At 32.6% G+C, this 60,948-nt stretch overlaps 5 protein-coding genes across 7 annotated transcripts in view; 1 reads left to right on the forward strand and 4 right to left on the reverse strand.

Moving 5' to 3' along the window:
- The window catches only part of LOC108916931 (cytoplasmic polyadenylation element-binding protein 2), a 49,835-nt gene extending 43,325 nt beyond the window's left edge, over positions 1 to 6,510 (reverse strand). The window contains exon 1 of the mRNA XM_018723269.2: positions 5,548 to 6,510. Coding sequence (XP_018578785.1) covers positions 5,548 to 6,510 — 963 coding nt within the window. The remainder of the gene's footprint in view (positions 1 to 5,547) is intronic.
- A 2,573-nt stretch (positions 6,511 to 9,083) lies between these two features.
- Positions 9,084 to 13,618, reverse strand: LOC108916322 (signal recognition particle subunit SRP72). The gene is made up of 10 exons (XM_018722543.1): positions 13,431 to 13,618; positions 13,257 to 13,374; positions 12,952 to 13,204; positions 12,571 to 12,761; positions 12,050 to 12,518; positions 11,831 to 11,992; positions 11,617 to 11,775; positions 9,583 to 9,734; positions 9,321 to 9,530; positions 9,084 to 9,265 (listed from the first exon to the last, which is right to left on the reverse strand). Exons 1-10 carry the CDS (start codon positions 13,537 to 13,539, stop codon positions 9,136 to 9,138), a joined length of 1,953 nt encoding a protein of 650 aa, XP_018578059.1. The 5' UTR covers positions 13,540 to 13,618; the 3' UTR covers positions 9,084 to 9,135.
- A 378-nt stretch (positions 13,619 to 13,996) lies between these two features.
- Positions 13,997 to 18,777, forward strand: LOC108917011 (AP-3 complex subunit beta-2). The gene is made up of 14 exons (XM_018723424.1): positions 13,997 to 14,214; positions 14,270 to 14,345; positions 14,401 to 14,571; positions 14,620 to 14,780; positions 14,839 to 15,088; positions 15,194 to 15,749; positions 15,813 to 16,033; positions 16,299 to 16,545; positions 16,608 to 16,765; positions 16,823 to 17,001; positions 17,055 to 17,514; positions 17,568 to 17,706; positions 17,767 to 17,977; positions 18,036 to 18,777. The coding sequence occupies exons 1-14, from the start codon at positions 14,087 to 14,089 to the stop codon at positions 18,178 to 18,180; spliced, it is 3,102 nt and encodes a 1,033-aa protein (XP_018578940.1). The 5' UTR covers positions 13,997 to 14,086; the 3' UTR covers positions 18,181 to 18,777.
- A 1,287-nt stretch (positions 18,778 to 20,064) lies between these two features.
- On the reverse strand, positions 20,065 to 21,829 carry LOC108916478 (probable elongation factor 1-delta). The gene is made up of 7 exons (XM_018722744.2): positions 21,678 to 21,829; positions 21,487 to 21,591; positions 21,262 to 21,336; positions 21,007 to 21,076; positions 20,522 to 20,758; positions 20,228 to 20,469; positions 20,065 to 20,171 (listed from the first exon to the last, which is right to left on the reverse strand). Exons 2-7 carry the CDS (start codon positions 21,574 to 21,576, stop codon positions 20,133 to 20,135), a joined length of 753 nt encoding a protein of 250 aa, XP_018578260.1. The 5' UTR covers positions 21,577 to 21,591; positions 21,678 to 21,829; the 3' UTR covers positions 20,065 to 20,132.
- Positions 21,830 to 28,713: 6,884 nt separating this feature from the next.
- Positions 28,714 to 58,925, reverse strand: LOC108916236 (glutamate-gated chloride channel). 3 transcript variants are annotated; one of them, XM_018722462.1, is made up of 9 exons: positions 58,531 to 58,925; positions 50,707 to 50,819; positions 39,898 to 39,965; positions 35,932 to 36,155; positions 32,539 to 32,621; positions 32,351 to 32,485; positions 32,137 to 32,289; positions 31,695 to 31,975; positions 28,714 to 29,409 (listed from the first exon to the last, which is right to left on the reverse strand). In XM_018722462.1, exons 1-9 carry the CDS (start codon positions 58,581 to 58,583, stop codon positions 29,176 to 29,178), a joined length of 1,344 nt encoding a protein of 447 aa, XP_018577978.1. In that variant the 5' UTR covers positions 58,584 to 58,925; the 3' UTR covers positions 28,714 to 29,175. The 3 variants fall into 3 exon arrangements, with proteins under 3 accessions (XP_018577978.1, XP_018577963.1, XP_018577970.1); XM_018722447.1 differs by lacking the exon at positions 39,898 to 39,965 and adding an exon at positions 39,559 to 39,638 and having other exon boundaries at positions 58,531 to 58,924; XM_018722454.1 differs by lacking the exon at positions 39,898 to 39,965 and adding an exon at positions 50,506 to 50,573 and having other exon boundaries at positions 58,531 to 58,885.
- Positions 58,926 to 60,948: the final 2,023 nt, after the last annotated feature.

Here is a 60,948-nt window from a genome sequence, read left to right on the forward strand (position 1 = left end):
TTTTTAAGGCATTTTTAGTCGTGAGGATTATAAACAAATCTCACTCACTTTTCCTATTTCCTTTTTCTTGGTTTTGACACAATAAATTTGTGAATAAATTGGCCAAGTTTTATTAGTACATGGCAAATTTCCTAGCTTAAATAAATTGGACACGGTAGCCCTGGTTCTAATCTTTTATTGGTCAATTTTGGGAACTTCTGGTCTGTTTTAATAGCCATCCAATGATAATAAATTTAGCTTTTATATTATGTGTCTATTAATTTAATAAAACATTAAACTGAAATAAGTTGCGGAATAAATTGTTGAAGTTTCAATTTGTCGTATCCAGTTTTAAACACGTGCTCTATTCGATAAAAAAAATTATGATATAAAACTTATGGCGGACCCTGTATAAACGTTAGATGTAATGTATTCATAGGAAGTTTATAAATATTTAACAATAAGAAAGTATTTAAACGATTATATAACCACTACAATTATTATTACGTTGTTTGAGACAGAGGTTTCACTTATTTTTACTTACAAATTTCAACACCCCTCTCTTCACTTTGGGTTCGGTTTCTAACTTTTTTTTTCATTTCTGAAGTGGAAAATGCACCGATGGGGAACGGTAATGATCCACATTTATTTGTTTATTCAGTTTAATACAAAATTAAGCAATCTAAAGTGGCTATTTATAAATACATCCGCGTGAAGAGTTTTAGGTTTGGCGCATTGCAAATGATTTAAGGCATATTTCCGCCATATTCGTTTTTTAATGTTTTCGCTCAACATATTTATTAATTTATTGATGCTGTGAAAAAGAATACAATTTCCATAAAAATATTTAAGGTGCAGGATGTTTTTTATTGAGTTTTCGAAATATTGCCAACTGGATTGTTCAAGAAATCAAAACTGTATCTCTCATAATAACCTATATATGACAATATTTCCGTTTTCAGTTACTTCAAAAAGGTATTTTTTTTCATATTTTACTTGACGGGTATGAGTAATGATGTTTCTTTGATTTTTTAAAATTTCCTTGATAAAAATTATAGCTAACCCCAAAAATTATTGTCTAAAAATTATACAATTGTTCAGTCTAGGTACTAAGAGATGAATCACTGTGAGTCCTTACGATATTGTCGATTCCATTAAAAAATGTACAAATTGAATCGAAAAAGTATTAAACGAAAGAAAGCTGTACGGAAAAGAAGCCCCATGCCTTAATAAAGGTCTAAGTAGATCAAATTATATTCTAAGTGGTAGGCATTAACTGATACAAATTAAGTTCAGAGATGGATGCAATCGAAAGAAGATAACGCATTGGTAAAAATTGATTCTATTTTAATTTGAAAGATATATTACTAATTGAAAGTATCACGTAATTCGAACAGCAGGACTTAAAACAAAGTAGGCTAAGCAAAGTTGTCTTAGTATAGTTGCTATAGTTGCCTCATCCTATACATAGTGACGGGCAGAAGTTGAAATATTTTTATTAGATTTTTTTATGAATAGACAATGATTTCTGCACCTTTAAAAATTCTAGAAAACTATTTATTGAACAGTGCCGTTCGTCTTTAAGAGTTTGACGGTAAATTGAAAGAATTAAAAATCATGTTCCAGAAGCATCTTTTTAAATAATTGATAATTTATTTTAAATGAAATATAAATTTGAAATAAATTATCTCATATTCCGTAAAACTGTTGGATGCTGAAAGTTCGTAGTTAAATGGTCCCAAATAAATGTCAGTAATAGATTAATGTAAGCTCTTTGAGCTGATTCGTAGGTCACTAAAATCTTTTCCATATTATTGCACTTAATTTATCAGTAGTTAAACTTTTTATTAAAGCTTTCGTGCAGTTTAATTGTTTTTGTTAATTGAACAAATAATTGAAAAGTAAAAAGTACCTATGTTTTAATTTGTTAATTAACGGGGCATCAGCCAAATTATATTGTGGCGAAATATTTAATATTCAAACGTTTAAATACTTTTACAAAACAAAATTAATTTGTGTTGTAACTTTTTAACAAAATGTTGGATTTTATTTATTATTTCTCATATCGTGGCACACTATAAAAATTTTTGGCAGAAACAAAGAAAACATGTTTTTCCCTGTTCTAAACCCTTGTTTTAGTATGAACATTTTATTGACATACATTTTTACAGTATTGTTTTAGAATAGTCACAGTATACTTTATTATAAAAGACTCTATTCTTTAATACAGCAACGCGACATTTTCTTAATAATTTCTTTATTATTTGATGGCAATTTTTTGCAATCTATAACATTGTACTTTATTTAAATGTGATATACAGGGCGATTCAAAATAAAGTACAAATATTGAAGTGACCTAGTCTTCTAAGTAAATTACCACGTTTTATATAAATATATTTTTTGCCTCTCAGAATTATATCTTGGAACAAAAAAAATGGCAAGTTTAATATTATTTACTGCATATATTTAAGTGTTTTTGTTCAATATGTATTTCGATGACATTCTTAGAATCCACGCATTCTTCATTGAAAAATCGGTTTTGAAAAATCCCTAGAAAATTTTACATTTACATTTTACATATTTCACCTGTGCAACACGTTTTTACGCCTATTTTGCTTTACCATTTTTTGATCCTATAAATTAATCAAGTTATATTAGTACATATCAAATTTGATAATGTTTCTATCTTCGATCATGAGAGTGGTTCTAATTTATAGGCCAATTTGATATTTTTAGTGACTTAGTTGGTGAAAGTTGGCGGCCTTAAATTTGATTAACGAATTGGCCCATTAATTGCAACGCGTATAAATTACTATACTACACAGTTTTTGAGTAAAATGAGCAAACGTTTAATTTTCTCTTTTTTTTTCGATGGATAAAAAATTTTATATAAAAAATCGTCTTCCTCAATGTATGTGCAAAAATTGTCTTTTTTATTGTTTTTTCTCTAATAAAAATCATCCTGTATGTCAATAAAAGACGTTCATATTTTGGAATTTCTAAAATTTACAGATATCTGTCACTTGCTTTTCTCTAATATGTACTGTAATTTTTGTATTAAAATGATTATTTTCATCCCCGTTCGGAGGAAAGCAAGTAATGACCACAGCATAGCACGACGCTACTGGGAAATGGAATACCAGATCTCTGCTTATTTATATATAGCTTATCCTATGTGAACTCAGGGCCATATTCTATTTTCAGAACGATGCGTACCTCACCTGACAGTCTAGCGACTATAAACATAGCACATATGAAAACTTTAATGTGAATTTTGCTTTAAATGACAAATTATTTGTTTATATCGTCCTCGTATCGATTTTATTAAGAAGGTGTCCAAATAACCATGGCTTTATAAGGTCATTGATTTTTTTTTCAGTCCAATTTACATATTCAAATGGTTCTTATAAGGATTACTTGCTTGATAAACGCCCATTTAACGCACACCCAACTATAAATACATTTTTCCCACGTGGAACGATGCTGGAGATAGTCAGAATTGTTGGAAATTGCTTGTTAGAGGAAAGGGTGGTAATATGGAACCTCTCTTTCTTTGAAGTTGAAGCGCATTACGCCTATTATAGCTTACAGTTTTGAATTGTAGTAAGTTTTACAGTGTGGCCTATTAAGAACGAGGGCACCCCTCTAAATCTTTTTAGGCTCGCAATCCAGATATGTATATTTTCTTCAATGGCCTTCTAGATATACTTGTTGGGCCAACTAATATGATCCAATTGGTAATAATTTTATAAGCGCTCTTTCGGAAAATCTCTTGGAAATTATTTATTAAAAATCTGGGTATCCGGTATCTCAAATTTTATCCTTATTATACAGACGTAAAATTTTAAAAGATGAACAATTAGCTAATTACTGACATTGTTGTTTATAATCGATAAATAATAGAGTCTGAGAGCAGCTAAATAATGAAATATTTTTTATTGTTAATTATAATTTTTACCTACCCCACAAAGGAAATATGATGTTCATTCCAGAAGTACGCTATTATTATTTTTATAATGTAAGGGGTTCAAAAAATAATAAAACCAGATAGTATAATCTATAGAATAAATAACCTACATATTCTCACACCATGACATTAGCTTTTGTGCCTTCTTTGGCCTTTGTGAATAGAACGAATATTTTATTCTTATTTTAAAGATAATTTTCATTGTTTTTCTCCCGCATTTATATAACAGAACACGGAACCCATACTTTAGCATCAATATTTTAGTGTTTTGAGTAATAACCAAAAAGAACATAAATGATCGAATTCCATTAAAATTATTTTAAGGTTTGTCGAAAGTGATTGATTTTCCATTTCTTAGGATGATATTGACATATAGGAATACCTAACAATATTTCTATTTCCAATTCTAACCACAGATTTTAACCCAGAAGTGGAACTTAATGCGGAAGAGCAAGCAACATATTATGATTCTATAGGTTGTATTTGCCCCTTGAAACAACTCATGTTAAGCGCAGGAATGAAGGGAACAGCAAAACCTCGTTAATTCTACCCTATATTCTCCGATCTGGACGATACTATTTCAATAATTCAGTTAAATTTATGGTTAGAAGTTATTTAACATCGGTTAGATTTCCTCTAACGAAAAATATTCGATATATTTTTGTCTTATCACGAAATTCAAGGTAAAAATCTGTCATGGGAATATATCCAATGTAAATTTTCTGTACGCGAGATACTGCAATCCGAATTCTAAAGAACGTATAATGTTCACACGTAATAAGTGTACACCTGATACCAGATATTTACCCAGTAACTTTATTTTTAATATCAAAAACCGAGTGCGCCTGATAAGATTAGCCTCGAGAATAAAAATTCCTGAGTCAATATTTATAATATTTATCATATGACTATATTGTTTTCTGTTCTGATGTATAATTAATTTGCGAATTGCAGTTTCAATGAAGACGTCTTAATTTTAATTATCTAGAGTAGCATTCCACAGCATATGTCTACAATTTTCAGCATGCCACAATTTAGAAAATTAAAATTTTTCTGATGAATGTAACTTTTACTGAAAAAAAAAGTAATTGTAGATGTATTAAATTTTAAATTATTATTTTCATCCATGTTTACCATGCGAGTTTGGTTTTATTCATACCGTACAGTACAATATGAGTTTTTAATGACATCAAAAGCAAACAAAAAACGAGGCACAAACAAAAGTAATAATGGACGAGAGGCATTTAGTCAGTATTGAGTTCAAAATTTCATAATGTTACTAGATGAATAAAATAAATAAAAAAAAACGTAACAAAAATGTTGAGTTAATGTTTATTGTACAAAAATCACATTTACAATAGAGACAATACTAAATAGAGGATCAAGTGGATCTAAATGGTTGATGATGAGACAGGTACAGATACGGGATTACAAATATATCAGCATATCAGCGTCAGCGATAGCACAGCAAGCAGATGACAACAGCACAAACAATTCAAAATAAAAATATCTAACTAGCATATGGGGCGAATTTGGCAATGGCATCACAGTCACAATCATAACGGTGCTCTTTGGTCAAAAGGTCAAGTGCCACACATTACCTGATAGGGAAGCAGTTCTCTAGCTTCATCCATGTTGGTGATTTCGAAAGTGGGTGGCTGAGGAAAAGGGCCTTTTCCGGGGTAGGAGGTACTCCTCCTGAATTTAACAGGCGAGATGACTTGCTGCTGGTTGAAAGTGGGACTAGGTTTACGACCCGCGAGACTTACTCCCATTTGTTGCAAGGGAGTTAGATTTGGAACACTCCGGCCACGGTTCCAGACGGAGGAGTTCCCCGGGGCCCAGTTCTGGCCTGGGGGATTGGCCCAAGAACTATAATTTTTGTAAAGAGGATGACTAGACATTGATTGCTGCCTTCCCATGTTATGGGGGAAATTGTGACTCGCAGTAATAGCTCTTCGACCCTGATTCACTTGGTTCTGATTCAGGTTGTTACCAAACAACTGTTGTTGTGTAGGGGATGGAAAGTTCTGAAACCCCATGCCACCGTTCACACTAGCTAGGTTAGGTACGTAACCGTCTTCGATAGCTGTGGACCAGAGTGCTCCAGCTGGGGTGCTAGGCTCAGCTGGATGGAATAGAGGCGGAAGAGAAGGTACTGTTTTCGTCGTTTGAGCCACCTGTTCGTTTAGTTTGTCTGTAAGATCGTTTACAGAGGAGTTTGACGATATCTCACAGTCTTTGGAGACAGTTGCCACCGTATTCTTGTCGGACGAGGATGATGTGACTGTCGATCCAACCGCACTGCTTGATAACTCGTCTGTGTTGGCTCCACTAACACTGACAGCCGCGACAGCCTTGTCAGTGAGCTCATCTTGCATTGTTGAACTATAACTCTTGGCCTGGAGGATGTTTTCGCAGCCTGTGCCACCGCTTCCACTTGTCGTCGTTGACGTAGGTGTGGTGTAGAATAACGTGTTTTGATTGCTCTTCGCTGAATTTATGGATATCTCCACTGCACTTAAACCGATGTTCGCATTACCACTCAAACTAAATTCCCCCATTAGTGTACGTCACTGACTAAAGGCCGGTTACGGTGTCCCGTATCTTCGTTATGTCATACACATACACTCGTCTGAACACTCAACCAGTGAACCACCAGCCCACTTTCATGTTAGTGTCACTAGTTTGCGATGAGGACCACGATTCCCGAGTCTCAACGATCCCCAACGATCTCAGAGCCTGCCAAAGATTGCATTGGCTGAGCTTGCGCGGCTACGTCGCTATACTTTTCCGTTTATCGTTGCTGACGTCCACGAGCTCCAAATGCGTGCGCACGGGATCGAACAGCTGATGACGACATATGGATGAAGCAACACTACTATTTGTAAATAACCTCCAACTCGTCCCGATAGAGGGAGGCACATTCACTCGGTCGTTACATCAATTTTTAATTGCTACTTAACGTCCCTACGTTTCTCGTACTCAATACTCATTATTTTTAAATTGGCTCTATATAAAGTAAAACACCTGAAGTATTATCTCAAAATGTTATTATGAATACTGTAATACGAATACACCTACCTACCATTTTTTTAATTTCGCGTTTTAGATACATAAAAAAATTAATGAATTTTATTTTTATGTTAGCGTAATTTCACATTCAATGTCGTTTATTTCATATGAGCAGCTTGGAAAAGCATTTTAGTTTCGTTAATAGCGGGTTATTTGTATTTTTGGTCTGACTATGCCGTTCTAAAAATAAAATACGTATAGGTGCCTGGTAGAGTGACTAAATTTATTTTTATTGTTACTTTATCATCTAGCCGCGAGGTATACAATAAGATATTGATTACTACAATATATTGGCTAGATAAGTACAAACATAAAATTAAAAAATACTGACAATATTTGTTTGGTGGAATAAACCTTGCCCGCTGTAATGAAAATTGTTAGACTTTTATCATATGACCGGTTTGATTTCACGTGCATACCTACCTCGGTAATTTTATTGATCAGAGGAATAAATGATTAAGTCAGGGGTAATTGCTGACCTATATATTTATAAATTTAATACGCAGTGTAGCGGGGTTGTTTTTATTTAGAGAAGGCTCTCTTATTGACGTATCATTTTGGTCGAAAATCGTCTGCATTTATAACCTACCCGAAACAGTTGAGGGCCGAATTTAGATTAAATCGCACTTTATGTTCTAGTTGGCCTATTTTTGTGTTATGCGAATCAGGGATGAAATATAGCGCTTTCTTTGCATTTGTCGAAAGAAATGGAGTAGGTATATTTATTTGATTTTTCTGCGTAATTATTTTTAATTTTACTGGCATAAAGTTATACAGGTTTATTTTAATAGATATACCTAGATAGAGAATCATTTATAAATTTTGGACGATATTGTAAATCGAAATTCAGGGCCGTATTAACCTATAGTGGGGCCTGGGGCTTCAAGCTCGAAAAAAAGGTCACGCAATCAGCGGGTTACCGATATAAGTAGTTAGATTTGAGATTTGTGGTTTATTTTGTTTTTATACAGCATCTTCAGACGTTTTGGTTTGATTTTACAAGATCTTGCCAAGGCCCCGTAACCCTTAGATCCGGGCCTGTCGAAATTAATGCACTTACGATGGTCAAAAAAAAAAATATTGGGAAAAAACACTACTATTCAGTGATTCTCTACATTTTTTAGGCAGCTTGCTCCGATTTATCATGAAACATTTTTAACGCTCCTTCCCTTCCATTATCCTTTCTTCGACCTTCAGCTGTAACTTAATGGTAAAAATAATTCTCGGAATCGTTCTACGAAAAAATTGTTTGAATCTCTGGTCTATATGGTTTAGTTTCCGAAATACGGGGTATTATTTTTGAAAAATATTACATTTGCCAAACATCTCTGAAAACATTTTATGTCGACTCGTGAACTAAGGTTAGTGACTTAACTAAGTAAAGGTAAAAATTCAGTGAATTTGCATAGAATTATGAGAACCAGGTGGTGGAGACATCGGAAGACATTGCCACTAAGGGTTAAGTTTTTAGATTCGTTGAATGTTTTGAAATTCAAGCAGTATATTTGATTTTTACTGAATTTCAGGGAAAACACGCTTCTTCCATTTTATTCGGAAAACAAGCCATATATTATTTTTTTACATAAGTTTGCCTCACATTTAGATAAATCGACAAAAACTAATTTGTTTCATTAGCTTGCGTTTTTTCTTTTTTAAATACAATGTGATTGTTAAAGGTCCAAAAAAATCAAATTTTGATTTTGGTTTGGGAGCCTTAGAAAATTTAAAATCTCTACACCAATTACTTTTTAGGACTTTTGATGACGAAAATGTATTTGAATTTGTATATCAGCAAAAAATCCCCCGATTTTTTCTATCAAACGAGTAGTTTTAGAGTTACTGCCGATTTCTTCGACTGCTGTAAGCCTATTTTAGATTAAAATATAAAAACTCGAAAATAAGTTCTGTAAATAAAACAAGTTTTTTTCTTAGAAAAATAATTAGGAATCAAATGTAACAAATTTCCAAATTATTCCGTAGCTTACGTATGAGAAGGAAATAACACATCTTTAATTTTTTGTCGTTTTCCAAAATATATTTGCAAAAAAAATTAGAAATCAAATACAATTTTTAAATTCATTAATATTACAAATTAGTAACTCAAGTAACAAAAATTATCGTCTCTTATTTTTTCGTTTTTGCTGAGCCTTTTTGGAATGCTGCTGCCCCTTTAAAACTCTCGGAGAGGGTTCGACAGTAGAGCTAGAACTCTCAGCTGCTTCTTCCACATATTTCGAAAAATCACTGAAAAAAATTAGCGTCGTAAAAGAGATCGTCGTATTTTGTTAGCTTTACTTACTATTGTTCTGCTTGTCCAAAAGCAGTTCCTTGTGACCCTTTGATGACCTCTTTTACCCTACGGTCACGCTTTTTCCTATAACCGCTCCGTTCATATCTTGGAAGCCATCGTTCCGGATCCGGTTGAGCACTAGCATCATAATTTTTGGGTAGTTTTCCTTTACGTTTCTTATGCTTTTTAGTTTTCTTATCAGCATCTTCGCGAGGAGTCCTAAAATGTTTTAAATTACTATAAAGGTATACAAAACATTAAAAGTCTTTACCCCGGTAATGACTCAGGCTTAACAGCAGGGCTTTTCTTGTAACTGACGGTATTAGAAACAATCGTTTGAAGGTTTTCTAGATCAACATCTTTTGATAACTCTTTAACTGTCGGTAGGCCCTTGCTAAGGCTCAAAGCTCTTTGTTTATCAAACTAAAAAAAAAATGATTTCAGTCAATAACAGTAGTGCCTGTTATTTCCAGCAAAATTACAAGTACATAAAAACTAACAATAAAAATTTATTTTTCCCGATTCAATGAATTTCATTATAATTATCATTTTTATGTAAAAAAATGTTTTAAAAACAAAAATAAACAGGAAAACTTAATTTTGTCAACGTCTTAAATAAAAAGTATATAATTTTATAGATTTATTGTCATGGAATTAAAAATTATTTATTACTTTTTACTCTTTGTTACAATTTACTCAAAACTATTAATCAAAAAATGGTACATTTTGACCAAATTTGTTTTTTCGCCGCTATGTCGCTCTCGAAAGAAAACTTCGCTACTCTGTATTTAAGCTTAGCTACTGAGGACCCTTTTTTATAGAAGTTACTATGAGCACTTTCAAAGAACAACGATTCCCCTATAATAATCGCCTATAAACAATAAATTGACGTGAAATGCAGCCGAGATATTGATAATTAAAAAAAAAAGGTAAGTTTAAGTGTTAAGGGGGTAAACCACTCTAAAGGCTGAAAAACGGAGAAAATTTCGGGAACTTTTTTCAAAAAAACTAAACAACATATCGAAATTTGGTAAAAAGTTCTTTATTATATAACTATTGAAGTGTTTTTAAACTTTTTCGGAGCTGTAAACATCAAAATGGCGGCTTCTCAGTATTTTTCTCTGGGCATCTTTTTTTTTTATGGCTGTGTGACCCAACCAATAACTCGCAAATTTAAAGATACAATCATGAGCCAAGAAAATTTTGTTTAAGATGGTATTAGCTACAACGGTACGTAGATTTTTTTTTAAATTGATTTTTGCGAAAATGGCGTGTTTTTGAAAAAAGTTCAAAAAAACTAAATATATCACTCGAAAATCGTTATTAAAAATTGAACTATGCATTATAAAAAAAAAATCCTAAGTACTGTCAAGGAGAAAGTAGTTTTAAATATTCAGTTAAAATTTTAAGCCAATCGAACAAAAATTGTTCAAGATATCGGTTCGACCGGCTTAAAATTTGTTCTTTCGAAAAAAACGCGTTTAAAATTTTAAGTACTAAAAAATAAGAAACAATTCAAGGTGCTTTTAATCTTTTATCATGACGATTGTATGGTATTATATCTTATTATATACCTTCAATATCACGTGGCAAACAAATGCTCCAATTCGCGATACTTACAAAACTTTGCTACGTGATTTTTACGATACTAAGGTACATTTTAAGCGAAAAAAAAAAATATTTTGATTTTTCAAAAGTGTTAAGGTAGTTTACTCCCTCCTTAAATGAATGGGAAAATTTTAAAATCAATTAAAATTAAAAGCTTAAATTTGGTGAGAATTTTTTTTCCAATATTTAGAACAATATTTTGTCAATGGAGCGAAATTTTTTTTTTTTCAAACAAAGCAATTAGTTATATGTATAAGCAGCTTTATACATGGTATATTCAACGTTATTATCTAGACCTGGGGTACAGCTTAGTTGGAAAGGAAGATATTGATTATATACTTTTGCAGTATGCACTAGGGAAAAAGGTCATCTCAATCAAATTAAGGATCTAATTAAAAAATAGCTAACTATTTCCTACAAAAGAGGACAGTGGGAAAACTGAGAAAGTTTGTAAAGAACCAAGGAACAATACTTTATATGCAATTTTTAAAACAAGGCACAAGCAAAAATTACTAAAATTCAAATACTTACTTATAATTTTCAAAGTTAATTGTACCTATATTATACCAATGATTCAGAGCAGGAAAAAACAAATAAATAATAGATATACTTCGATATTTTTGATAATCGATAATTAATGAGTTTCTAATTTAATTTACGTTATTTTAATTTTAGCAAAAATAAAGTGTATTGTTACCTGTGAGCAAGCAAGCACTAGCTGAGCAGCAATTTTTTTGTCGTCTTTATTTGCTCTCAACAACTCTTCTAAACTATTTGCGGCTACTTGAGGATGACCATTTTTAATATGAAACTCGGCAGCTTGTCTCCATAAGCTGGACAAATCAACACCTTTCAGCTGAAAAAATCAATTATTAAAAAATAATATATATAATATTTTTTTCAAGGAATACTTTATTCTTCTTATAAAATTCAACCGTTTTTTCAAACACTTTAAGTGCAGTTTCCTCCTCTCCACTTCCTAGATATAAAGTTGTTAAAGCTCCAACAATTCCTGGTTTATAGCTGTCTTCTCCAAGATCTTCTAAAACTCTACAAGCCTCTAATTTTTCACCCTGAAAAAAATATATTGTATGTACCGTGTAATATACAAATTGAAATTATACATCTACCTGCATTAAATGTAGCTGAGCGATACACAGATTAATATATAATGTATCGTTTTCCTCATTACATTTTTTTAGTAGTTTAATAGCTTCCTTTGTATTACCCGATTTGAGTAAATTTAAAGCCCTGATAATAACAGTCTGCACTTTTAATTCAGGCCAAGTTTCTTCTATATTATTACAAACTTTCTCACACTGATCAGTTTGATTTATGTAGTAGTTAAATATAGCATTATTCAGTGCTATGTACTTTCTCTGCTTCGAAGGTAGTTTATAAAGTAATGCTTCATTTAAAGCCACTTTCATTTTTTTCTTCGAATCGAACAGATTTTGATCTTTGTTTATGCAAACAACATTGTTACTGGCTACTGCCATTAAGGCTATGTCATCCAGTTTAGTTTTCAGATTAGCTGTGTATAACTGATGAGCTTCCTTAATTCTACCCTGTTTTTGATAAACAAATCCTAACTGTATTCTGTAAATTAATTGCAAGTTAAAATAAAATCAATATTAACTAATATATTTACCTTATAAGAGCCAATTCAATATCTATTTCTTCTTCAGTAGCTTCATCGTCTTCCAGTGCTTCCCTACATAACTTCTCGCACTGTCGCAGTTTCTTTTCTGCTTCAGTATAGTTTCCATTGGCAATTAACAAGCACGCTTTGTTATAGCACAACTCGTAAGTATTATCGCCTAGATTATCAATATTACTTTCCTAAAACATAAAATCTATATACAGGGCTGGCCAGTCAGAGATTATAATGCAGCATGTGCAACAGATTAAGAGAGCTAGAACATCAAGCATAAAACAAATAGAGCCCATTCTTCAAAAAATTCTGTATCAATTGTACTTGAGCCTAACCCAGTACACTTAACTGTGCGTAAATTATTAATACGATACTTACATTTTCTTCCAAATAAACCATTACGGCACTTAGATTAGTATATCTTTCATCTTCATAATCATCATCGGTATTTTTGATGATTTCATGATAAATTTTAGCAGCTTCGTCAAAATTTTCTAACCGATATAAAATTTGTGCTTTGAGTTCCTTAGTTCGAAAATCTATTTCTTCCTCACTTTGTCTGATCGTTCTCAAAGCTTCTTCAGGTTTGTTTGCCCGGTAATAACAATAGGCTTTTTCAAAAATTAGGCTTCTAAAATAAAATACTATTAAATTACTGTTGAACGTACATTTTGACAGCTTACTGTAAAAAATGCGAATTCTTGTTGAGAAGAGATATTGCTTCTTCAAATCTGGATAATTGTATCAGACATACTACCTTGCATTGGAAAGCAGGCAACTCGTTAGGGGCAACTCCAAGAACTAAAATAATAAAAATCATCCATATGTTTTTTTTAGGTTATTACAAAAGATGTTACTTTTATTAGCAGCTTTCAGCGCTCTTTCATATTCTCCATTTTGACCAAAACGATTTAATTCTGCATACTGAGATGCTATAGTTTTTTCTTTTGCAGTTTTCTCTGCCATGACGTTTGATAGATTTTTAAAAATGTACAATTTATAATTTGACACTTCAGCTAACCTACAAACACAAACTACAAATGCAGAATGCAGTAGTGGTGGTACCAGTGGTAGGGTGAGGCACTGAGCTCCAATTTTTCTAATAGAGGTCAGTGGGCGTAGGTTGGCTGTAGGCTATTTTTTGCAATGCACTGGTTATAATAAATTGAAATAAAATTTAGATTTTTGATGACTATAATTTGAACTTGATATTGTGTAACTTTTTTTATAAAAAAAAAATGACATTTCTTGACTTTGTATCTCAATTAGTCCGATATATGAATGAATACATTTTCATGACGTCATTATATGTTTTGAAATGAAACATACTTGGAATGGTTGTAACAGTACATTGAAACAAATGGTTATGAAAAAAGCCTGCATTCTGCAGTTTTTGACATTTCATTAGATAGAAATGTGTAGATATGTCTGAGACGTGTCAGTTGTCAATGTGAAAATTTACCGAATTTTATTAAATAGAAATAATTTATAAATTGAATAATATATTTTTGAAATGTTATCATCTTCATCGCATAATATGTCAAATAATAGTTCTTATTCAAATGATCGGGGATCTAGTTTTGAAACTGAATATGCAGTTGACCCTGCTTCAGGAGGATTTTTTCACACAGATTTTAAAAAGTAATTAATTTAATCCTATCTCTGTGTTATTTGTATTGTATTTTGTATATTTTAGACATGATGATCTTAAAGAAATGTTGGATTCAAATAAAGATAGCCTCAAACTGGAGGCAATGAAGCGCATAATTGGGGTAAATGTTTTCTAGTGTCTACAGTGTAACATCTTCTTACTGCTTTTATTTATAGATGGTTGCAAAAGGTCGAGATGCTTCCATGTTATTTCCAGCTGTAGTTAAAAATGTTGTTTCAAAGAACATTGAGGTAAAAAAACTGGTATACGTATATCTAGAACGATATGCTGAGGAGCAGCAAGATCTTGCTCTGTTGTCCATATCAACATTTCAGAGGGCTTTAAAAGTGAGTATTGTAAAATTTAATGTTTTTTCTTTAGCTTCGCTGTTCTAGGAACCAAATCAATTAATAAGAGCTGGTGCTTTGAGAGTGTTATCTAGTATAAGAGTTAAAATGATTTCACCAATTGTGATGCTAGCTATAGGAGATGCTTCTTCTGATATGTCACCATATGTGAGGAAAACAGCAGCCCATGCAATACCCAAATTATATAGGTAGATCGTTGTTTTTCGTTAAAAAGAAAATTGTAACTTTTTTAAATCTTTTATGCAGTTTGGATCCCGAGTTAAAATCTGATTTAGTTACAATAATACAGAAACTACTAGCTGACAAAACTGTACTGGTAATAGGATCTGCAGTAATGGCTTTTACTGAGGTGTGTCCAGAGAGAGTTGATTTAATCCACCAAGTGTATAGAAAATTATGTGCCTTGTTAGTAGATGTAGATGAATGGGGTCAAGTGACAATTGTCAACATGCTTACCAGATACGCTCGCAGCCACTTTGCTGATCCAAATTTCCAAGTAGGTATATTCAGTCAGTGTTATATATTTTTATAATAAAGTAAAGTTATGTGAAGTATTTCTTTTTTTTTTGAGTATTATTTGAGTTTTGTGCTTTTGAAATAGGACAACGAGAATTCTGATAAGGAATTTTATGATTCCGGGTCTGACACATCAGAAAAACCAGCCACTAGTTTAGATCCAGACCATCGTTTGCTTTTACGATCAACTCGTCCACTTCTTCAATCTAGAAATGCAGCTGTTGTAATGTCAGTGGCCCAATTATACCATCATGCTGCTCCAAAAAGTGAAAATCCGCTAGCAGCCAAAGCTTTAGTAAGACTGCTAAGGTCACACGTTGAAGTGCAGAGTGTCGTACTCAATGCAATTGCTTCAATAAGCGCTAAAAATAAGGGCATGTTCGAACCTTACCTTAAGACTTTCTTTGTAAGAACTTCAGATCCGACAAATATAAAGTTATTGAAGTTGGAGATACTTACAAATTTAACAACAGATTCTAATGTTTCTGTTATATTGAGGGAATTGCAGACTTATATTTCAAATAGTGATAAACATTTTGTCGCAGCCACGATACAAGCTATTGGACGATGTGCCTGTTCTATTTCTGATGTCACAGATTCGTGCCTTAATGGTTTGGTTTCTTTATTGTCTAATAGAGATGGTATGTTCAAAATACCAAGTATATGTAATGATAACTATTTCTATGTATTTCTTTTCTTTTTAGAAGCTGTAGTTGCAGAAAGTGTAGTTGTCATTAAAAGACTGTTACAAACTCAAGCTGCTGATCCAAAAGAAATTATTACTCACATGGCAAGACTGCTGGATAGCATAACAGTAGCCCAAGCACGAGCTGCCATTTTATGGCTACTTGGAGAACATTCACAGAAAGTTCCGCAAATTGCTCCAGACATACTTAGAAAAATGGCTAAGACTTTTTCAGATGAGGTAAACCACCTACTCACTTTTCTTTATAACGTAATAAAACAATTCGTTAACATGTGGCATAAACATCTCTGGAAAAAAATTATAACTATCCAAGAGGGCATCTGAAAGTGGTTTTTGTAAAATATTTTTGAATCACAAATAATGAATTTTTTAGGGTTTATTTACTTTCAACATACTGTTTGGGGATGGGGTGAAAGTTTCACCATTTATTTAATGAGCGGAATTTTAAAACGCCCTGTATATGTAATATTATTTATTATTTCAGAATGACATTGTGAAGTTACAAGTGATGAATTTAGCCATTAAATTATATATAACTAACCCAGAACAGACTTCTTTATTATGTCAGTACATTTTCAATTTGGCACGTTATGATCAAAATTATGATATTAGGGATAAAGCGAGACTACTTAAGCAGTTCGTACCAGCCCAAGATGGTAAATTAAAATCGCAAGCTTTGAGGATATTTTTAGCCAGCAAGCCTGCACCTTTGCTTCAGTCACATTTTAGAGGTGTGTATATTTGTGAATGATTCATTAAGCAATATTTATTTATCGTTATCGATGCTTTGCAGATAGTGAAGATTTGCAACTTGGGTCCTTATCTCATTACATTAAACAGAGAGCTAATGGATATGAACCTTTACCACCCTTTCCTGAACATCCCCCTTCTGGAGATGTCAGAAATGTTGAGTCTGCAGCTACTGAAGAAAATAAATCTTATAAAAAATCGGTATATATTTTCTGTTTTTTTCCTTTCTATCCTAGCTTATTTTATGTGTATGTTTAGGACAAAAAGGGTAAAGAAATGTTCATGTGGGAATCAGAAGCTAGTTCTGGAGGCAACACCAGTTCTTCTGAAAGTTCTAGTAACGAATCTTCCAGTGAAGGAAGTAGTGGTAGTGATGAAGAAGAATCTAGTGAAGAAGGATCTTCTGAGGTAGAGGAGGAAGAGGAAGATTCTGGAAAGTAAATGAGGATCTTTGTATTTTTTTTACTTTCCTAAAAAAATTACTTTGTAGGAAAAAATATTCATCATCTGAGGAATCTGAATCTTCATATGAAGAATCGAGCTCAGATAATGATGAAACAGTTGTTAAGAAGATAACAAATCACCAACCAGCCAAAGTTATAGAAGAAAATACAACAAACAATGTGGTGGAGAACAAAAAATCTAATTTGGATTTACTACTTGATTTTTGTGATGCTAGTAACGAAGCTCCAGTTATGACTCCATCTTTGGGTGGCTTCTTTACTCCAAGTACTCCGATTGAAGCTCCCTTAACAATGCAAAGTGTACAGCCAGTGTTCACGAATACTAAGCCTGTAGAACTATTAAACCGAATTAATGGCAGAGGATTATCAGCAACATACAGGTTCACTCGTAGCCCTCATTTATATTCACCCAGCATGGCAAATATTAACATAATTTTTGTTAATAACACAAATGAGGATATTAATGACATTCGTCTAGGAAGAAAGGTAAAAGGGTATGTGTGTTTAAGAAGCAATGATTGATCTTTCGTTTTTTCTAGAATTTGGCTGTAGGAATGACTGTCCACGATTTTGCTTGCATTCCAAAACTTCCTCCGAACTGCTCGCTTCCTGCCACTTTGGGTATCGATTTCAATGACACCACACAACCAGCTAATTTTGAAATTGTATCTTCCATAGGTAAATAATATAAAAATATTTTCCCTACTATCTTCATGTAATGTTTTTTCTTTATTTAAGGAAATTTTAATGTTTGTATAAAACCAAAGATAGGCGAGTTGCTTAGACCTGTTAAAATGCCTACAAATTTGTTTATGGAAAAACAAGGTAAACTTCGTGGCATGAATGAACATGTTACTGCATTGCCCCAGTGCCCCACAAATATTATCGAACGAATTAATGAAACGACAAATCTAGGGCCATGCGACAACTTTGAAAATGAATATTTTAGGTGAGATTTCCATACTTTATATATTTGATTTTCAATACTTACTTTGAGTCTTTTATAGGTTTTCAGGTCAAACCATGACCTCGTCGAATCTGACTCTTGTAACTATTCATAAAGGTGAAACATCAACGTTGACAGTAAATTGCGAGAATACGATTTTTGGTTCTGTTATGCTCAATGAATTGTTAAGCAGTCTCAGTTCATAGGAGTTATTTTTTGTTACTTACATTAAGTTTAAAATTTTTATCAGTTTGTGTTTGTCGTCTTACATTGTGTAGAGACATTCCCGATTCGTACATTAAGAAAAAGCTATTTTTTAAAGAACTATTTATTTAGTTTAAGATTACCTAATAATATTAGATATACAGTATGTATTTACTGTTTTTTCTATGATGTTTACTTTGTCAAAAGTATGTGTGCACATTATTCATACATTATGGATACATTTTCAACAGAAAGCCTCACAAAAATTGCCCAGATAAGAAACAAGATTTTTTAAATCAAAATTTTTTACAATTTTAACCTTAAATATAATTTAAATATACAGGGTGGCTTTTTAAAAAATTGTTATAGTGACGCATTTTTATATCGTTCTGTATAAAATGGAATGTATGCAGAGAACAGCGAAAAGCAAAGCAAAGCCAATATTTTGTCAGAAAAAAATTGAATATAGTGTAAACTTTAAATACATACTATATACGCTATTGTAAGTCCTGTTATAATTTTTATACTTTTTTGTTACCCAATATTAACGTTAGTTTTCCTTTTATATTGTCATCTGTTTATAGCTGTTCTTACTTTTTCCGATAAATTTTAAATGGAAAATTAACCTTGAGTTATATTTAACATTTCTATTTTAAATTGTAAATAAAATGTTTCTTAATTACATGCCAAGTTTTATTTATCTAAATTATAAAATATAAATTCAGATAAAATTAAAATGAGATCCCATATTCCTATTTGAAAAATGGTTTGCCTCTATTTTACAGAATTGCTAAATAGTACCTTCCTGTTGGATATACAGAGCGATTCACAAATTGTGACCAAAAAAGAAACCTTGTATTCTTTGGTGAATATTAAGGGGTCTTTCCTATAAAGTTTTTATCTAGGACGCTTGGTTAAAAAGATGCAGGGTGTTAAACTTCAAAAAATATTTTTTAATTTTTTTAAATAATTTAAAAATTGAAATTGGACACATGTATTTATGTAAACATTGTCCAAAATCTGAGGGCTTTTCTTAAAATTTACATGCGCCAGTGGTAGAGATACAGGGTATCGGTGGCATATTTTTCTAAATAAAATTGTACGCCACTGCTTTAAGGTAACAACTATGATAGTTTCGGATTCATCTTTAAATTTTCTGCAAATTACTACTCTGTTTTTCGAAAAAAGCCTGATTTTCGAGTACTTACAACTTAAAATTTAACAAGAGTAAAAAAAAATTTAAAATTAAATTCTGCTGTGAAAAATAATTTTAATTCGGTCAATGAAAAAAAAGTTTGGTACAATTTTAGGGGTGAGTCATCCCCAATGAACACCTTGAATTAACTTTAATCATAGTCAAAGAAGACCAGCAATAAACCTAAATCATGTACCAAATTTAGTTCTTCTGCGGTAAGGTATTGCAGATATTAATTTTTTTCGAAATTTAGGGCCCCACTTTGGGGGTTAATAACTCCTCAGGGGTGCAACTTGTATATAGGTAAGTTTGATTAAATTACAATATTTTGGACCCCCCTACATGCACCTGCTCTGTGTCGGTTCTTAAGAGGGATACCCTGCATATTAAACAATTTTTTTAACCCATTAAAATGATACGCCCATGGAATTGTATTCCTCGCACGAATCTACATGTTGATAATGAGTCATTGCCTACTATTTTGGTGCTATAATAGCATCTATTTAATAGCTAAATAATTGTTATTCAGGGGAAACAGGCATCTTTCTGGTAATACCATTTCTAGGATTTCTGATGTTTAGGTTTTTTGATGTTTTTAATTTTTCTACATTTTAATTTTGCAGTTTAAACAACTTTAATGAAATGTAACAAGAAATCAAAGAAAGGTAAAAATTCAAAATATATATTCATAGTAAAAGTTGACAAAAAATAAAGACAAAATTTATAAAAATTAATATGAAACATGACACTCTTTATTTATTATATTTTGTTGAAGGCTGCGATGTCCACACTTTGAATCTGAAAAAGTAAGTATATAAATTTACTAATTCTGTTGAAAAATTAATATTTCTTACATAATCTTCAATTTCTTGTAATTTTTCTGTTAACCAATCAATTGACACCTTCTCATCTTCTACTACACAAGAAATTTGCAATTTATGGATGCCATAAGCCAAAGGAACCAACTTGGCTGCGCCCCACAACAATCCGTCACATTTGATTTTTCGTACGTGCTCTTCCATTTTTGTCATATCCGTTTCATCATCCCAAGGTTTTATGTCTAGGATTACATTGGATTTTGCTATTAATTGCGGTTCTAAAATATTTCCGTATTAGCAAAATATAGTGAAATGTTATATTAATCTCACTGTTTGATTTTTTTGCGGCATAAGCAGCAAGTCTTTCTTCTCTAACTTTAGCAACTGCTTCACTTTCTTCTTCTGAATCGGAAGCAAAAAGATCTACTCCATCATCTTCCTCTTCTTCTTGCTGAGGAGCTGCAGCTATGTCTATTTCATGAATAGATTTTGATTGATGGATATGTCGTTCTATAGAAGAAATACGGTCGTCTAACGATTTCAAATGGCTTAAAACATCATTCATTGCTAAAAAAAAATAAATAAAATAAAAATTTATATCTACTGACCTCCAACTTTTAAGATTAACCAAAATACCTATCGTTTACACTAGATGATGGTAAATATTTGTTTCCCGTTTTTTTTATTTATTTACAGTTGATAATTCATTTAATGTAAACATTAGCCTTTATTTCGGTCTACAAGGCCAAAAACTATTGGCAAAATATCAGTTTTATTTATATAAGCTAATATTTTTACGGTTTTAATTTACTTACATTTTTCAAATTCTACAACCTTCTTTTCCATAAATTTTATGGCTCCAGTGTCGATTGATGCGACAGCAGTCTAAATACAAAATATATTATTGAAAACTTATAAGATAAAGCTTTTTTATACAATTATTAAAAATTACACAAATCTTGAAATCTATTGAAAATTTTGTATAAAAATGCCTAATTGGTAAAATACAGTGACTTATTTTTAATAATTTTTTTCTTAAACAACAAAATGAGAAGATAATCTGTACTCACAGTAAAAGTGTCCCTACTTTCAATTAACTTTTGACGAGCTTTGGCTACTTCTCCAGCTAACGGTGTTAAGGCTGCCTATGCCAAAAATAAATATTATAATTATATTCCATCTTAGTACCTATATTACATATTATAAAACGTGACGTGTTAACTACCCATTTAATAAAACAATATTAGCATATTGACACTGATTTGATATTTAGGAGGTAATTAAATTAAACTTACTTTGGCCAAGCCTTCGTAATGGGCATTTTCTGCATCTTCATAGATCTTTTTAGTTAACCAGATATCTTGAACGTGCTCGTATTTAGTCATTTTTTTCTGAAATATCTGAAATAACATTAACTTATACCATGTGGCATACTACATGAAAGGTTAAGTTGAAATAGAACTATAAAAAAAAAATTAAGACTTACGTTATACCGGGACTATATAAATTCACTTAAATGTTGTTTAATTTTTAGTTATTTTAATGAGTTCGATGCCTTTATAACCAATTCTGAAACCCAGATGTTGCTTCCTCGCATCAACTATAAAAAGAGACGGTCCGAAAGAAAAAAGATAGGTTTTAGAACACAGACTTCTTTTAGAAGCAAAAACGTGTAATTTATTCATTATACATCTCATAGAGGGCCTATAGCATAAAAGTTATTTCTTATTGGTACAATTGGCTTCAAATTCCTTTATCATACTTAAAATAATCAATCAGTGATTTCTCATAAACTAATGCGTTCCAGCAAATATTCGTCGTAAAATTTACCAAAAAGGACAAATATGGTTCCTGAGTTGTATTCTATACTTTTCCTAATTCATTGATAAATCAGTATTTGGTGGCAAAATGATTAATTGCGCATCTGACTAAAAGATGGCTGAATTAAAGGAAGCAACATACTGCGTTTAAAAATAAATCAGATTTCTCTGGATACTAGAAGCATTGTATAAGTAAATATAGTAATATAATCGGTATAATCCCCATGTTGTCTCTGCCCCATGTAAATTTTGTTAACCAGTAAAACGATACCGAAGATGGTGTGGACATCTATCGTCTGTATCGGTTATTAATATTTCTGAAATTTGTGCGAAAGAACTCACTGTAGGTCTAGGCGGTCTCTACTGTACTATTATTATACAAGGGGTATAGTAATGCGGGTGTAGATGGCTCTAAGTAAGATTGGAATAAAACAAATCGCCACTATGTAATGTAATGCATAAAAAACTGGTGCTGTGGAATCGGTATTCTGTTTACTGTTTAGATATTTAAAATAAATTAATAATGACAGGAAATATAATATGTCAATATTATAAGTTGGGAAAATCTAAAGGAAAATTTCCCAATATAATATTACATTTATTTCCATCGGAAAAATATGGTGGTGAAGAACGAGTTAAAAATGGATAGAAAATTGTGGTGAGTAAATAAATATACATATACAGGGTGTCCTAAAATCATTATACCATGGGTAGGAATAAAGGTGAAAATTAAGAGTTTACACCCTGAATAGCTTAGGATAAACCGGAGAACATTTTCGTGGACCATGATTGGGGACCTATTTCTTACGGCTCGGTCATTGTGATTACTAATTATCAGTAAAAAGCCAGTGTGTCGGTGAAAATGATTTTTCGTGGGTTTGTAAATTTTTACTGTCAAACCCCTCTAAAAAGCTATCAGAGTAACGTCGGTATGTCAAAAATATTATCAAGAAGAAGAGGAAGAAAATTTGGCTGCCACTGCGAATATTTCGCGTTGGTTTAGGGAGGGGATTCATTAAGAGGGGAAAGCAGATATTCAAATAATCAAATTCCAAATATGAATACGGTTGTCTCACATTTGTTTTTTTATTATTTATTTGCTTGCAGTATGTCAAAAATTGATGTAGCGTTTTTCCGATTTTTTATGTCAATATTAACTGAGATATACTTACTTATACAATGATACAACTCTAAAATATGAACATTTTTCGTCCTTTTCTATCAATGCGTGGTGACGTCAAAAGCTACGCATCGAGGTCTCGCAGGCCTCGAAAACTGGGAATTGACGTGACAGCGAGAGACCATAATTTTAGAAAGGACGAAAAATGTTTTGTGGCGAGGACAAAATAGTAAAAAACAAAGTTTTAGTATACATTCTTGTGATATCAAGGAACTACATGGAAAAACAATTGGATATTGCGTTTCAGAGAGATATAAAACAAAATGCTTGTTTTTTTAATGGAACACCCTGTATATTTATCGTTTATTAAATTCTTCTACTTTTTTGATTACAGCAATACACCGGATATAAAACACAAATACATAATTAAAATTAAACTAGATAAAAAACATTAAAAATAAATCTAATAATATCGAGCGTTATCTATAATTTAAACTAACACAACGATGGTATACCCCCCTTTTTCTTTTTAGTTTTGAAGATAAATTATTGCAATTTGGGACATCGTATTAAACTTCACTTTTTGACATTTTAATTATTTTTCAGTCACTTCCGGTTTCGGCAGAAATGACAGTAACTTACAATATTCTTCATAATTTTCTGAATCCAATGATCTGATTCCACTTAACTGATATTTGAGACGTAATTTTTTTTCTATATTAATTTTAGTTTTCCATCTAGGTGTGTGTTTCAATTTACTCTAATCGACCCAAACAATGCTATAAAAACCAAAATCCCGTCAAAAATACTAAACGATGTAATTTATTAACAAATAAAGTTCATCGAAGAGTTTTTTGGGACGTACATATTTTTTTCAAATGAAACTATCTTTTGGTGGCACACCCTTCTTAAAAATTATAGTAGTAAATTAACGCACGTTAAAATTCGTTCTTTATAAATAATCTTGATTATCTCCAAAACCGTTGAAGATAAGTATAGGAAACCTTTATATCAGTCGACGCAGAATTTAATTCTACATGTTCCTGACTAAAATTGTATTGTTCCGTTTGAAAAAAATTAGTTTTCAATCTGTGAAAATTTCCGTGTTTGCCGCAAAATTTTGAGGACCTTGTGCATAGCTTGGTCAAATGTGACACATTTTCGACGAATACATAACAAATACTACATACTAATAATGGAAGTATATCCAGTTATACAAATGGTAGAGATATTTAATATTAATCGCGACGTTTCATCTATTAATTTTTTTTAAAAAACCTAAATATCTCGAAAACGAAAATCATAAATTTTCAAGGCATGGACGTGGTGACAAAAATTACTCAAAATGACTGATAGAATCGACGAGTGATATAAAAAATGGGGTATTCCATTTAAAACAATGGAGATGACGTCACTTCCGGTGAATCCGGAAGTATCCCACACTTGAAAGTATTCTTGTTGAACACAGATAGCTGTCAAAATTTTAAATTTCCATTGTAACTAGAAGTTTAAATACTTTTAATGAACGGGTTACGTGAAAAACCCTAAAAATTAAAATTAAAATTAAAAAAAAATGTTTTACTTTTCATTAACAAAATATTATGCAATGTGTCTAAGCAAACATATGACATATTCTTATGTATATTTCTGTAATCAGAAAAAGTAGAACTCCTTAACATCATATGCGTTCATAATTGTTTTTTATGTATTCATGAAGCGGCCACGCAATTTATTTTGCACGCGGCCCTGTTACTGTTATACTGAAATGAATGAATTTAAAATAAATATCTTGCTTAAATTACACTCATATTGATTTAACTAATTTTACCGTAATTAAATAATTTCTCAAATCCTAGATAAAAACTCAAACCGCATTAACTGAAGCTTATTTTTTGTCGTATCTGCCGGTAGCTGGTATTTTACTAATTTTCATATCACATGATATGAATTTATTCCGTTTATTCTATCTACCCTGTCATTTTTAATCGTTTCCAAATACAGACATTATAAACACATCTCAAGCCAACTGTATTTCCAAATATCTGTGTAATGGATCATTTAACTATTGAAAACAAGATGGCGCAGCATCGAAAGTGTAAAATCGAACGTGAAGGATTAAATATAAAGTTTATATACATATGGCTCCTCCTTGTAACGAATTTGAGAACTAAAATTTGGTTAACTATTCGGCCATAAGAAATATAATACTATATTATACAATGCTAGAAGGAATATAGACAACCAGTCAAACTTAGATATAATACTACTAGATGGCGACTCTGTCAACAAGGGTATATAACAGGGATTTTATAAGAGGGTCGCCAACTAGTAGTTTTCTTTCAATGTTTGACTGGTTGCCTAACTATAGAATTATTGGGAGTTGGATAGGTATCTAACTAACATATGTAGCAAAAATTTAAAAACCCACCCCGCGAACATAGATGGCTAATAATTGGTCTAAACTAAATTAACCGAAATGGTTTTAAATGTTATTAGAATTTTGTTTTTATTTTTTCGATTGCTTCAGGAAGCATTAAAATTAAAATGAGTAGGTATCTAGGTACTTACAACAGTATCAAAACAACATATAGTTGATTACTTATTAAAATTCTCTAAATTAGTCAATTTCTATAAAAAATAAAAGCTATTTTATTAAAATCTTACGCCAAATAATGGTGGTGAGGGTTTTTTGTTTTTAATTATTTTTTTCTACGCCTAACGAAAAATTGTTTGCAGAAAAAAATTATATGTAAAACAAAAAACTCTGCGTGACTTCAATTTTTGACCATCTGCGCTCTGCTGGCTTGAAAGCATTGTATTTTCTTTTATTATATAAAGTACAGAAGGAAATATTTACTCTCAGTATAAAGAACCCAATGACTATCGAAAACTAATTGTTTTTATTATCAAAACTTTACAATCCCCAAATGTATCGCCTAAACTAGATTTTAAAAAATTCTATTCATAATCGGCCTTTTGGTATTGGCTTGAAGAACCACGTGATATAAAACACATGCTGCGCATTAAAATGCGCAGTGGTGTATCTCGATCTCTACCACTCGATTTAAGTTCAAATCGATCAAAGAGGGCGTATTTTACCTTTAGCCATTTTATTCAGTAGTTCTTCCTCCATTTCCGTTCCGACTTTTGTTCAAAGATCTGCACATCAGGTATGTTGTATTTTTTCTTTTTTAAAGTAGGCTTCAAATGTATCAATATTATGCTGATTGTAGCTTAGTTTTTTAATATTCTTTTAACAATTTTATAGTTAATAGTCAATATTTAAAATTGAATATTTTAGCTGATGTAAGATGTTTTCAATGGAGTCGGTGCACGTAGTTTTTATCTGATAACTTTTAGTTTAAGTCTTTTAAGGGTACGATTATATATTGCTTGCATTGTATTTCATAAACTTAGGTATATGGTCTATAAAAAAGAGAAATGGAATTTAGTTGACGCAAAGCTCAGTCCTGAAAAAGTTATTTAAAAGTTGTTTGAAAAGATACCATTTCAAGTAAGATATCAACTGCTTCTAATTCAAATATTGTTCGTATATAAGTATATCTGCTGTAAGTTCTTCTGGTAATATAAGTGTAGCTAATTGTAAGATGTATGCAATGAATATTTGATTGATTATCAGTATTACCAGAAGTTTGATAGGCTGAACAGGTGACGTCATTACATATTCACATTCTTCTGATAAGTCTATCTAACATTAGCGCACTTTGCAAGTACGTGCTCTTCTATGGTATAAATGGGTTCTATATTGATATTCATAATAGCTTTTCAGATATCGTTAATCTTGGAATAACTTACCTTCCTTGCACCTTTTATAGTTTTATCTCTAGTAGATGTCCAGATATCTAAGAGGTGACCTAGGTATACCAAAATGAGTCGATATGAAATTTATATCGACTTTAGTAGATTACAATTACAACTTTTAATTTTTTTGAAACGATAATTAAATTGACAGATTTAAAACTATGTGCAACTACGCTACTTGACAAAATATCGGAATCCGAAGACATTGCAATAATTTCTTCTGATTTTGTTTGGGTCCATCACCTACAGATCCTGTCGTCTCTAAAGAGCCGCCACTACTATGGAGTGCGTTCCTTTACTATAACATTTTCAAGAAAAGGTATTTTTGTTTTTCTACGAAGACATGCATTTTTTTAACAGTTAATTAACTACTTTGGCCTTGAATGCTACAGAGTGAGTTCTAGTGTGTATTCTTGACACTCATTTGTCTTGTAGTTGGTCTGGTCGGTGAATCGGCTAGTAACTACGACCGTGTGAGATAATACCGTGATGCAAAAGTGTAACAGTGGTAACTTTTGCTCCTCACGAATATTGTAATATAATTAAGAATGGTGCTATACAGGAAAATGTAAGTATTTTCTGTTTAGGTAGACGTGTATCAAATTGAGGAGTAATTAACGATGTTCTGTAACTAGTGAACTAATAGGAGGAAATTCCGCTTTCATTCAATTCGTTAAATCTTCGAGCAGGACTTTGTAGTAAAAAAGACATGCTACGGAGGGTCTGGTTCATACACAACGGGGCATCACATTTCAGTGTGCCTTTTTTGGAAGTCGAATGTCAAAGGGGATGGATAGGAAGCGGCGATTTCGTGTCGTGGCCCCAAAGACCCAACGTCAAGAAATTTATTCTATGGTCTTGCATGAAGAACTTACACGCTCAAGCAATTGTGAACGAAAGTCTGTGAAAGCCATCGACAACGGAACATATTTACGTGGATTAGAACTGTGGCTCGAATGTATTGAACAAACCTTCGAGTATTTTTTACTAAGAATACTGTATCATATGTTGATGAAGCAAATTACGCATCCACAGGGGTCTCTGTGTTGTATTTTATATTTTATTGCACTTATAAACATTTCTTGTTGGACACATCTACCTATTTTATTTTTGTCTTATCCAAATAAATCACCCTGTATAGTTAAATTTAAAAACTACTTGGACAAATTGGACTTGGACTGAGATTAAGCTGGTAACAATTGACAGTCAACAGTTAACAATTTGGTTATTTTTATCAAAATTTATTACTTTTTCAAACGACATTGTTTTGTTGCAAATCGATTGAAGTCTGATACGGGACTTAGATATACTGTAAAACGCGCCGTCTTTAAATTTTGAAGTTTCTAATTAAATATTATGTAATAGTCAGTCATATATTTAAAGAAATTTTGTAAAATATTTTTTTCAAATACTGCCCTGCTGTAAACCAAAACCATATTTTTCTTTGGCTCTTTTTATTACCCACTTACCAACTTTTGACGTCTACTTTCTCACGATTATCCACAAATCTTATGAATGTCATTTTATAGGAAATTATTGTGGGTATTATTTTTTTCGTTCGTATATATAGTATTTTGTTTTTTTTTATTTTAGTTCCTTTGCTTAATATTTTTCTTCCCCGTTTTGGTTTATGGATCAGTTTTTTCACTGACGTCCGTCTCTATGGACTACAAACTACAAACTTTAGGTAGTTTGAGACAGTGAATGTGGACTAATACTTAATTCGTAGTAAAGTAAAATAGCGAAGAAGTACAAAGAAATTACAATTTTCAAATTTGTTTTTATTTATTTTTATTAACAAACAACACAAATGTTAAAATGACTAATTAATTATACGTAATGTTGTGAGCATACTCTTGGTGGTCTCTCAGTTATCTAGTAGTTCATGTTGTTGGATGATGATGATGAACCTTAAAATTATTTGTTTTGATAAAATAATGTAAAAGGCGTTTGAAGAGCTTCGCCTTAATTTTTTGCTAACGGTGTACAATAATAAATAATGAGTTATCTACCTCTCCAAAGAAAATCGCGGTGGAATTTAACATTATATAGAAAATTTATTATACGAGTGCGATATCTAACCTGTAGATTAACAATGCAGACGGAATAATGCAATTTTTATCATAATAACATCAAACACAACAAATAAAACTGAAGACCTTAGTAACTGTATATTTACATTTATGAAAAATCACAATTATGAATTCTTTTTTTGTTGGTGTTTATGATTCTTCTGCTTCTTCTCGGAAAAGGTATGTTGACCAGTATATGACATTGAACAACGCAAAAACTAATGGAAATGTAATTCGTGAAATTACATCTATGCGTTTCGATCTGGTGGGGAACTTTGACAACCAAGATCTGCAGCAATTCGGGCGCGCGGGTTGCATGTGGATTTCGCACTGACGGACTTTCTCCAAGCTCATTGGGTCTCCTGGATGTCGCACAAGTGGCTTCTGAAAAATAAACAACACTTTCAGGCGGAGCGCCTCCGCAACATAACTTCATTAAGTTGAATATAAAACAGCGGGCGGGCCAATTTCGACACCTTTGGGGGATTTCTCGTATTTACCGAGGAGAAGCAAAAAATAAAGTCGTGATGAACGTATCTCGATATATTCATTCATTTACTAAATGCTTTTTAATTTTTGTACATGCTTGTAACGTGTAATAGCAGTTATTCTTTTATTAGTGAATTGTTTGTAATGCGTTTTTATTTAAATAGTAGTTTTCCAGTTACAATCCAAAATTATATATTTTTTTAATTAACAGCCCGTATATGTCATCTAGAAACTGGTTCCGCCAAGATTTTGTAGAATTTACCTGTTTCGCTTTACAATTTAATTAGCCATTAAAAGTATACACTGTGCCTAAAGGCGGGTATCCATTTGTGTCAAATGCCCCGTAACGTAACACCGAACATGTTACGTTACAGCTAGTGGAGACGGAAAATTGTTGCATGGTACGTGTAACAACAAATTTGACACGCGTAACTAATCCGGGACTAACCATCAGTTGTCGGTTGTTAGTCGTCGCATCAAAGGGATGCAACAGTACTTTCTGCCACATGTTGAGACGGGGTTACCTTTTTGGCCGTAACGTTGCCTGTTGCACATGTGATTTTGTCTCACTTTCTGTTTCGTCAGTCTTTTGTATATGGTCTGGGGTCAGTCTGTTTTCTACAGTGACTAGGAAGAGTGTGTTTTTCTGTGTTTGTGCCATGGAGTGGAGTAAAGAAAAGATTTCCGGAGATTTCCGATTCTTATTCTTCAAAATTGTATGATGAATCAAAATATAGGACGCTGCTGCTAACTGCAATTGCAGTGACGAATCCATTATCGCGATCAGGTTCATACTGCGAGTTTATGTTCCTGTGTCGTCTCCTAACCTTATTTTGTTACGTCACAGAATGAATGATACAACCAAAACAACACATACTTTCGCAGCGAACCGTGTCACCTTTTGCAACAGGCCGTAACATGTTCGTTGTTACGTTACGGAGCATTGCCACAAGTGGATACCCGTCTTAAGATAAATATACTTAATAAGGGGATATTGAAATAGTTAAAGGTACAGGGTGGCTCAAGTTAAACACATTAGTTACGCCATTGTAAACCATTGAAACATTGTGATACACTTTTTGATTTTTACCGTCCGGCTTTTCGTTTTCAATTTACCATCGTCAACCACTCGAACTGCTGATAAATAAATAGAAACAGATTTTATCACTATCTAAAATATTTAATTTGAAAAAAACTGTGAAAGCCTGAAAATAAATATATTTTTTAAGAACCTTCAGTTATCTCTCGTTTCGCGAAACTTTTGAATTTCGAAAAATGTATTGGTTAGATTTTAAGCAAAAAAACTTATTACAAGATTTATTTACTTTTTATCTGCCTCTTTAGCAAATACGGAAAACTCAAGTGTTGAAATTGGTTCACCTTTTACGGGCATTATTAGAGAAGAGGAGATAAACGAAAATCAAGAACATATTTTATTGTATTTTAACAATGCAATGAAATGAAGGCAATGAAAATATTCAGGATTTCGTTGTGCGGCACGCCGGCACGGCTAACGGTAAACTCCGTAAGCTTCTTTGCAATTCATGCACCAGTAGGGTCGCTTCCTTTGGTGAAATTCTATTTAAAATATATAAATATCAAATATAGGCATAAATAGCATACCTATTTACGTTTTATATTTATCATGTTTCGTCGGAATTCCTCAAAATATTATTGCAGTGAATTCTGACGTTCTTTATCGACTGACGCGAAATTAGGAATATGGGAATGAAGCTGGCAAATACGTATAAGCATTCAATTTCCAGCATTTAATACTTACAGGGCGTTTCCAGATAATCATAACTTAAAACATCATTTTCAAGCAAAATTTCGTTTAAAACATCAAAAAATTATTGTATTAAGGAAAGTTTTTAAATAATTAAAATTTATCTTTGATGTTTTTTTATTGGATTAATCATTGAAAAATCAAAAATGACATAAACATAAATTTTAGTTCTAAATTCCTTTTTTACGATTTCTTATACAAACATTAAAAAAATCGAAGTAGTCCAATTAATTGCTTTCAAATTTGGAACATGGGCATACATTGTAATTCTGAACTACGTTTCCTAATGAATTTTTTCAAACTTTATACGGAAAAGGCGTGACTACTTAATTTTTAAACACTTTAGACACACAACATTTAAACACGGATAAAAAGATAAATTAGATTTTTTTACCATTGCAAAAGTAGCGTTACTTTCCGTATCGATAAGGTCCGAAGTGGCGTCCAGAGAAGCGGCGTGCTCCAGCTCACACTGCCTTCTCTGCTTCTTCATGTTTTCCCGGTGCATATCAGAACGAGAGGCATAGTTCACCAACGCAAATTCCAACAAGGCCCCGAACACGAAAGTCAGGCAGACGCCCGTCCAGACGTCGATAGCCTTCGTGTATGAAACCGGCGGCAAAGAAGCGTTTATTCCCGAGGTTTGGGTAGCCATAGTCAAGAGCGTTGTAACCCCTGAAAACAAGACACTGTGGAAGAACCCTGAACAAAAGAAACTGGTTGTCCTTTTTAATCTATCAACCAGTTTCCTACTAAATCAAATAAGCAATGAAAAATATTTGGTGCGGTGGATGGGTTTCAAATAAAACAGCGGGAAAATTTATTAAGGATCTTACCTAGTGACACCCTGGCTGGTACTGCTCCTTGGTCTAGCCAAAAGGATACCCAGGACACTATAACTAACATGCAGCAAGGGATGTAGATTTGGATAAGATAGTAGCTGAACTCTCTTTTAAATAGAAGATCCACTTTCAGACAACTGTATTCGCCTGAAAATGAAGACAAAATTTGAATTCTCAATGGAATTTATCCGTTACTTTATCGCAGTACCTGTGTTAGTTTTGCTGTTGCAATAATCAGTCAAAAACTTTTCCAAAGTGAACCTAGGTAGGTGTAGGTTTTTCACCACCTGGACAGGGTCCCCTTCTTTCCAAAGAAAAACCAAGTCGTCCGTGGTCCAGCCGTCTGAAAATTCAAACAATTAGCAAACCGGCTTTTGTATTTATTTATAAACTCACAGCTAGCCATTCGCAAAGAGCAAATCTGCCGATCTAGCGGGTACAATTTTAAATTCATGGGGCAAGAAAGGGTAAGCGAAATTCTGAAAAATAAAATCGTGTTAAACGGAAGACACTGAATTGTACAAGGTGTCGGCAAGATGTGTACATATATTTCAAAATAAGATAGTTTCTATACAACACGGGACATAAAATTCGAAGCTTACGTAGCTAAAAAAATATGATAATGTCGTCATTAGTTTTTAGTTGTCACTTGATTGGAAAGTTATCATGTCATTTGGTTGCTTAGGTATACTTGTGGTTGTTAATTCATATGGACAAGTAAAATGCAAATCTTGTTTCAACGTATTTTATATATCGAGTGTTATTCCTTGTCTTAAAAGCCTTAAACAACAATTATTGTTACTTGTCTTCACTACTAATTCAAATAAATTCAAAAACTCTTCTTAAAATTCTGTCAATAAATATTGTTAATTGAGGAACGCATACTTGACATACTGAAACCGTTAATTGAGATTACATATACTTCCAAGGAATATCTTCCACTTATCGTCGACAAAAGGAAAACAATTATTGTACCACTGTCATGGCTAAGGAGTGTAGGAGGTGAAAGGAACAGATTTTCCTCACAAACAGAATTTCTGTAGGTGTTTTTTAGAAGCATATCGCAATAATTTTATCGACAGGTTTCTAGTTAGAGTATTTTTATTTCCCTGATACCCATCATCGAGTTGACGTGTGAAGTTATGCAGAATATCTTTCAAGACGAATTTTCTATTAATGTATAAGCTGGCCTTGGAGACAATTTAATTAGAATCTGCCGAGGCAAATAACCGAGCAAAATTATTTGGATTTTTTAATTACCACGTTGTTGCTGGAAAATGTTCCATTAATATTCAATAAGAAATTATTTATTCCGCCACGTGCAAGAGGAATCTCATTCGTAACTAAGTGTCGATACAATTATTGTGATTTGCTTTTAAAAAGCACGTACTGTAAACAAAATGTCGCACAGAAAAATTTTCCACTAATAACACTTCATATAAAGAGCAAGAGACACGACATTTAAAAATCTTTTTTTAACTACTGTCGGTCGACAGCTTGCGAACGGGACGTAGTTCGGACCACAAACAAAAACAATACAAAATGAATCGTAGAAAATATTTATACTAATATATATATTTTTAGCTATTACTGTAATTTCTTTTATTTTGTAAGCTTTGATTTTGAATCTAAGGAAATCTGATGGAGCAAGATGAGGAGAATAGAAAGGATGTATGTAACTAAACAATAGTATAACATTAAAACAACTTTAACAATGTCTTGCAATAGATTCTCAAGGCGTCAATTCGGTGTTATATTCTTTAAAACTGTTTTAAAACTTCGTCCATAACGGACCAATAACACTTAATTATAACTCGGTGTTATATTCTTTAAGGAGGTATATCGGGTTTACTCAAATGCACAGATGTACTTGAAATTTATATAGCGTATTACACAGTGCTCCCTCTGTGCGTCATATTTTTTTGAAATTTTTTTTGAATCTAGATTTTTAGATATTGTTGTTGAAAGTTGTTCATTTTAACATAGGTTTATATGGCGAAGATGGACGGTGCGGCTCTTTTTTTGCCCATAACTGAGAAAAAAATGTAGAAATTGTGAAACAAAACTTTTCCATAGATAGTACACAGTATTATCTTATTTTTGATGTAAAACTAATGTAAGTTTTGAACATAGTACAGCTGTATTAATTAGAAACAGAAACCAATAATTGCATTTCTGTCTGACTTGAGGATTAATGTGGCAACGTCGCAATCAGCTGACAGCAAGGAGGGAATACATTTGAAAGACTTGATAAAAACGAAATTGATTTCAAACATATACATTTTTCCTAAATCCCATGTACATTGTTATCAACAATAAATTATCCACAACAGATGATTTTTTGTAATGTTTTTAAAAAACTAGATTAATTAAAAAAGACTAGGAAGCTGTGATATATTTATTGGAATAAAAAATACAGTTGATAAATCCTTTTAATATATTTAATGGTTTATAAAAACATCGTAATCATTACCCAGCAATATTTAGGGTTACATAAAGTTTTCTTTACTTGATTAATATAATTAGTAATACTTGAGATAAAAGCATTTGTACGGAATAACAAAGGAACATAAATATTTCTCAGCAAACTTTATATCTAAAAAATTAGTTATAGTTGCAAAACTTTTGTAACATTACTAAAATAGAGATTAAAAACACGAACAGTGAGTAATAATGTAATTTCTATCACAGAACCTTCAAAATTGCATCCAACATTTTCTTTGACTTGGACGAGAGATGGGCGCGAGTGTCATTTCATTTCTTTAGAACTAAATTAACATAATTCTCGTTGTTTTACCAGTTCACATGATTTACGGATTTTAAATAAAGGATACAAATCTTCGCGAGGATAATACGATATATTTGCTATATATAATAATTATATTGTACATAGTTTACACACAATACATTTTTGAACGCGTACGCATCTTTACCCGAATTTGACGCGCAATATCTCCGATGTCCGAGGTCTGTAGGTTCGCAGTGTGTACAACTGCTAGTCAATTATTAGCGCTGTTGCCACATCTACATAGTCTTTATGCGTTCATTAAATATAATTTAAAACTACTTAAATATGATATTTTTATGTTGTTAATTAGTCAATATGTAGGCTATGTGCATATGAGTAGATTTCTTTGCTATATAGATAATGGTTTATCGCAAATAATTTCAATAGAATTTAATTTTTTCAAATTGGCAGCGGGTTTTAGTCCCATAAGAAAAGCATAAGACCCCCCCCCCTGCGCTCCTAACTTCCCTCGGACCCCGATATACCTCCTTAAAACCGTTTAAACTTCATCCACAAGGGACCAATAACACAGCGCCATAAAAAAATGGGTTTGGCCGTAAACTAGACCAATGTTCCTTATAGTACTTTGACTTGATGATCTGCGGCAGAGTTATGTTATAAAGTCATCCAGGATTCTTATCTTTAAGTATATCTGCATAGAAAAAATCTAATAGTACTTCATTGACTGTACAATCAGTGATTAAGGGAATTCTAACTATGGATTCGGATTCAGCGAGTCAAGGTACTATAGGATACACTGTTGGTGCTAAATGAATGCAAAGCTACGATTTTTATTTAAAAAATGCTTTTCTGCAAATATAAATTTGGCATTGGGGTTAGAATGGCCCGACGTGTCAATAACCGGGAGGTTTACCTGAATTAATTTGATAAATTACGAGGTGTAGGTAACAGAGAAGCGCGTGAATGGCGTGAAAGAAGAGAGTTGTTTACATTTTCACGCAGCCGAGAGCCAGAAGTAATTAATGAATTTGTATACAGACCTTATGCTGTACAATACAGATCCGTATGGAAAAATGCGGATGTAGACGTTGGGCATGATGATGTTGTGAAAGTGACCCTCTTTCTCGTTCGAGAAAAACAGGTCGGGCATCCAGACCCTGTTCGCCTCTGTGAGCGTCAGGTATTTTAGTTTTCCCCCGAAGTCATTGAATTTCAGCCTCTCGTCCAGCCACTGCTCCCGAAACGTTAGCTGTACGCTGTACTCCTGAAAATTTTGTAGGGAGCATGAATTTTTTTTGCATCGACATTGCCGGCGCTTTCACGATACGAGTCGCTAGTTCTAGAACCCTGGCATCGATTTATTTTTTTATATTCTTGCAGGTACAAGGCCGGTCAAACAACTCACACAAAAATAAAAAATTGGCCAATTAGTACTTTTTAAGAGGACTTCAGTTATTTCAACAGAAAAACAAAGAAATGACAACGATATTTTCTAAATGTCTGTTTCGTTTATCCACGCTTTTTTTGACTAAAATATATTGGTCGAACAATTTCCGAACTCGTTGCCATGTCGCCGATTTAGACATCTTGACGCTTTTTTCTTCAGAAGAACTCTGAAACTGAAAATATATACTTTATACTACGGTTAGAGCGGGCAAGAGCTAAATACTTTATTTTTCGTTTTATATATTTTGATAATCAATTTTGCTTGTTTTATGGTAAACCCTGAAAATTAAATAAAACCGAAAGGAGAAAACCGCATCTTTAATTCGTTCAAAAGGTACGAAAAAAATGTATTTAATTTGCCGCTTTTTATGACGAACGACTTTTTCCCGCTTGTGAAAATTTTTGTATCAGAGTCCACTGTTCATGGCTTAATAAACAAACATTTTTTTCTTTCAGAATCCTTTGAATATGTGACTTTCTAACAACTCGTAACTACTCTGGTCGTCTTAACGATAATTTGCAATCATTTATTTTAGCCAAAATTTTTTAAGTGGGCTTATTTGTTTACAAATAGAAATTTCGGCTTTTAATTCTAAAGAAATTTTTTTATTTTGAAGACAAGCATATTTTTAATATCAATTACTTTTTTCCGAGTAACAAAAAATAAACTGTTTACTCTTGTTCACTCTAACTGTAAACGACTGTACATGATGTTTTTAGTGATAGAGATGATATCCACTAATTTTGGAATTAGATTGTATTTAATAAAAAAGTATTTCAAATAAATAAAACAATATATGTAGAAGCGGTAGATATATGCAGAAATTGGCATTTTTAAACCGAGGCTACTGTTAAGATAATTATACTATTTTTTTTTATAGCCAAGTAAATTAACATTCTTTTTTGAAATGAAATATAATTATAAAATTAGTGGATATCAGGGCTATCGCTAAAAATATATACATTGGAAATTAGAAAAATGTGCACTAAAAAGTGATTAAATAAAAAATGTATGTTTATGTAAAAAAATACATTTTGATCGCCATCTTTTCCATTTGTTATTATATTTTTTAAGATTTCATAAAGTGAGATGTGGTGTGAGAGTTATTGGTTCACCCTGTACCTTACAAAATATATCATTGAAGTTTCCCAATTATTAGATCAAAAAATGGCTAATAAAATCACCTTTATAGTTCTTATTGAATTCTGACGCAGAGAAAAAGTCTTCAGATTTAATTAATATTTATTCACCTTCTTAATGTAGGTATTTCTCGTGAATCTATTAATTTTTTAATTCGACACCAGGGCACTATTGTGGACAACGTTAAACCATCTAGTTAAAACCATTCTGCGTGCACATGCTTTGTTATATTATTATACACATAGCTTAAACATGCAGTAATGTCTTCAATCGGAAGGAAACTCATGATAGATTCACATTAAGGCTTGAATTAACGTTAATTTATATATTACCTGCAACTTCGAAAAAGTATGTTTACAGTTTAAAAACACAATGCCTTGTCGAAGTCGATCAATTTTGTTGGTTACAACAGATTAAAGCCATTTTAAGGACAACTAAAGCAAAAAGAAATCAGAAGCAACTAAAAACACTTTTTAAAACACAGACGTCACAGTTTTGTTTACTTGGTGGTAAAAACTCGCATGATTTACTTTATTTAAAATTATAAATCATGTGTAAATATATCAGAAATACGGTTCATTATTGTTTATACAATAGTTAAAGAATATAAGTTCACATTTTTTATTATACATACATCTTTACGTTTCACTATATTTTTTAAAGTGAAATAAAACATTTACAGTGACGTAACACAAAGAGTGAAATGACGGGAAACGACAGCTAACCAACACCAATCACTTTGCTAACAAAAAGGTGATATGCTTTGTTGCAAGCTAAGCTTTCTGTATTGCTATTTTCAGCACAAACTATGAGTTCAAAACGGTCTTCGAATTAAATTTTACTGTTATCCTTTACCGTTCTAAATGTATTCGAACATACTTTCAAAGTACATAATTAAAATAATTTCGAAACATTTTTAATAAACTGCAAAGGGTTTGGAAAGTTTTTTAATATATCCAAATTCTTCTGAAGTATTTGCAAAATTGTTGGTTCTTAACTTGGGTTTCTCTTTCTTCCCGAATTGCAGCGTATTATGTATCTGAGTTTTGAGATTGTTTAAGTGATTTTACGAAAGCCAAGTGAAAGAATTTCTAGCGGGAAATACAGAAAGCTTAGGGTGTTGATTTATTTTATCTACCTGGTTGGTTAAACTTGACGTATAGTATCTGCGTAGATATCTCGAGTGAAACATATATCGTGATTTGTGCCAGGAGGCGAAAAAATGAGGATCTTGTTCGGGATCCAATTTCAAGCAAGCAAGCAAAGCTATCGGGTGTCATTTTGCAGATCAAAGTAAGGGTTGCACAAAAAGAAAACACATTATTTTACATAGTAGGATGAGTAACTAATTATTATTGCAACAAGTACAAATTTTAATTACAATTATTGAATAACTTGCGTTAGATGTAACCGACTGCACTACGCAACACGACGCGGTATCAACTCGACGCGACGGGACACCGGCACTACACTACCATTTTAATGGAAGGAGATGCGCCCAGTTGAGTTGCTTCTGGGATCATAAAGAACAAATAGTATTCAAAAGAACTAAACAATGGGTGCCAGACGTCCATCACGGACAAAAACTTTAATGTACAATAATGCGTTTTATTTTTTTGTAACCCTTAGCGACTTTTTGTAAAATTTGTTGTTTGAAAGTTGAAGAACGAAAACTGGAATTTGTATATTTCATCCTGGATTTTCCGCCTCGTGGTACACATCTGCCTGCATGTGAGAGGTGTGTAGAGAGAATTAGGAGAGAGTATTCGGTGTGGGCAAAGGCCATGCAAAACGCACATGAAACATCTACGAGCGTATAGTCACCGGGGCTGCAGCGACACTAGCGCAGGCGATTGCGAGCGCTACACTCTGCATGCTCGCGCTGGTGCTGGTGCCCTCATTGCAACATCACCAATCATTCACCATCAGTCGCAGTTGGCTGCTGGCCCTGTGCAAGTGAATGCAATGGCAATGGGCGAGAACAGGATATACAAAAAAAAAAAATTGCAACACACTCGACACAATGACAATGACACCCATCAATCCAATACTCGACATGACTGGCAGACCGCGCACTCACCATTTTATAATCATCAATTTTGCTGATAGACCGCAGAAAGAAGTTGATGTTTACTACGGTCGGCCCGTCCACCCGTCCTACTGCAGAACAGAAGTAAGAAGGTTTTATTAAGGGGGTTAGCATTGAGCGGTGCGGGCCACGGCCACGCCAATCACATCTCGCTTGCCTCCGCATGCTGGCTGGCAAGCTGGCCGTCCGCCACGCCACGCCACGCACTACAAAGCATCACACGCAGGCGCGGCCGACACCCTGAAGACATTTCTGATACTGATTAACTATCCAAACTACCATCCAAACTACACAAACAGAGATGTTCCATTCCCTGATCCATACACTTACCATTGTCACGTCATCTATCTTTGAGATACTTCTAACAAAGATGTTGACACGGACTATAGCCGGACCATCTGGCGGTTAAGAAACAAAACGGCTCAATTAGTGAACATCAATCATCGATGCTAGTCGATGCTGCCGATCGACGCGTGGCAATGAGGCACCTGCACCCGCACCTCGGCACCTGCCGTACCCTAGGCCCTACGCCCTAGCCAGACCGGAAGTCAGCATTCAGCAATCAAACCCTATCCTACAAGCTAGACGGGGCCACCGATTGGCGACAATCTGCGACCGACGGAACTCTCAAATACGAAACGACACAACACTCCCCCAAACCTCATCCTTAACGAGACCATACATTTTAATATCAACCGTCATTAATATCTACGGTCTAAACCGTTCGCAAAGCATTCGTGACGTCACACAGTTCGACTAATTCAACCCGACGATTCTATCCGTTCTAGTTTTTCCCTTGTTAGAATCTTTCTACCTGTGAACAAAATCAATTAAAAAACCAAAAGGGTTAGTTAACTGTTATTACAAGCTTTTATTGCAATTAAATTTTAAAACAGCTTAGTTTGGATGACAATGCAGGGTTAGCTAAGTGACGTCATTCTGAATCCAATACATATGGCAGACTCCCAAAGATGGCGGACCAGTTATTTTTTATGCACTCCCATGATATCAAATGAAAGGGTTTGCTGAGAAGAATACGAAAATAAAATGACGTCACTAAATCTTTTTTATACATGAACTTATTTTTATTAAACTAATTTTGCCTAATCGAAAATCGCAAACTGAAATAGCATAAATATGCAACACTGTATCAAGCACTTGAATACTCTGGTGCAAGAACGGAATAAGTCCATTTTTCTGAAAAAAATTATATTTCTGTAGATAGGTTTAAAAATACACTCTTTGTGTCTGGTGTAAATAGGGAATCTGCGGTCTTAATAGAAACTAAAAGATAAAAAGGACTTATGTATCTACTAGTATTTATTCTAGCCATTTATTTATCTTAATGCAGAGCCTTCATAAATGTTCACAAGCCAGTGGCCAGTAATTTTGTTTGCAACAGTATTTTTGTTTCCTTGATGAATTAAATTTCGGTAAAATTAAAATATCAAGATTACATTAAAACAACATTCTGTTTCACCGGCTGTGATTGGTTTGATTTTTCAGGAGATTCTGTCCAACCAATCAGTGATCGCATTATTCCGAGCGTAGACGTAACTTTTTGTCATTGGTCATTGCAAACGTGTTATTAATATTGGACGACAAGATCTAGGAAATAGTCTATAATTTTTCTTAGAATTTATATTATTTGTAAATATAAGTATATAATTTGATTCAAATCTTTTATTGTTTTGAAATTTATTATCTCGGACTTTAACTACAATATCTCTTACAATTCATCACAAACTGCAAACATATTTGTTTCAAAACTACCAGTTCCTTACATATATATGTATATTTAAAATTTAGTATTAATGTAGGAATTATTCAAGAGAAATGTAGCATATTATAATCAAACTTACGTTTTCTTGAAAGAAAATTGTAGGTCACAGAATGGCGTAGGCGGGAAGTAGCACGATAGATGGAGCCAGCACTTATGCTCTATGTATATACATCTCCTTGTGAGTAACGACACTAAAGCAGCTGGACCGTTCTAACGACATAATGATGAGGACCATCAGTAAGTCCCAAACCGACTTATGTCTGGTTGGTTAAACTTACGAACGATCCTAGCTGTTGTACTAGGTCTTGTGCGTTTGAAACAAAATATTTTTTATTACTGAGAAATATTTATATCCAAATATGTATATTCTTCAAATAAGTATATACAATGATTTGGCGAAAACTATCCAATTCTGTATTAAACAAACGATACATTAATATACAATACAAAACATGTTTCTATAAAATTTATGCAGATCATAAAATTAAGAATAGAATCCGTTTAGCCGTAAGCATCAAATATTTATTTTAAATGCTGCCTATTTTTAAAGAAAGAAATTATATTTCAGGGTAGAAATTTAAAGTATTTAAATAAAAAATTTTCTTGAAAGAAGGAAATATTTTCTTGCGTAAACGTGCGATACCTTAAATCAAATGTTGTGTGAATATTTCACTTAAAAATCCCCCCTCGAACAATTTACATACCGGCGCTTATTCTTCTTACACCAGGGTCTACGGTTATATTAAACGTTTCGAAAAATCGGCATTTTTTCGTTATCAAAACATGTCGTCTCTTTCTTAATCAAGTTAGTTGGATTAAATCCGCTTGATTGGGAAGTGCAGACTAGATAGCAGACGACCCAGAAGCAGGTTGTGTTCTCTGTCGCACTGAATGACGTCACAATGCGTTTTTGAAATTAATTATATTTTTTTACCGCATTTGTCGGTTTTATACTACAATTCAATTTTCATGCCTTTTAGACATAATTCTGTCCTGCTGCTTGCTAGATTTTAATGTTTGTCTGCTAGAAAAATTGGGTAATGATGGAGACAAGTCTAATATCGGATATTACTTCTCAGCTTCTTTTCAGCATTATCGTTTATTTTCACGTCTCTCAAGATTTTCAAGACGTATTCCATTTTGAAAAACGTCATCCTCCAACCCCTTTTATTTCCCCTTCCTAAATCCAGAAATATGCAGCCTGCAAAAATTCCTACATTCGCTTCACTTTGTAATAACGCTGTGAAATATTGAAACTAAATAATATTTTATGATGTGGGCAGACTAGGTCTGGCGTTAAATTTTTGTTCATGCAAAAACATTTCGTTAATATGTGGTTTTGTTACGGGCAAATGTTTTTGATTTCGCATCGGGAATTTGTTTACATACATTGGCATGTGAAAATTGTATGCATACCTGGACTAGGCTTTGAACATGAACAACAATAACAAATACGATTTCAACAGAAATGAATACATTTTGCAGCAATTAAAACAGCTGAACAATTTTTCTGCTTTTGCCAAAGCCCGTGATAAATGTCACAGGTGACGTAAATCAATTGTTTGTCAAACACCACTAATCTACATAGTTTGTAAGTTAAATGTCTTGAACTTTTTAAAATTTTACAGAGAATATCCGAAGTGAATCCTACTTACAAAAATCTACGAAAAGAAGCGTCAATATTTGAGGAAAAATCCAACTGAAAAATTCCGAAAATATAAAAAAATAATTTTTCAGCTATAACTAAAAAAATAAAATATGTATACCCCGTAGATGTAGTTGAATTTGGGTATTTGACAATTACCCTAAAAGCATTACTTTTTTCAGGATCTACAAAGATTGTAAAAATGCAAAAGCGTAATCAACAGGAACGAGAAAGTAAGATTTTTATATAGTTTTTTTTTTATACAGAAAGTAGCACCTTTACTGTAGTACTGACTAATAGTGTATTTATAAATGTTCGCTTAAGTCCTTTGATATTAAGGACTAAAGAACATATTTTTGAAAATAGCATTATACTCTGTAATTTTTAATCCATTGAATACAAATAGTGTCTTATGTACCTACTTACAGTTATTCAAATTATGTTTTAGAATATGCTGGAAGAAGTTTCCCATCACCTCAAATTCCGAGACGGGAGAGGGTCTACTCTTCCCTCGAGCGATCTGTATTTGAAATGCAATTAAACCAAGGTAAATATTTTTTCTGGGAAAATAATAGGTATGGTGTTAAAACACAAAAAAGGTTCAAAACTTGATATTAATTATTAGAAATGGCTATTTGTTCACTTTTAAATTATTCAAATCGTAATTTGTTTATATCACGATAGAGGGTGTTTACAAATCTGGAGATAACATTAGAAGAATAAATAAATCGAAATAGAATACATATTTCTTAATACAGCTGCTGCTGCCAAAGGTTTCAACCCTGAACGACGTACAACTTTGTTGATTTCCGCTACTTATAAATGGTGTCTCAAAAATAACGCAGGATTTGAATTGCGCGCCATTTTCATTCTGAAAAGTTGGTAGCACGGAGCGCTGTATGACGGATGAGTGAGTGAAGATTTTGAAAATTCATTACAAATATGGAGTGTGTAGCTTTCTTTCACAGTTGTTCCTTCCATTCGGGACGTTCCTTCTACTGAAAATTCCACGTAATTTGCGCACAGTCTCGGCTACACACTCTCCGTACTTGTAATGAAATTTCACAGGCTTCACTCGCTAGCGCTCCATTTTGTCTAACAGCAACGTGTTTACTACAACATGTGACCCCGCACAATGCTGCCAACTCTTCGGAATGAAAATGGCGCTCAATTCAAATCTTGCGTTACTTTTGGGACAACCTTTACTTTCAAACGCATAGAATTTAACAAATAAAATTTAAAAATAGAATTTTTTCGTCGCGATGAGTAACAAACATTCTTATTATTGCTAAAATTAAAATCTTCCCAGTTTATAAATAAAAGTCGAAATATTTTTAAACTATAAAAACATCTTTCATAAAAATATGTGTTTATTAAGTAAGATTGAAACATTTATGTACTTTTTGACAAGTTTAAATATAGAATTTTATATCAGTACTTTTTACGTTTCGACCAACATACTAAAAGCGTTGAGTAATTAAAAGGAAATACATATTTCTAAATTATTATAACCACTGCCCGTAACGTACTGAAAAACAACTTCGCACTATGAATATCTTAATGGAATTTACTAGTATTTGAAACGACGTTATTGTATTTATTTACATTTATTAGGGTTGTTTACATTTTTTTCTAAAAATAATACGAACATTAAGTAATTCTATATGTTTCGTCTGGACTAATATTAAATTAGATACGTTTTTATTGCGAGACTCGAGTTTCCTTTTACCCGCATTAACTTTCCATATTGCCTGCCTTAATAGGGCATAATGGAAAATATCAAGTTTTATACATTCATATATTTTATATATTCTCTTTTAGTTTGGACGTGAGGCATTTCTTTTGTAATAAAATCGTGTCTAAAGTCACTCGTTTGCAAAATAGAACAGTGGCGCAGATAATGGGAGCCAAAAAAAACAGTATTTTGCAAATTCAAAGGCAGATCTTCAAATTCTCATGCTTCTCATTCCCGAACAACGTGCTCTTGATCACTCTGAACATACTTTTCGGCTGCTTTTAAAAACGGAAATGATCTGATGTCTGATATTAACAAAAGTTTAATTTTACCGATTTTCCTGGGAAAAAAGTTTTTTTTGGCGCCCAATAATTTTTTGGAAAATTAAATAAATAAATCTATTTTCTCGTTAGTTATGCCGTTAAAAAAATCATTCTTTTTTCCGGGTCACTTGATGTAGCATCAGAACACACGCAGGTACTTTTCGGTCAGCCATTAATATTGTTACAATGTATACGCCTCCTTGGTTGTACAAAACCGCAAAGCATCAGTATCAGCGATAACGGGAATAGGAGGGGGGGTTCATGTACGCCAATTGTAGCTTGGTTTGGTTCATTATTTCCCAATCGCCTCCCGACATGTTATTTAGGCTGTTCAGGTAAAAATTGCGGTTTTCGTAAGCACCTTAAAATTAGTACCCTTACTGGCAAAGACCGTTAGCTACGGACAACATTATTTTTAATATACGCAAAGATTGTGACCACAAAATTGTATTTCGATTATTTAATGTCGTTCTAAATATATCTCGGGTTGATGACCTTAAAGCTAAATATGGAAATAGAGTAGATTAATAGTACTAGTAGTAGTAGTAGTAGTAGTAGTAGTAGTAGTAGTAGTAATAATGTTAAACGTTTATAACTTTTGTAGTGTTGTTTACTAACAAACTAGTTAAAATCGATCATATGTGTATAGTAGAAAGTTGTTAATTGTGCATTGTGGGTTAAATCATATTTAACCGTATGAGTTGTTTACAATGGCTTGCAAATTGTATTTCGAGCCTCTTCCGGTGTGCTTCAAAGTTCCGTTCTAGGTCTATTATTATTTAATTTATCGTGCGCAATAAATTATAAATATTTCACTCGGAGAAGGCGCGAATGAACTTACAAACTGTTCACTTTTATGTACAGAAAATGTAATAAATACACCAGTGGCATCAGATTTTTAATGTTAGCCTTAATATCTTAGCATATATTAAATATTAGCTTTATATCTGGCTTTTTAATTATATTACTATTTTTTAACAATCTAGTACCTACGCTATTTTATTTTCTTCTGCACCCTCTTGTTCTATAATTGGATCAAAACCTGTAGCATAATGTATTTTCAAATAAATAAAATAAATAATCGTTATGGATTCATTACAGAGAAAAACCATGTCATAAAACAAAACACAATTTCTACAGACATTTTTGTAACAATATTACTAAATAGTTTTTACTATATTCACCTTCTCTCATACTTAGGTACTAAATATGTTCATGATCTGATATAGGTATCAAACATAAGGGTCACGACATTGATATATTTTCTACTAATACAATTTTCAAGAAATTGTCTAAACATCAGATTGCCTAGCCTATTTTTTACTTCCGTTCTATTATTTATTATGTTAAAATTTGGAATCTGCAAAACCTTCAATTTTTCATAATGATATAAAAAAACAAAGTACAACCCTGTAATGTACGGTTAACTCGCGGACCTTAGTAATGTAATAGCCTTTTACGTCATAAGTTTGATGACAATGGCATACTATTGGAATAGAGCCCATCGAAAATTTTCAAGGGGTCATTTGACCCAGCATGAATTACTTATAAATCAATACTACCACATATAACAATAACTTTAGAAAGTATGGTAGTATTGATTTATAAGTAATACATGTTGGGTGAAATGACCCCTTGAGAATTTTCGATGGACTTGTAGTCTAGAATAAAATCGTTTGAATTCAAATAAAGTGTTATATAAGGAGGTATTAGCCAAATTGATTTTACAGGGACATTCACGTAATATTCTACGAACCTTATATTCCCTTACGTTTCTAATAGAATAAAATGATGATTAAAGAAAAACAAATTGGGCAAACTATCAAAGCAAATATATGACATGTAAGTAATCACAAAAAAGAAACGATTCTGATACGCAAACAGATCCATTAAAAAAAACTACTTCCTTATTTACTATATAAGGGACCAATTATACAATTTAAATTTGGGATACACATTGCCACGCTCCGAAGCAAATGGTGCTAAATTTATATAAATTGAGGACAATTATAGTGTACTAAATATTTGAAGCACTTCTGTATGCAAACACTTCTGTGAAGTGTTTGTGTAAAGTGTCTAGAGAATGTAATAGGGATGTAGGTAGTTAACCTCTAAAGGATAATTTAATAAGGATGTTCATCGTTAAACAGAATTGGCGAGTGTGGAAAATAAAGTTATTTATGAAGTGCATCATTAATAAATAAGTTATTATTCCTTGATATCTATATTTTCTAGATTATTAACCAAATGAGTTTTTTAATTTTTTTATCAGGCTTTGGCTTTCATGAAAATTGCTAATAATATTTACTTGCTCCATAAATTGGATCTTGTAACGAACAAGAAAGTGATACATCTCCCGAAACATTAAAAAGTCTAAACTAGTATGGAATGCTACAAACTAAGCTCTCCTATCTCACGTTTCTATTTCTCTATATTTAAAATTAAAGCTCCTATTTACTTTAATGTTTCGAACAATTTTCTACTGTTTATTTGTTACAGTTCACGATTTAAAAGCGTCTAAAAGGTTTTTTTTATAATTCAAGGTAAATTGAACGCTGTGAATGTTTGGTATATTTCCCGATATAAAATCGATGGGATTAAAATAATATCTAAAGTACCTACTGGTTTGTTTACGTAACTTTCTCGAGTAACGTCATTCACCTACATTTTTATGTAAATATACTAGTTGCAAAATTTTTTAAACGTCTTAGCACCTTTGATTTAACTGCCTAAGAACTCTATCTATCTTAAATGGATGACACTGGAATTTTATCGAGCTCGATGTGAACAAAGGCGAGCATGCTAATGTTACAAGAGCAGCTCGCGATCTTAACGCAAACGTTTTGCGAACAGGCTGTTGGGTGATCGCGATCATCCAGAAAATTCGAAAATTGTTTACGTTAAGATCACTATCAGCTCATGTAACATTAGCATCTTTATATTTCTTCACGTGTGCTTGCCAAAATTTCCGTCGACCATCGAATGATGCGTCTCCACTAGCAAATGTATCAGGAATTCATTACAGTTGCAAATCGTGCTGTTGATAGCCAAGAAATTTAGTCGCCCGATAAATTTAGAAACTTTTGTCGTATATCAACTATTGATTGAACATTTTGCAGACAGTCCGTTGGGTGAACGCGAACTGTTTGCGAGCGGATCGCGAACTGTTCGCGAACTAATCGCAAACTGTTTATGGATTGTTAGAACATATGTGCAAGTTGTTGTTCAGTACGATCAGTATTTGTTTATTTTATCCTGTTTTTACTCTTTTGGGTCATATGTTTAATATAACGTTTGTTATATATGTATATATGTTAGTTCTCCCATGTTTCATATTTTAAAATTTATTTCTTTCGCTTTTCAACTCTAGTAAAACTGCTTTAAGATTTATAAACATCGCACTAAAACCTTTTGGAATAAAGGTAGTGTATATATTCGAGAACGTGTTGGTGTGTTTGCTTTTCCTCCTTCCAGCGGTGGTGACGTCATTCGCGTACAGATTTTTGCATTACTTTTCCGATCTAAGTCGTACGGCTTTGTTTTTGCGAGACGTCAGCCCTAAACTTTGGTTTAAAAGCAAGGCAACGACAGCTATTTACATGATCCAATTTGTTTCAGTTAAATAACCACGCCTTCTTCCTCTGGCCAAATTTGTTTTGTTTGTTCACTGAAAGGTCCGCTGGTAAAAAAATCCTTTTTCATTCAAATGCTTTACATTTCGGTTTCAGCCACAAACGATGGTTAGTTAATTGAAAAGGTTTTAATTATTTTTAATTTATGGAATTCGTGTAACAAAGGCTAATTGGATAAACTTTATGTTTGCGTTTCACGTAAACCTGTAAACCGCATAAACGTTTGATGTAATATTCTGCCTTTGATTACGGAGTTATACGCCTAATTATAGGGGATTTTTGCCGGGCCCACGTATATAGACAAATTTGTGAAATTGAATATATAACCTTAACTTCATAAAGGGATTTACAGTCCAATCTCATATTTACGCAAAACGGAAGGATAATTTTCGTTTATATATTAAAGCGAGTTTATTTCATTCAATTTTAAAATTAAATTTTCTGATTATTCATAACCTTCCGAGTTGATTAACTGTAAAGTGTATTTTGTGTTCTGATATCCGCTCGAATAAGCTTTAAAATTCAACAAATTTCGTTTTACAAGGTGTTGCAGAATATTTTGTGTAATTATTGAATCTTAATATTAAACTTATTGGGTACCAATTCTTTATAATTTTCCAAATAAACTAAATGTGGGTCACTTTTACTGCATATACAGGGTGTTTTTGAAGTAAGTACGTTCCTTGAAAAGGGCGAAAAAGTTTCGAAAATGTGCAACTTTTATTAAGGAGGTTTATCGGGTACGGAGGTACGTCTAAACGAAAGTCTCTGTAGAGTCGCTAGTGACTAAAGTGGTAAGCCTTTAGATTTGGCAACGTTGCACTTGGCTGGCGCGCTCGGCTCGGCGTTCGATCATTCTGTTTGTTTGGACACCTGCGAATTTCAAATAATACGCTACGTCGAGACCGCGGCGTTGCCGCTATCACGCATATGGGGGATAAGTTAGTCAACGACAGCAGTTTGAAGGAGAATTATTATAAATTATGTATCTTACAAGTACCTAATCGATTTCTACAAGCTATCATACGGTTCCTTAGATATCGGTTTCCTATTTATACAAGTTGCTGTGGAAACTGTTCGTCAATTGTTGCGTATTCTAAGTGGAAAGACCAAAAAAAATCTGCATTCTCATAAGACTGTACTAAATCGTGAAAAATTATTTTATTAATATCTCGTCTCTTAGGTATCCAAACTAGTCATAATTTTTTTTGAGGATTTTCTTCATATTAATAAGCTTATATTAATTTTTTTATGAATATTTGTTCGTCAATTCCAAATCACATAAACCTCCTAAATGAATTAAGAAAATTAACCATAAATATAAGCCGACCCTGTGCATCTTGTGCACGTGTGTTGTGTATTGCAGTATTACTTAGCCGGCGTATAAAATGTTTATTGGTGTGATGCAAATACTCACGTTACAGAGATGTCGGTTCCAGTTTTCACTGAATATGCTATCACCTTATTCAAAGAAAGCAAGTATTTCAGAAACACCCTGTATAACATTTTGTTGTTTGAGAATAATTTATATTTTCAAAAGTCCTATCAAGGAATCTATATACCTAGTAAGCTCGGCTGCTTGGCTTAGTTTGTGCCTTTCCAAAGTTTGCACTTGTAGCAAGCATGAGCTATTGGACTATTTTGAACTGCTAGAACTTATGTTTGCATGGAACCAGCGACTAGATTTCGAGGAAGTGTTGTGTCGCCCACACACCGAAAATGAAGAGATCGCGAAGAAGAATCGCCAATCGCCGCCACCCCATGCTGGCTCGTGTAGCACCTCTACACTACCCTACTGAAATGGTGGGGCCACCACTTACCATCTTGATGTCGCTTATGGTGGCAATGCTGCGCACAAAGAGGTTTACCCGGACTATGGCAGGCCCATCTAGAGTGATGATTATATCGTGTTACATTTACATATTTACAACAAGCAAACAAGTTACACTGGAATCTCTGGACAGTGGTATGTCGTCTGGTCTCCCTACATGGAAAAATATTCTTAAGGTTAAGTCACTTACCTGTGCCGTTCACTCCGGAAGGTCGGATCCGGGCGTCGTAGCGGCCTGGGCCCAGGATCTGATCCAGGACTTCCTTTTCCTTTTCTCGGAAATTGATTTTGACATTTGTACAACTACGGTAAACATATTGGTTTTTATGCGTTACGGGATGGTGGATCAGTAAGTATCCAAATTTTTCTACAAAGTTCATATGAAACGGTACAAAAATAACTAAAAATATCTTTGGAGCATATTTATTTTCCTTCCTTGCGAACATATAGGAAAAAGTGATAATGCTGGTAAGCTGATTAGGATTACGCATCAATCTAAATTGGAAATATAGGATACCTACATTTTATTTACAAAGAACAAACTTGTATAAAAAGTGTGTCCGTCTATACACACACAGGGAGTAACAGCGACTTTGCGACAAAATTTAAGTAGTGAAAAGTAAGTATATCATTATATCCATGGTTAGACTGCAGCACTTGGAAGTAATTATCAATTTTCAAAATAAATAGTGTTTTAGTAATTTTCTCTTCACCATACTATGTCTCACATGATTTTGCGACTACGGAATAAGCTAGGCCTAAAAGTGTCATATCCCCAGATGACCAAAAACGATTCTGAAGACCTTCTAAAGTTATAGTGCATTTTCTATTCCTATACACTGGACCAAAAACCTTGTTGGATGATTTTTGCCCTTGTTTCGGATAAAATGATCTCAGTTGAAGCAAAACCATGATCATTAGTAAAAGTTAAAAAGTACGAACTTGTCTTATTAAAGTGCTTGTCTTCTTATGGGTATCGACACTTTGTTATTTTAAGAAACACTTTTTAATAAGGGTTATTGCCGGCATCATTCTTCTTGACAACATTTGGGTTTCTTACCCAATTTATTACCATTTTGAAGATCTTTTCTGATAGCACCAAACGATAAAAGTCTTATATTCCTTTTCCTGTGGATCATCTGAAAAAGCACTGTAATCGCTTTCATCAATCATAATTAACATTGTTGCAAAAGTCTCCAAAATTGGTTTCACCAACTTCTGTTCATACGTCTTCTGTTTGGTGTGTATGCATCATCCATCGTAGATCTCAGTCAAATGCTTTCAAATGCAGTAATTTTTTTTTTCTTCCTCACAAGCCTTGTACCTCCCCATTTTTTTTTAATTTGTTTGAATTAGCTTAGCATCTTTATAATTTTAGGTGAAAAAACAATTTACATTGATTTAGTTAGTTAATTAACAGTATATTAACAATTAATAATATAATAATATAATTTTTTTTACAAGAGATTTGCGAGGTTTCAACAGCACCTAAAGGGCTATTTGATGTCATATAATATCTTCAATGGATTTATATACATTTCCAATCAAAGCGCTTGGGTCTCTTGGGTACGGTCAGCAGTAAACATAGGTGAAAATCAGTATAATTTAAAGTTTACATAAGTTCACGTTAATTTAACGGAAACCAGATAAACGTATGGATTGGCTATCTATGTAATTACATGGTTGAAATTGCTGAGAAATTAGAGCAAAGTGATTAGATTTCATTCGTGGACTTTGCAGACATTACATTGTCACTATCTATTTTATGTTTACTCGCGACAGGACATTTTACGAATTACCTTACATCCTAAAAACGACTGTAAATAATTCAATGATGATGTTACATTTTCCATGGCTGTTAATAAAAAAATTAGTTGTATAATTTAAAAATTAATTGTAAATTAAAACTAAAAATTAGTTGTATAATCACACCACTCGGTGGCGCTCTGGTATTTTTGTTTCCAGTAATATGCCGCATGAAAGAATTTTTAGTTGTAAGACTTTTTTTACACTTTCAACTATTTTCGAGATATTAACAGTTAAAATCATTTTCCTGAATTTCTCATCTTTAAGATAGGAAAAACAGATGGAGTTAAAGAACTACGGACTTTTTTCTTCTAAATAAACGTTTCTACAGTTATTTTGCAGAATTAAATCAAATTTACGTGAACGCGTTTGGTTGTAAAACTTTTTTCTATTTGTTTCTCGAGTGGACAGAGAAATGTTTAATAGAACTTTTTTCTTCTAACTCTAAATAACGTATGTAATGTTATTTTTCAAAATGAATCAAATTTTTACATTGGTAAGTCATATTGATATAGTTTTCAAAATTTTCAAATATTTTTAATGGTTTTGGTATTAAAAATTTCATTAGCATTTTTAATTTTGTCTTAACCAGTCTTTCTCTTCTAAAGTGTCATATCCTGAGTTAACCAAAAGCGATTTTGAAGATCTTCTAAAACTGAGGCGTATTTTAATGTACTTAGTAGATTTTGAGTCTTGCTTTTTCATTTCTAAACTGAACCGAAAAGCTTGTTCTTGGTTCGAATGAAGGGAGAAATCTCCGTTGAAGCACTACCATGACAATCTTCATTAGTAAAGGTTTACTATCAGATCGATTCAGTTAAAAAGTAAGAACTTGTCTTATTAAAGTGCTTGCCTTCTTGATTTTATAATTAAGCAAAAGTAACTAGTTTTGCCACTTTGAAGTCCTTTTCCGGTAGCACCAAATGACAAAAGCTTCATATTCCTTTTCATGTAGAAATCTAAATGTCACCGGAAGAAAACGTAATTTAAACGCTTTTGCTGATTCCTGTGGAATATCTGAAAAAGCACTTCGTCAATCACAGTTAAGATTGCAGCAAAAACTGTCTCCATAATTGCTTTCATCAACTTCTTTGGTATGTCTTCTGTTTGTTGTGCAGGCACCATCCAGCGTTGGTCTCAATCAAATACTTTCCAACGCCGTGGTATATTTTTTCTTCTTCTTCGTCCTGACAAACCTTGTACCTTCTCAATTTTTTTGAATTCGAATAATATCGTCAACACTGACAGTAATAGCTGCTATTTATTACTAGTTATAATTTACTTATTCATTTCGTCATATCAACAATCAGCTAAGGAAAGTTTTAATGGAAGCTAAACTGTCTGATGTCATAGAAAATCTTGCACGGATTTGTATACATTCCCAATGAAAGCATTTGGGTCTCTTGGGTATGGTTAGCAGTAGACATAGGTGAAAATCAGTATAATTTAAAGTTTACACAAGTTCACGCTAATATAACGGAAACCAGCTAAATGGATGGGATCGGATATGTGCTTGATTACGTGGTTGAAATTGTTGAGAAATTAGAGCAAAATAATTAGATTTCATCCGTTGACCTTTGAAGGCATTACATCGCCATTATATATTTTGTTTTTGCTAACGAACAGGACACTTTACGAAATATCTTACATCTGGAAACAACTGTCAGTAATTAAATGATGAAAATGATATATTTTCAATGGCTGTTAATTCAAATGTAGGAAAAAAAAAATTAGTTCCAAAATCTCTCATTTCACAAAATAATAAACTGAAAAGTGAAGAAAAAGTTCGATTGAATCAAATTTCTTTGTCCTTTCGAGAATTGAAAAACGCTAAATAGAAAAAAGCTTTACAAACCAAACACTTTCTCTGTCGGTGAAAATATGAGGCTTTTTTCATAATTTAATTATCTTCAGTCGTTTTTAAGAAAAAATCATTTACCAAAACATCCATCATCTTGTATTTAATTGTATTGTCGCACATCCTATTTTTTTCAAGGTTGTAGAGCCCTTAATTATAGCTTTAAGAAAAAAAATGTTATTCTTTTTTTATTTTCATAACAATCGTCCTGTAAAGTTTATTGCAATATCGCTTTTACACCCTGTACACTTAACAAACAACTTATTTATTCGATTTTGCAAGGCAAGGCATTATTTAAACGTTTTACAAAAACAAAATTCCCGTAGAAAATATATGTTTATAATATTACATTTTTACTAATGTTTCGAATTCTTTCGTATAATAAAAACGTTTTTGTGGCGTTGGAAAAAAACTAACGCTCTTTGCTAACTCTGGCGACCTCTGGCGAGTAAATAGGTGACCAAAAAAATCTGTGGTTGTCCCACGTACACGGAATATTGGCAGATCCTGTGTACATAATATTTAATATTCAAGACGTTAAAACTTTGATGTGAACATGTTGTGATAGGTACACGAGGCAAATTCTATTTAGGTCATTTCGATCAAAATCGATATGCCGAAGTTGTTATCAGCATTATTCAGTTTTTCCCCTCACCATGTACCTTCGCATTAAGGAAAATCTAAACCCGGATACAAACTGATCATCCCTTACTGGCATTTAGGTCATTCCACTGTCAAATCCACTAAGTGTAAATCTGAGGTTTCGACCTCATTCTATAAATATATTCACCAGGCAACATTTTTTGTTATTGTAAGATGGTAAACATATTTAACATCACAAACCCTTTACATGCTTTACCAAACAGCATTTTTTCTTGTCGTTTCATTTCCAGTTCGTAATTTCTAAGAAAGAACTGGGCGAAATAAACTTCAAATACGAGACTGTTTATATGAGCTTAATAATGTAACAATTTTTTTCGTCTATTCTGTGTTAGACGTTTCTAACGTATCGAGTTTGAGTAAACTGAAAACCCCAAAGGGGGATGATAAGAAAACAAAGTTAGTTTGGGAAACAAAAGAATGTCGTTTTTTCAATCTATCACCGACAAAATATGGCGCCTAGAGAGAATGACAGCTAAAGAAGGATGTTATTTTGTTTTCTAAGTCAACTAAGTTTTCCTATTAACTGTCCAAACTCTACGATTTATCACTAATTCTTCTGCGGACTACAAAATTAATGGTATTTTTAAAAAATTACTTATGAAAGTGGGTCTACGAAGGTCAAAGCAAAACACTATGATCTGGAAATCAATAAGTTTTTCAGTTGTGTCTTTAATTAAAATAGCACAATATAAATAATCAGTATTTACTAAATATACTTGCATATTTATGACTTATGTTTTTATTTGTTAAAAATACGTTTCCTGAAATTCGTAAACGTTTACCAAATCTTAAAGTACATATTTATTTCTTTTGCCTCCCAAAAAATTGTTTTTATAGAGAATTACTAGCAACGTACTGGTGCGAATTCGTGATTCAAAAAAGAGTAATTAAAAGTATACGCATACATACAAATTTTAAGCCAAATCTACTTAAAAAATTCATTACAGTCTACCCTCAGTGAAAGGATTGAATATAGCACATTAAAGGCATCATTAATAGCTCGTGCGTTATTGGAAAGATGAACTCATATTACCTAGTAGGTTTTAGAGCCAAGATAGTGAGGTTTAAATTATTCTCCGGCATAATTAGTTTTTGAAAATTCCTGGAGTACTATTTACAGAATCTCACTCTACAATTATACATTTACACGAATTATTTATGAATATATTACGTAATTGTAATAAACAAAACATTTTTTATAATTCACACAACCAATTGTGAATACCTTTTTCTTAGAACAGATAATATTAAACGAGGATTGAAGCTTGTAGAACTACGAAACGCTTGTTAGTCTCTTTTAATGAAAATAATATTTATCAATAGTAAGACTACATATTATTAAAACGGAAAAAATGTTCTCATAATTATTGTGATATTTGAACTGCAATTTAATCATTCATCAAAAATTCTTTCTTCTTCTGACTAAAAAGTAACAGTGGTATACGTTATACCCGTTAAAAAATAACGAGAAATCAATATCTGGTTACAGATTTAAACGTTGCCATCGTCTAAAATTCGCCAACTGTTTAGTTTTGTAAAGACGAGTAATGAAAGGTGATTCCAAATGGAAACAGTTTTGTAAAACCGTATTTATTGTCCAATTTAATCGTTTATTTTTTTTTAAAGACAGATAATCCAAAAAAACGAAAAACGGTCACCTTTTCAAAAAGGGTGTTTAATATGAAACGGGTTTCAGTGCTATGTTAAAATTCGCAGTTGAATTTTATGGCAATTACGTTTTTTTTAGAAAAACTGCTTTGACGTCAGAACAACTGTTAACGAAACTTTGTTGCATTGAGAAAATAAAATGTTTTGGTGGCAATGCTTTGCTTCGGAATGTAGGTAGTAGCACGTCAGCTAAATAATGACTACTAAAATTGGGGTCTGTCCAATATACGGAATGATAATACATGTTTTTATCTGTTTAAAAATGTCGACTTTTATAATGTGGGACACAAATCTGACCCCGCTTCAGAAAACCGAGTAACGTAAATAAAATTTAATAAGGTGTTCTCACTTTCTACAGTCTCATAAATAAAACGTTTATTTCCTGTAACAAAAAAAAATCAATTTAACCTTCTTACAAATTTAGATTTATTCGACAAATTAAAGAGGTTATTTTTATATGTAATTTTGAAAATCATTGCTTCTACACGCAAATAGATTTCTTAAATCAAGAACAATATATTTACATACACACAAACAAATATACTCTTGATGCTCGTATACCATAATCTTGAACTAAAAAAAAATGTCTTCACTTAAAAGAACGTTTGTCTTAATGGAGAAAAGTTTAGTTAGTTTAAAAATATATTTACAATTTCTTTATTTAAGAAATCGTTTTTCATGAAAAAAATTTCAAATTTATAATTCTGCAAAATCTTTTTGGGTCCAGTTATTTCATTAGAACTATATCTACCATTCTATTTCATCTATTACTACTTTTTCTTCGTTTAGGAGTTTTAATATTTGACTTGAATATTGGGAATAGAAAAATTTCTTCAGAAAGTATAAGTATAGTGAAATTATCTCTGACGAAAGTTTTAACATTTATTTTTTTCCAAATCAATTAATTAATATTTAATCATAACTTTTTTCAATTACTTAATTTTTTTAACAAGCTGCAAGGCAATGTAAGCGAAGCAGGATTCAATATACAAGAAAATCATATTTTATACGATTGTAAGAATTTAATAAACATTGAATAATTTTGAGAAGTTATGAAAAATAATAATATTAATGATAAATTATCAAACACATAAGACCATACCAAAGCGTTAATGTTTTTTTTTCTCAAAAACGGTTAACGGCCTTGGAAGAAGAGAAACCATAAATAGTGCACAATTTTTTAAAAAACCATTTAGATTTTTTTTCACAAATATGTATAGGTAGTTTGCTATCAAAACGAATGTGCTAAAATTTGAAAAAAATTATCGAATACAGGGTTAAGGCAAAACATTAAATAAAAATAATAACTGTGAAGTTATATAGTATAGTTCCGTTAACACTGGCTTTTTGAGAAAGTGTTAAAAAAGCTTTTATCGTTACTTTTATGAGTGGAAAAAAATTGGAATTGCAGTTTACATTGTATGCGTATGATATAAAGTAAATCAAAAATGTGTATTGATTAAAAATATGTGCAATATTTCTGCATGTCTTGCTATAAAATTGACAAATTGGTCTTTATTAATTTTTTTGTTTCAAATAATCTAAGATTTGCTGACTAGAATTATTATTTATTTCCTTAAATTTACACGTGTTCTGGGATTAAAATAGCATCGGTGTTGAAGAATGTAAATATCAAATATGGCGCCTAGAAAGCAAAATTTTTATTGAGGTAGGTACGATTGTGGAGGTGTGTGAAAGCGCAAAAAATGTATGTATGCAGTGTGTTTTGGTAAATAATCGCATTATGTTTTGTAATTCAAACATAAATTGCAGGAATTTAATGTTACTAATTTTAAAGAGTCATTGAAACGTGATTATCTGTCTCGTCACTTATTGCAGAGGGTAAAAACTGAAAATACGAGATGCTGACGCCGAGCAATGTTTACGTTTCTGTAAAAAAATATTAAGAAAGCTGTTTGGTAAAATGGTTGATCTGTCTCGACTTACCTGAGATTATGGGGAATAAAGTCAGAATAAAACTTAGTGGATTTGAAGTAAAAAAATTTGGCAAAAACTTACAATGAAAAATGAGTGATTTGGATAAATAGTGCGAAAAGGGTGTGTACTTTCATCGTGTTAAATATCGTCAGTATACAAAAAAACAGCGGTTTGGTGTTTCTATACAGCAGGATACATAAAATTAGGTGAAATTTAATTCACCAAAATTTACAAGGTCCAAATGAAACATAAGTTTGAACCGATCTACCACAACGTTCACAATCACACCCGACCCGCGTAATCTACACAGTTTGAGCTGCTACTTGTGTGTCACCGTCTCTACCGGTTGTGCTCCTGTAAACTCCTAGCAGCTGAAGTCGAGACGAGGAGGGAGTTTATTGATCTGGTGGTTCACTACTGCGCCGCTGTTTAGGGATAGCACAGCTAACTGTTTGTATTGCTCGTACAATTCCTAGTCCGCCTGGAGAATATGGAATTTGGCCGCTTCACGTGCGGAGTTTTAACTTGGTTATTTGGCGACACACGACATTTTTAACAGAAATACACTTTGGTTTATTTCAGGACCACGCGGCCGACTGCTCGTCTGTCTGTCCGTCTGTTGTGTTTATATTTTTGTATGTAGGCGCTACGTTTCCTATTTTTAAGGCCGACGACAATGCTCCTCAATCATTTTCCATTTTGCTCCGCCTTTAAAATAACATTTATCCAGCCCAAAGCTCTTAAAAAGCCATAACATTATGAAAACAAGTCTTAATTCCAAACGTCTACCTCTTAAGACCCCAACACGGAATATTTTATTGAGGCACAAACAGCACAAATGCCGGGTGGCCTAATGGATGGGTAGGTGGGGGCCAAACAGAAATAAATATCTTAGTCACAAAAATCAAGTTGAAGCTTAATTTCTAGTTTCAGGATCTGAACGTCAAATATTTTTAAGAAATCGAGCGGAAAAATCAAAATTTTTGCTTCCATTTCAAAAGGCTTCACCAAAATTTTTTGGCAATCCCACCTATCAGGTCTTTAAGTTTGAATCATCCTCTTCAATTTAAGCTATTCCAGAGCTTTATACGATGATTTGTTGGTGAGTTATCGTCGTTCAAAGTAAAAATTACCTTTTTGATTTTGATAATTATTTAATCGGAAACTAATGATAGCACAGAAGTCTAAGTTTTCAAAACTTGAGCAGGATTTTAACGTAGAAGAAAATTATGTCCTATACAGTTGTAAGCATTAAAATCTGCTAAATCATCTATAATTACAATTAATAAAAAAAGTTACACTAAGAGACATGTACAACTTCGTTAATATTGGCTTTTCGAATCGGTGTCATAGAAACTTGTATTATTATTTTTATAAGTACAAATCGCTAACAATTTTTTTCCTCGCACTTTGCGCTTTCTGCTGTTTTATGTAATTTGAGCGCCCTCAGAGTATAAGAGCTTCGGCGCCTATGGTCCTTTCCTTCTTTATTTTATATTTAATATTTTAGGCATTAATTTTCACGCTGATTTTAATATTTGTTAAAAGTACCGTACTTCTTTATTCCTGTATCTCATTTGTTGGAAACAGAAAGAATTTTTACCGAAAGTATTCGGTTCAGAGAAGATTTAAAAATTTTCATTTAATATTCACGCCGTACAGTTGCTTGAGAATTATATTAAAAATGTTATACATACCTGGTGGGTCTTTTGCTGATGTTATGAAAAGTTTTTTTGCAAATTTCAAAACACTGATCGAATAACAACAAATAGGTATATCAAGAGGTAAATAAAGTGTCATTTTTTAAACATGTTTCCATTCCGCTTTGTATTACAATTCCAAAACTAAAAGATTAATTCTGTAAATGCGATTTATTGTATAAATTAAACCCCATTTTAACAGGAATAACTGCTTTTAATTTAAAGCACACACTTGTTTGTTTGTTGAATTCTTTTACCGTTTTTATAGGCCAGGAAAATAAGCTGGGAAATGACCATTTCGCGACTTTTTGTTTCGGCAAGCTGAATTTATCACTATATATACTAAATATTATATACAATAACATATTATTGTTATTGTACATAATATTTAGCATCTGTAGTGATAAATTCAGCTTACCGAAACATAAAGTCGCGTCCAACTCTATATTTCCTGGCCTATTAACGAAAAGAGGCTAATTTCGTGCACGACTTTGGATTAACTTTATACAGGGTGATTCACAACTTATCCAAACCAATTTGGGAATAGATGTGGCATGAAAAATGGAGTCGATATCGTAAAAAAAATTTTTGTAAAATCCTTATAGCTTCCGAGAAAAAAATTATTGAAGTTATAGTACATTCAACCACTACATAGCTGAACAACTGTAGTCTCTAGCGTTATTCGCAATACGCATGGAGAGCCACGTTGCCTCGCGACTCCGAATACTGAAATCCGATTTTGCAATCGTCGTTGCGATAGTGTTTACCTGTTATCTGTGATGTTTACAATAGTTTTTTT

The sequence above is a fragment of the Anoplophora glabripennis genome, unplaced genomic scaffold (genome assembly GCF_000390285.2).
Source record: "Anoplophora glabripennis isolate ALB-LARVAE unplaced genomic scaffold, Agla_2.0 scaffold2, whole genome shotgun sequence".
NCBI lineage: Eukaryota > Metazoa > Arthropoda > Insecta > Coleoptera > Cerambycidae > Anoplophora > Anoplophora glabripennis.

Coding starts and splice junctions, on each gene's coding strand:
- LOC108916236 (XM_018722447.1), bottom strand. CDS start 58,583: ATGAAAGTACACACCCTTTTCGCACTATTTATCCAAATCACTCATTTT. Junction 32,622..35,931: donor TCTGTATTGTACAGCATAAG/GTCTGTATACAA, acceptor TTTATTTTTCAG/AATTTCGCTTACCCTTTCTT. Junction 29,410..31,694: donor GTAACGCTACTTTTGCAATG/GTAAAAAAATCT, acceptor TTTATTTTTCAG/AAGCCACTTGTGCGACATCC.
- LOC108917011 (XM_018723424.1), top strand. CDS start 14,087: ATGTTATCATCTTCATCGCATAATATGTCAAATAATAGTTCTTATTCA. Junction 16,766..16,822: donor ATAAATCTTATAAAAAATCG/GTATATATTTTC, acceptor GTGTATGTTTAG/GACAAAAAGGGTAAAGAAAT. Junction 17,515..17,567: donor ACATTCGTCTAGGAAGAAAG/GTAAAAGGGTAT, acceptor CGTTTTTTCTAG/AATTTGGCTGTAGGAATGAC.
- LOC108916322 (XM_018722543.1), bottom strand. CDS start 13,539: ATGGCAGAGAAAACTGCAAAAGAAAAAACTATAGCATCTCAGTATGCA. Junction 13,375..13,430: donor GCTGAAAGCTGCTAATAAAA/GTAACATCTTTT, acceptor TTATTATTTTAG/TTCTTGGAGTTGCCCCTAAC. Junction 9,266..9,320: donor TTTGGACAAGCAGAACAATA/GTAAGTAAAGCT, acceptor AATTTTTTTCAG/TGATTTTTCGAAATATGTGG.
- LOC108916478 (XM_018722744.2), bottom strand. CDS start 21,576: ATGACTAAATACGAGCACGTTCAAGATATCTGGTTAACTAAAAAGATC. Junction 21,337..21,486: donor ATTACGAAGGCTTGGCCAAA/GTAAGTTTAATT, acceptor TTTTTGGCATAG/GCAGCCTTAACACCGTTAGC. Junction 20,759..21,006: donor GGTTGTAGAATTTGAAAAAT/GTAAGTAAATTA, acceptor ATTTTTTTTTAG/CAATGAATGATGTTTTAAGC.